The sequence below is a fragment of the Acartia tonsa genome, chromosome 8 (assembly GCF_053477335.1).
Source record: "Acartia tonsa isolate MP-2025a chromosome 8, ASM5347733v1, whole genome shotgun sequence".
NCBI classification, from domain to species: Eukaryota; Metazoa; Arthropoda; class Copepoda; order Calanoida; family Acartiidae; genus Acartia; species Acartia tonsa.
In genome coordinates this window covers 26,044,127-26,108,264 of record NC_137267.1, presented here as the reverse complement: position 1 = coordinate 26,108,264, position 64,138 = coordinate 26,044,127, and the positions used below count along the sequence as shown (strand labels likewise).

The following is a 64,138-nucleotide window of genomic DNA, read 5'->3' as shown; positions in this document are numbered from 1 at the left end:
AGATAATATTCATTTGGTTATTTTAAATTTGAGAACCAACATTTAAAATATTAAATGTGATTTTACTATATGGTCAAATTTAAAACTAATGCATTTTCCATAATCTTTGCTAGATTTCTTTTAAATTGACATCTTATAAATCAACAAGCGGTTTCGCCCCTACCCTCTAGGGACTTTGCCCCGAGAGGTAATTTAAAAAAGAAAAAAAAATTAAGTATTTCTGGTGCTGCCGTTTTATATAAAGTAGTTTCCCCAGAAAAATTTTTTTTTTTTGGGGGGGGGATTTACATTTTTTGGGGGGGTTGGACACCAACCCAAGAAAATAGATTAAAACCATTATAGGACCAATAGGTATATACCCTGAAGAGTAGAATCCGATCGGTTCAGTAATTACCGAGATCTTAAGGGACGGACAGACATCAAGCTACTTTGTATTATAGATTATGTTCAAAAATGTCATATTATGTCTAGATGGTCCACCTCACCCACAATTTCGATAAAATTAAAAAAGGATTTCTTGCAGACAAACATCTTTGTTTATCTTTGCAAGTAAAACAAGCAATACAATTTTTCGAAGATTTAATTTCTGAAATCAACTATTCGTAACAAACTTATAATAGGTTTTGACATGTACTTCACACTATATTAACCCGCGACCAGGGTTCAACACGCAGCGCATCCGCTCGTCGTCGGGAAGGTGATAGGTTTGAATCTCGGTCCGACACCGCGTCAAGACTAAATACGTTAAAAATGGTTCCTACTGCTGCTATGTCAGGTGCGCGACATAAATAGTTAGAGTAGGGGGAATACCTTGGCCCAAAACAGGCGCAACTCACTACCATGCTCAGTTAGGACTTCTCAGACAAAGGTCGTGCAATCAAATGGTTGGTTGTCTGATGGGCAAATGGACGCTTTACACCGCAATCATAGGGCTTAGGGCTGGCAACCCTATCCCATGTTCATAAAAAAGCCACATTGTTACAGAAACACTGACAAATTGTCAGCGGCCTATGCTCTCCCTGTGGAGTGAAAAAGGCTTGTTACTGTTTTTTTTCACACTATATTAGAAAATATTTTTTTACACAATATAACTTACCCAAGAAAAGCTTTATCTTAAATGTCACTATTCATAACTGACTCTTTGTGCCAAAGAAATAAAAAAGATTTTCCCTTTTCTACCAAATGCGTACACAATTTTAATCAATTCCATGATAAGGTTGATCTTCAACTGTTATCCTATTGGCAGATTTAGAGAGTATGTCTCTACAGTATCTCTTTTGTTAAAACTTCAGTTATGAGTTAAATATTTTCTTTCTAGTGAAAAACTTAATTTATTAGTCTTAATCGCCAAGGACGAAAAGTAAAATGGAGAAATGAAGGAATTGGCGATTCTTCTGAAATGGGAGAAAACTAGTACATTTTAGTAAATTCTTTAAAGGGAATGAACCTATTGAAAGGAAGTAGTTTAGCCATTTAAATGAGCATGCTGCTGCTGGTAATCTCAAATATTCACCAAATACTACAATCTGAGCATTATCTTCATAATATCTCTTTGACCTAAATTATCCCCCCCCCCCTTGAATCGTTTTTTTGATCAACTGAAAATTGATTGCCTATTTCTTACCTAATTTACAAAGTTGTACAGCAGATAAACAAAATATTGCAAAACCTATTTCAAGCTACTCCGGTCAAAGGGAAAAGCGATATAATGTATAAACGATTTATACATTGTACATTCAAAATTTTAATTTTCAAATTTAGATTTTTTAGAAGTTTTAAGCTTTTTTAGCTAGTAGTAAATATTGAGATAGGATAAGAAAACTATGACCACAATCATGAACTCAAATTCAGCTGACCGATTTTTTAACCTAAATTTTATGTTCTGGCTTACAAAAAAAAACATTACTTTGAATTTTGGTTAAAAAAAATTTGGTTTATATTTTGTTTTTAGTGTTTAAACTAACAGTGTCTAAACTTTCTCACCAATAATTTAAACCTATATAAGGGTTTATTATAATTTGGGGTAGGCTAAACTATGGCAATGGAAACTGATGAGGAAACTATTGAATTCGTATAGCAAATTGTAGGTATATTCACGTATTTAGCTGTAGTATGAACATGGTTTTGCAGAAACGAAGGAAACAAAGTTCTTAATGTAATAAAATCAATTTCCTCCTTTCTCCAATATTGTACAGTAACTAAAGGTAGAATATCAAACACAAGACACTGGAAGAAAGATAATTTATTACCCATTACCTAAAATCCTGTGGATATGTAAATATATAATAATGTGTTTCTATCTATCTACATAGAGAAAAGGAATAGGTATTTAATGTTTTTTTTTATATTTTTCAAATATTACCCCTGATTTTACATCTTGTATACCAATTTTCATATTTATAATGAACATAAAATAGAAAATCCTTGCATAAAGGTTAAATTTTCTAGACATTACAACATTTACATTCGTAGATTACATTTAAACTGTCTTGAAGTCCAATTTGTATAACTGTTACTATAAGGAATTATAGAGTTATGCCGAGCCATCTCCCTTGTTGAGTTACAGACAATAAGCTATTTCAAAGTCTTCCATATGACACAGTTAGGTCTAGTTTGAAACACTGAAACTGTTTTTTTATTCACTTAATAATGTTTAATTTTAATCTTTATATTTTGTTCATCTTTAGTGGTTTAGTCATAAATTTGTTTAGATAAATTTTTTTCAATATTTTAAAACGTGAATTTAAAAAAAAAATTATACATGCACGCAGAGAGGGGGTTTACATATTTCCCTAAAACAGCCAAGGGGCTGTCAAATTAAGCTCCAAACCCCCTTGAATTATTGAAATTGTAGCAATATCATAGTCAATGGATATGGATGCTCTTGTAAAGATTTTATAATTCAATTTTGCCCAAAATCCGTACATGTAATTCTTAAAATGGCCTAAACTGGGTCCCTCCCATTGTGTATTTACATTTATAGCAATAACATGGATAAACAATTAGGTAAATTTAAGAAAAAAAAGTTTAAAAAATCTATTATTTTTAAACTGAAAAATATAAGGTTTTTTGCTCATAAATAGATAAAATGATAATTATCTAAATTCTGTAGGGTAAAAAGTTGTGCTAAGGTATTTTCCACAACTAAAATAGCTAAAGTTATAAAAATTCAACTATCAATTGACGCTGAAGTAATGAGCTTTTATTTACCTATCCATAAATTCCTGAGTCAAATAGTGCAGAATAAGATCATTGTTCATTAATGGATATGTTCTAAAAATGCTCCAAGTTTCAAGTGGGACAGAGGAATAGGCAGCAAATCTTTTTTAGCAGTGATCGGATGCAGCTGGTTAAAAATAAATATTGCAGCTAAGCAACTGTAGCTGGATGAGTGGGGTTTGTAATAAGGTTGGGTCTTGAATCTTAATTTTTGGCTCAAATAAAAATCTGTAGTGGATGCGAGTTACATTTATGTTTCATACATACATATTTGCAGAATATTTTAATCGAATTGAATAGGTTATAGGATGTGTCGTTGAGCGATGAATATAATCATAGAGAAACTGCGTAGAACGTGTATTTTACTTTTTCCTAAAGAATAGACAGAAAATCCATAGCTTTAATGTAGTTGCGCTACAATCAATTATGCAATTAGAAAGACAAAAAAGCGGCCATAAAAGAAAATGGAAGAAAACGGTATGCTGTCTCAAAATAAGGTCATAATCCCACAGCCGCAGTGATACAGACTTTTATTCAGGTATTGTGAAATAACATTTCAAGTAAACGTACATATTTTTATAAATCAATTTTACTTCAACAGGAGGTATCTAAGGGGATGAGACATTGGCCGATAAATTGATTTACATTCCCAATGATGGCCTATTATGTTGAATAAAATTAGTGGTTGAAACGTTTGAACTTTTAACTTAATAATCCAACTAATCAAAAAATTCAGTATTAGGCCCCAATGGTGTTAAGCAAACAAATAAGAAATTGTTCTTATAAAACTTTGGGGACTAATGTAAAAAACAGCCCATTATCCCCTCTCTCTCTGATTAAATAGTGTTTATATTTAAAATCTTGTTATTTAACTTTTTCTACTTTGATTCAAGTAGTTGCAATTTTCTTCAATTTATCTTTATGTATGATTGTCCGTTTTCCTTACAGCCTAAATTCTACATATATACTAAATAATAATATGCATAGCATACCTTTAACTGAAAAGGTAGTGTTTCAATTTCTTAAAAATTAAAAAGCATTATACGAAGTACTTAATCAATTGCTTCTTTTGGGTAATTTTCTTCTAGGGGCGATTTCTCTTTGGAGAGTGGTGGTACCCTTCCCCAAAATAGTTATAAACCTTCCCAGGACCGATGAGAAGCTACCCTATAAAGAAGATCCTTCGGTACAGACAGACAAAGATGCTGTTACTATATTACAAGGATTGATAATTTAGATACTGTTTCCATTAAATATTTTATTAATACATATTTTTGGCTAACGGAAAGTCTGAAAACTGTCATCTTTTTTGTGTCACCTCCTTATTGTCATATATTTTCTTTTCTTTTGAATTAAAGGTAACAGTGTTTTGATAAAACTACCAATTTAATCAGAACAACAACTTCTAGGGATATTATCTAACTAAACTAATGATTTTGACGGTTTTGTTGTAAATAACAATTATCATTTTATATTTTGTTATATGCAATGAATCAAAAGCGACGAGTTTTTGTGCTATCGTATTAATTTGCTGTTCTGATGATTTGATACATTTGTGTAAAGGAATTGATACCATAGCTATGAACTTGTAAGCTTTGTTGCTGGGTGGGATTTTATTCTAACTGAATAATTTACTCTAGGGGCGTGCAGAAGGGGTGACAAAACCTCAGGGGTATGCACTCGTCCATACAATTTTATATTACCTCCAAAGTTATTTTTAAAACCAACTTCTAAGGGTGCGGGAGTAGTTGTTAAAAGATTAAAATTTAGTAGGGTTGCATATTTAAATCTCATGGAGGTTTACACCTATCTTGAATTTAAAATTATCTAAGAAGAAAATTGTTGACAAATAAATTAACTAATATTTTGAATTGTTTTTGTTTTTTTCATTATTACGGTATATTTTATAATTGTTTCAATTTGAAATGCTTTGTTAAAGTCTTTAATAAAAAAATTCTGCTCTTCAACTGGATGCAGACATGTTACATTTGTTGTTAAATTGGTGTTACTCAACATTGATATTGCGATCCCTGACAAAATCCTGTGCACGCACTTACCCCTCTACATTGAAAATTATAATTTTAGGGCCGCTTCACCATTTCTTTTCATTTCTTAATGTGAATCTCGTGACATAGCCTAACAAATTTAATAATTCTAAAGTTTTGGGGTATTTTATTTACATTCTGATTTGTTTGTTAACATTTATAGTAATGCTGCTTCGTTATAATATTTTTCCGAAAATTCTTTAATAATTTAATTTTTTCATCGTTACAATAAACGGATGTACAACTTGAGTGTTGTAGTAGAAACTAATTTGTTATAGGAGTCTTGCTGAAAAGCTGCTGAATATATCAGATTTCTCCCATATAATTTTAATCTTTGCTCTTATCAAACACTAGATAATAGCAGCCAAGAAAATTAACTATATTGTAGCTAAAAATTAGAAATTTTAAATATGTAGTGTAAAAATTGTGTAATAAAGACTGACTCAAGCATCTTATGAATATTTTGTTTAGGTATGTCTTTTTGCTTTCCAATATCTAACACAAAAAAATTGCTTTAAAAACAAGGATGACAACATCCATAAAAACAAAGCCCTGAAATAATTCTTTGAAATAATTCTTGTAAAGATGAATTAACCCATTCATCTGATTTTTTTAATAATGATGCCTAAGACAACAAGTTACAATTTTATAAACGAGTCATCTCTAAGTTCAAATCCTGTTACTGTACCCTGTATTTACGCAATTTTGCACCAAATTTAGTTAAAGTTTTGTTTAAACTTACAAATTAATGTTCTTCCTTTTTGATGTGTTAGTTTATAAAAAAATGTAATTGAACCTGAAGATTGTTGTGAGTTAACGACAAGCCTTATTATGTACATATAACATGGCTGTCAATAATCTTTCTAAAAAATAAGTAAAGAAATAATACAAAAGAACATTACTTGCATTTTCATAGATTTATTAAAAGTAGCGCAGCTACTATCTTATTTGTTTGTGAACGTCCTTACGTAAAATTTTTTGTCTATATGGTTCGGTGTATTTTTATGTTTTCGTGAAGTAAAACAGAATATTGGTAGCTTTTTACTGGATATTCATAATCTCAGTTGTTGCCTAAAAGGAATTGACACAAAATTACAAATAGCCTCATCTTGTCAAAAAAGGCTACATTCTATCATGGGCATAAATATCCTTGTTAATATTTTAAATTATAGTGTACTTACTGTTTATAGAAGATACTTATTAAATAATTAAATAACTATTATATGTATAACTTTATTTTTGTCATAAATTTAATAATCATAATGAGATTGTTTCTACATTAATTGTTTAAGTAGGGGGTAAATTTGGGTGTCAATACTCCCCATAAAATTGAAATTATTTAGGCCTTACCTTCTTTTACCTTACCCCCACCCTCGCCCCCCCTCAAAAAAAAAAAAACCGGCAAATAACGGAAACCGCAATTTTCGTCGGTAACGGCTGTAAAACGGAGGTTGGCGGCGCAAATTATCCTTTTTATCTGTTTCTCATCACAATAAAAGACTACATACAAATTTGGTTGATCTAGAGCTGTTTTAAAATTCGGCAACTGGCAGCTTAAAACGGCCAAATTAAAGGAAGCAAATAGATAATTGATCAAAAATCGGCCAAGGAGTGGTCAAATGGTCATTTTTGCTCAAGGATTTACCAAAAAAATGTAGGTCTCTAGCTGTAATAGAAGCCACGATATTTATGATATAAGTCTCTAGTAAAAGCCGGACAAAAAAATCGGTCATTAAATCGGTCAGGGAGCGGTCGAACGGTCAAACGGTCATAACACCGCTTTTCTTAGACGTACATTTATATCTATGTATTCACAAGTTTAGGTCTTTACCTTATACACAAAAGTCATAATGTAGAAATTAAGATTTATTGAGTATTTTTTCTAATTTTGGTGCCATCTAACCGACTTACGATCGACACAGACCAGATATCCTTATAAAATTAACTCTTGCCGACGAATAATTACTAAACTTAAAAAGTCATGAAGTCACCACAACTCTCTATCTTGATATTGAAAAGACTAGAGGGGGGGGGGGCTCTTAGAGCCCCCTCCCCCTCGATCTGTAAGAGTTAAATAGTTTTAGGTTATCTTGGCTTTTATAGATGTTATTATTCTTGTTTTTATAAATGAATGGTCTCTACATTTAGTTGGGTGTGTTACATATGTAACAAGCATACTAATTAAACAAGGACAAGTATTTATAGAAGCTAATGAAACAGCTTTAGATGCTGGTTTCAACTTGAAGATTTTAACACTAAATCTTTATATTTTGACAATGTTAAAAGCAACTTTATAATAATAAGCAACACGTGTATCCTAACATATTTCATCTATTTTGGCTTAAATTAAAGATCACGAATTTATGAATTTTGATTTTAGGACTATAGCTTACTATGGAATATACAGTGTAGTTAGTTAAGCAGAGTTTACTCAATTCATTGTGTAAAGGTCAGTGAGCTTGCGAGCAACGAGGGGTCAAATTTACGCGCGGACTGCTTCAATGTAGCGTGCCACCAAGTTGTTTGACTTTAGCTGGAAGGGGAATTTTGTAAACCAGCTGGCTTATTAGAGCGGTCAAAATGGACTATTAGATAGTTATATCAACTTTTAATCTACCAATGCGAATATACTATACAACTCTCTTAACCCTTACAGCTCGGGCCCCAATTCCCACCTTAATAGATCGGGGGGGGGGCTCCAAGAGCCCCCCCCTCTATCTCGGCTCCTGTTACAGATAAAGACGTAAAATTTTTTTCTGGTGGTTCATGTGTATTTTTAGAGAAAATTACTTTTTCTAGTCATAGCAGCCAGGCCGCTCTTTAGCCGCTTTTTAGCGGCCAGCCGCTAAATTTTAAAACAGCTGTAGAGCGGCCAATTTTGCAGCTAGGATGACCAAATTTTAGGACGAACTTTTATTTTTCATAACAAAAAAATTACTTTTTCTGATCATCGCCAAAAAACGGCAAATAACGGAAACCGCCATTTTCGGCGGTTACGGCGGTAAAACGGCGATTGGCGGCGCCGATTTACTCTAGGACTCTAGCTGTAATAGAAGCCACGATGTTCATGATATATGTCTGTAGTAAAAGCCGGACAAAAATCGGTCATAAAGTCGGTCAGGGAGCGGTCAAACGGTCATAACACATTTTTTCTAAGAAGGTCATTGATATCTAAGTATTCACCAAAAAAATTTTAGGTTTCTTCTTATACACAAAAGTCATAATGTAGAAATTAAGATTTTTTTTAGAATTTTTTTCTAATTTTGGTGCTACCCAACCGACTTTGACCGGACACCACGACCGACACGGACCAGATATCCTAATAAAATCAACTCTTGCCGACGTATAATTACTAAACTTAAAAAGTCATGAAGTCACAGCACTCCATCTTACCTACAAAAAAAATGAGATTGAAAAAACTAGAGGGGGGGGCTCTTGGAGCCCCCCCCCCGATCTGTAAGGGTTAACAGCCTATTCAAAGATTTGGTGAAAATGATATTTCTATTGATAAAATTAGATCTTTTTACCTGTTCTTTAAGATATCTGATAAATGACAGAAGATTCCGTTTACCAACGAATATTAACACATGTTCATATTTGAAAATGGGGCGCTTTTACACAAGGTACCACTTGTTGAGTAATGACACCTTATTTTTTAAACAAAATGAAAAAAAGGGGGATTGATTGGTTTTTCGTATGCTTGTTTATAACTTTAGGTCAGGTAAGTTAGCTGATATGCAAACATATATCTATGAAAGCTTACAAAAACGTTTTACGTTTTCGTGCATGCGTGTTTCCTTGTACAAACTTTATTTCCTTTTTGGCCAAGAAACACAAAAGAAACTGTATATTTTTACAAAACAACAAAAATATATTTTTCAACTAAAACTTGAGTTCATTAATAATAAGAATATGTCCGTCTGACCGTCCTCCTTCAATCAAAGGAAGCTGGCTATTCTGAGTAAATAATGCGTTACTTCAACTAACGTTAGTTATAACATCACTTAATATTTCATAAGATATTCCACGAATTTACTATATTACATTTTACTCTTCTTTGTGGTATAAAGAAAAATATATGAATTTATTTTTTGCTGCCCTAATAGTGGACAAGCAGCCGCAGAAACATCTTCATTTTTTACAACCACCATTTAATTTTTACTGTACATTTAATACCTTACTCTTCTTATTTGATTTCAGCTGTTTATTGCTTCGCTACCCATGGACATAATTGTCTATATTTAACTCGATTACATTTTTTTTGTAAAAAATTTAAACACCCATAAAGTTAGTGACTAAATAAAGATAAAATTATCACGACTAAGATAAAATAATTCATTCCGCACGATTAATTCTAAAATAGAACAAGGATATTTGTATTTATAGTTTATCTCCAAAAAATACATCAAATTTTCTGTTACAAAAGGATTCTAACCTTAACAAGTGCTTCTGAACATTGTCACAAATGCATCGAATTCGAGTAAGAGCGGGTTAATGTCTTGACCAATAAACAGGTAAAAATGATTACCATGTTATTGTGTATGATTATTTTCCATACAAGGGTCGTCACTCTATGGCAGGCCAGTTTTTTTTAGGTTAGGATATTAGTTTGTTGGTCATTAATCTTAAAATTTTTTATCAAAGTGTTTGTCCTTGTTTTACTGAAAGCTTAATAAGAGAAAATTTAAATGTAAACCAACCAACCTACAATTATGCATATAAGTAAATGTTAATGTTAATGTCGTGTGGGTGAGTTGCGCCTGGACTGAACAGTCAACTTGTCAACTCAAGGCCAGACTCTTGGTCCTTCACCTCATACCCGTAGTACAGTACATTGCAGACAACCAACCCTTTGATTGCACGATCTTTGTCTGGAGATCCTAACTGTGCATGGTAGTGAATTGCGCCTGTTTGGGGCCAAGGCATTCCCCCTACTCAAACTCTTTGATGTCCTGTGCCGAACAGAGCAGGTAGGTACCATTTTAACGTCTTTGGTATGACGCGGATTCGAGTTTGCATCCTTCCCATCATTTCCCTTGACACTTTAATTAGGGCTCTTGGGTAATTTACACTTCAGCCTTATGGATGGTGAGTCAAGGTTTCGTGATTTTTGTCACGATATTATTGCGACTTTTTAATGCAACCAAGGCACAGGACGTGGCGCTCTTTTGACAACGACACAATGAAGTCACATAAAATCCTAGGGACTTTTCAGTCAACCTAGTATTTAAGAGTGACTCCCAGTAGATGAACTAACAAACGCCACTAACACACTAGCTAGCTACTACACAATGCTAGTCCACAGGGACATTTCAGTCAACCTATGACTGAGCAAAGTTTTTCGATCACTAGTGCACCATGCTAAGGACCACCCATGCATACCTGATTTAGGGCTAAGGCTTCCCCCCTACTCTTACTTCAAATCTCTAACGCCTGAAAGAGCAGCAGTAGGTACTAATTTTTACATCTTTAGTATAGATGCGGTCTGGGTACTCGAACCCGACACCTCCCCAACAGATAAGCGGACGTTAAACCACTGAGCCATATATGCATATAAGTAAAGTTTCTATCAAGAATAAATATTCATTGCATCGTATTATAGACAGCTTTCTGCGGATGGTAAAATAAAATTTTATACCATTGATACCAGTTTTGTTAATTCTGAGGGGCCAAAGACTTTGCCTAAAAAAACGAAAACTGGTACTAATATTATGATTTTTATTTTAGTATTCTCTCATGATAATCTTAATCGGTTAAGAAACCTTACTGAAACACTAGATTAAATATAACTTTTAAAAAGGTACCAAAAATATTTTTCTTAAAAAATGCAATGAAAAAGAATGTTCCACATGGTTGTAAAAAGCGCATTTGAACTTTACTAATTATTATTTCATGATTTAATAAATGTAGACAAATATTGAGTGCATGCACCACTCCAAAAAAAAGGATAAGTAAAATATTTCAAAATCAGCAATTTACTGAAGATAAAACCAGTTATTCACTTGTTTAAAATTCATCAATACATTCCAGCAAACCGGCAATCAAAATCTTTAACTAATTCGCGCCCTTGATGTTGAGGTTCAAAAAGGTTTTATTTAAAGGACGCCTGCAAGAAATACCACGCTTTAACTACTGAAAGACTGCCACAAGTAGACCCAATACCCCAAATTTAAAGCTTTTAGCTTCAATAACAAAAAAAGTTCTAGTCATTTCAAAATAGCATTTTATGTACAATAAAATTTTTGAAAGATACTCATAAAAGACACAAAATTATAACCTTATCTTTGTCAGAAACTTAGATTGCCGGTAACTGATTACATTTCTACAATAAAAACACCACATTTCATAGTCAAAATCTATGAAAAAAATTCAATTTAAATTGCATTTTTAAACGAAAATCATAGCGGAAACAAAGGGTCAAACTAATACAAGCTCAGCTGTGATTGGTTGTTAAGCTGATTCAGCCTTCTGATTGGCTACAGTACACTCGGTACAATGCAAGTTAAACTTAATTTTTTTAATGATTTTGACTTTAAAAATGGGTATTTTTATTGTAAAAATATAATTAGTTACTGGAAACCTAAATTTCTGACAAAAATAAGCTTATAGTTTTGTTTAAAGGCCACGTAGTTTAATTTCAAAGTTTTCAACTTGAGCATTGCAATTCTTTTAAAATTTTCATTGTACATAAAATGTCATTTTAAAATGCCTAGAACTTTTTTGTTATAGAAGCTGAAGGCTTCAAATTTGGGGTATTGGACTACTTGTGGCAGTTTTTCAGCAGTTAAAGCGTGGTGTTTCTTGCAGGCTTCCTTTAATATAATCTATACACTTTATGACATAAGTAGTAACTCTCCATAAATCTCGTGTATGCTAACAGGTCGTGAAAATTGAATATCCGCCTATTTAAGATTACAAATGCATTTTATATAACATTTGCACCATCCTCTACTTTGCTCTTTTAAAGGAGCAAAACTTATTCAAATTCCCTTTTTTCTTGGGTCTTTTGTAGCGCATTTACTTTGTAAAAAGGTTACCCTATAAATACCTCTTACTTTTAGTTGTTGTTTCAACTAGTAATCTTTCTCTCTTTCTTTAGGTAGCGAAGAAAATAACAAGGACGAACACATCCATAAAAGCGAAGCTTTGAATACTAATATACTAACATTATGGAGTGCCAGAACTGAATAAGCAGAACATAAGTTTAAAGTCGAAAAAAGTTTTAAGTAAAATTGTTGCTATATTGCTTAAATACAGAAAAACTTTTTAAGGACATACTTACATTTTTAGAACTTTATATAGCGACGCTTCTCTAATATTACTCTACTTTGTTGTCCTGGGAATCAGTTCTTCAAAAAGCAAATGCATAGAATGTTATATCACCATAATAAATTGTTATTCAAACAGGTGAAAATCATCATTTTCGAAATGGACGTACGGACATGCTGATAACGATTATAATATTGCTAGTCTTTCAAAACCGTACCTAACTGCTACAGAAATCACAATGCCAAGTTTGAAATCGATAGGACAATTATAGTATGCCTATATTAACAATATAACAATATGTACAATCCTATAAGGATGACCGAAGGACATACGGAAAGAATGACCCTAATTATAGAAAAGCCACGCGTTTGATAATACCTTAATCATATAATACCAATGGACACAAAATTACAATTTATATTTAGCTTTAAATTAAAACATGATAAACTTTATAACATAAACACTAGTATTTAAGATAATTACGATGTTTTCTTAGTTTTCGTCAAAGTTTCTGAAATCGTGTGTCAAGTAATTTAGTTTATTTGTTACTTATCGCATGGTATTATAGACAGCTTTACGTGGATATAAAAATAAAAGAATTAAAACTTGTTTGTTAGTTTCGAGGGTCAGAAGGCCATTCTTACAAAACTGGTTCTATTCCATCGGATATTATTCGATTTTGAAGCCATACTGGCTTATTAAATCTTTATTTAAAAAAATAAAACTAAATTTTTTTTTAATGTTTTGATTTGAACAGTTAGACTTGAATTGAACTTATGGTCAATAATTCTGAGGAGAACCACCCAAAATAAAACAAAAAATCTTCTAAATTCCAATTTGATGACTTGCACTATTGGGGGGACTAAGGGGCACGCGTCTTTTTAGTTCAAATACTTTTTTGTTATAGCGCTACTACTCTACAAAAGTCCCATGCCAGTCTATAGTAAACTGTGGTAAAGGGGATGGGGGTCTAAAACGCAAAATATGAAAATCAATTTATTTTATAATGTGAAATATTCTTCGTTATAAGAATGACCCCAAGTTTAATGTCATGAAGGCAATTTTAACAATGAATTAAGATCTAGGTTAACTTTTTTGATATTACTAAATAAAGACATATCCCAATAAGAATGACAACATCCATAAAAGCGAAGCACTGAAACGGAAGGACAAACGGACATTAACACTTGAATAGTGTCAGAACTGAATAATCCTAATATAAATTCATAAGGTTCAAAGCAAAATTGTAAGTAAATTTGTTAAAAATCTGCTTGATACAGGATAATGTTTATGGACATACTTACATTTTAAGGACTTAATTATAGAGTTGCTTCGCTTATTACAATATACCAAAAATCAGATCAATCAGATGATTAGTTCACATAAAAATTTGTTGTTAAAAAAATAAAAAAATCAACATGTTTAAAAAGGACGTACGGACATTTTGGTAATGATTATAGAGTTGCTACGCTTTCTAAATCGTACCTAACTACTATAGGAATCACCATGCAAAATTTGAAATCGATAGGACAATTCTAACATGCCTAAATTAATAAAAAAAGGTATCCGTTACGGACGGACGGACGTACGGACGGACCGACCCTAATTATAGAAAAGCTTCGCTTTTAAAAATCCATTCAATAAAAAACCCTTTTTAAAGGCCCATAAAATACGGACACCACAAAAATGTAAAATATCGTTTTAACAAGATAGTTAATATCTTCAACAACAAAAACACAAAATTCTAAAACCTCAGAGTAAAAAAAAACTTTAACTACGTGTTGTATAATGTCTGAACCCTTTTTTGTTTGTTGCAAAAGCTCATGGATTAAAAAGGATATTTTCAAATTATCTTCAAGTCATAACGGTATATTGATTTTAACGTTTTGTTTTAAACTTCAAAAGACTTAAATGAAACTGTGTCTTTTATAAAGTATCCTTTATTATCGCATCTTTGCAATAAACTTATGTACAAATTTGGTTAGACTTACAAATTAATGTTCTGCACAAGTTTTTGTTCGTTTGTCTTTCCTTCTGAATTTAGAGATTTGTTTTATTGATATTGTCATCCTTGTTTTCAAATATTCAAAAATTTTAGCTTTTGATAAAATAACAGACTTGTTTAGTTCTATAAACATAATGAATTATCTTAAACACGGTTTTCCATGGGTGTTTAAAGCTTTGAGGGGGTGAAAAAAAGGAAGCTAGGCCGTTCTAATTGAAATTTTGAGCTGCTGTTGAGTGTTGACACCCTCCTTCTGCTTATGCTTGCATTTCATTAGGACATCTTATTTCATTAGAACATCTTCAATATTTGAATTATTTGTTTGTTAATAGTTATTACTTTCATCGTATTATAAACGGCTTTCCGCGGATATAGAATATACAGTTATAAGATTAAAACCAGCTTTTTAAGCCCCGAGGTGCCGAAGGCAAGGGGTAAAAAACTGGTTTTATTCTTATTATTGTACATTTTTTTATTCGTAGTAAGCTGGATATAATACGATGCTAGACATAGTTTTTTTTCGTATGGATGAGAACTGGTTCCTATCCACCGGATTCGAATGAATACGAGAAAGCATATTCCTTTGTACCCATGGCTGACTATTCACACCTCTTTTGTCCATTCCTTCCTCAAATTTGTCTAATTGTCTTGTGATTGTTTGTGTGTGTGTGATTGTGTGTTTGTGAGTGTGAGTGTCAGGTGTATAGGATTAACAACTACTTATTCCATCCTCACTGAAATTTGTCTAATCCATCTGTATAGGATTAACAACTACTTTTTCCATCCTCACTGAAATTTGTCTAATCCATCAATCATGGACATAAAATCCATGGCATTAGCGTAATTGGGAACTTATTGGGGAGTTTGGACAACACCGCGTCATAATAGAGATAGGAATGGTATTTGACATCAATGGCAAGAGTGGTAGTTTTGCCTTGTGGCCTATAAATAGGCAAAAAGTACAGCTAGTTCTTCCAGACAAAGGTCGTGCAATTGAAGTGTTGGTTGTCTGTTAAAAAAAAGGTAAAAATGTTTACTTTAGTTATCCTTGGTTGTTGGACCTGGCGTTAAAGTGTCATGGACAGCATACTACCGATACTAGGTGATTGATGGGGTAAAATATAGACATTCATTTTTTGTTTTACATTTATTATAGTTTTAAGTCTTTTCTTCAAATATATACAAATCCATTACTTTTCTAATTTACATATCCATTTATTCATACCATTTTACAGAGTAAAAACAACATAATCTTTTGCATAAACAAGCTAAGTCTGTTGTTGTGTCCCTCAAATTATTTAAAAATTGGCAATGTGATAGTTGGGTACTTTCCGTCAAAGTTCAAATCGAGCACTGCCCCCCCCCCCCCCACCCTAATTTAAAATAAATTTAAATTAGGGAGGGGGTAGGTAAGTTTTTTTTCTCATATGTCTAACCCCCTAGCATCCAATAATAAAACCTGATCTAACCTCACCTAAACACTTAAAGTAATATCCATAATAAGTGATGGAGGTGGGGGTAGGGTGTTATTTGCTCGACAATGCACTTGCCGGTAGTTGTTGTTGGAGGGTATTACCCCTTAATTAACAACACCCAAGTTAGTTGTTCAGTGCATTTGGAGTGGTGTAAAAATTCCTCCTTCTCTTGTGAAAAAAATAAATTTAAATTAAGGGGGGGGGGGGATTTTCTGTGGGGCTACCTAGTACCTAATATAAACTAGCGAAAAATATACCACCCTTTATTTCAATTTATATCAAAATAATGGAGGTGTGTGTATCATTGCTAACTAGGGCATTTGAATAGTTATTTAATGCATCGTATTATAGACAACTATCCGCAGATATCAAAATGAAAAATTATAATTATAAAAACCAGTTTTGATAGCCCTGAGTGATCGAAGGCGCTACTTTAAAAGTACTCAAAAATAATCCTTCAAAAATTTAAATACTTATTTTTCATTAATTTTGATTTATTCACAGTAGTTGATAAATTTGTGCTAAATGTTAAACTTCGTGTTTAGATAATATTTTTATGGATGCGTTGCATTTCATAAAGACTTGAATGGTTTTCTTTAAAATCTCTTTTCTAACTAACATGGTTCTTCTTAGAAGGGGGAGAATCCAATTGACCTGACTAAGTTCAAGGGACACACACTTACAGACACACAGAAACTAAGTGCCAGACATAAAGACAGACTGATATGTTAATAAACAGACAGAAATGCAGACAAAACTGAAAACAGTTGAGCCACATGCCGGCAGGCATGCATGCAGACAGACATAAATACAGTCAGATCAACCTTCTTCTTGAAATATCTTTCCAAATAATAAAAAGTAGAACGATAATTTTTTATATTCGTTCTTTCGTCCGACTAGCCGATAATACTGGCCTCTCAGTTATAATATATTTTAATTAATTACTTATTTTCAGAGATTTTTATTTTTACTTTAATATGTTGAAAGTTTCCATCCTTGTTATTTTTTTTGCAAAAATTTGCATAATCTGTATTCTAATGCAACATGTGAATATTAAAAATTATCAAGAAAAAAATTTAAATACAAATTTAATCAGATACAAAAAAAGAGAATCATATTCTTCCAAAAAATCGGCAAATGGTTGTGGTTATGTAAGCTATAAAAGAGCGTTTAGGTATATTTACAGAAGTTACAGTTATGCCTCTTTTTATAACATTAAATTTAAATTATTTTTAACTTAGTTTTTAGAATACATCTCTTGTCATATTGGGTTTGCAACCTACCATTTCTGCATTCAGCAATTTTCTTCTTTTACACCTTAAAAATGTAGAAAGGCGCTGCACAGAGATTGTTTTTCTTAAAGTTTTTAGTGATTAGTGAATGATAGACGTGTTGATATACACTATTTCAGAACAGCCGCGCCTCAAATTTTTGTACAATAAGTTTTTCGATGCTTTTAGAATAATGAGCTTTTGAAGAGTTTATTTTTCTTTTCTGCAAAAATATTTATTTAGACATACGATATGTATATTTATTAAAAGTAGGAAATCATGCAAATTTTTTACAATGTCATCTTTGCATTATTTTGTTGTTAGTAGAGCAGCTACTCTATGATTATGTCCCAACGTCCATCGTTGATTACCTATCCGTCACTGAGAGTAACGTAAAAGAAATAATATAAACGTTGTTTTGATTTCCTATGATTAAAAAAAATTTTCATTTAAAAAATCTATAAATAATAAGTCAAATATGAATGCTTGAATTTTCTAGGATAAAACTAGCTTTCAGGAAATTTATCGTCTAAAAATTACGACTCTCTCATTATTGCAATCCTATTATATAATGTAGTAAGCCTTTTTTGTCTGTCCCGAAGGATCTCGCTAACCTCTGAACCGATATTGTTCTCCATTACAGTGAAGCTCCTTATAGGTCCTGGGAAGGTTTTAAACTATTTTTGGAGAGGGTGTCTTCAACCCTCTCCCCCCCCCCCAAAAAAATATTTTTTTTAACTCTTTTGAAACTCAAATCTAAAATGGGCTGAGGCCGACTTTTCCCCCTCCTACCAGTGCCCCTAGAGGCTTCTAGGGGGCGGATTCGCTAGTGTATTATATGTCACTAAATATAAACATAAAATTAGTTTACCTAGAAATTCCTTTAGGTTGATTAGGGTTATAAGTCTATTGCAGAATCAAACTGTTCTTAATATATTTTCTCATTAACTACATAATACTTAATTGTTCTTTTACGCCTAAATATTGCTTACTTTAAATCCTCAATTTCTTTGAACATGTTTTTCCTTGTTTTAATGTGTGCCCTTAGGCAACAATGTTTATTTATTTGTCTAAAAAATATTCGGTATCCGACACATTTCGTATATTCAATTTCCACCCTTAAAATTCCCACAAATAAATCCCCACAAATCAAATTCCCCTAATGTTAAATATCCTTTGTTATTCTTTTCCACAAAGCACTTTCTCCTAATACACATAGCCAATATCTGTATAATTTCTGTATAATTTTTCCGCCACCAAGAAAAACAAGGACGATTACTTTCAGTAGTACCAAAGCTTTGTGTAATTAAAGATAAGCATTTATAATTTTTCTATTATTGGCATTGATTGACAAAATGAAAAAAAGGTAATTTTTTGAATATCGTCTCTAGTTTGACGTAGTTCATACAGAAAACATACTTAAAATGAACGGTCATTTCATAAAGCAACTAGTCAAAGAAACTTCAACCATAACAGAGAATATGACTTACACCAGATTTCAAGTTTTCTATTAAAGTGAAACTTGGAGCAGGCAAAAAAAACGATTAAACCCTTATAATCCCTTTACCCAATCCCCTCTTCTTGGATGAACGAAATGACCAAGGAACGAGTTCCATGCTATTAAGCTAAATTGACAAAAAAATTTCCCCTGTCATAATATCCACGTATATTCTACATCCATTGCTGTTGTGGTATATTTTAAGAGGGTTTAAAACTTAGCAACAAATTTACCACGAAGAACAGCTGTAATAACTTGTTTTCAATTTAATTTTGTTGACTTATGTAAAATGGACACACCTAGCTGCTATTTATTACACATACACACAAAGATGGGCGGTTTCCTCAAAGTTTCTGGTCGGGTATAGAACCCATCTTCCTGATTTTTAATAAAATTGAAAATAAAGTTTTCATTTCATACTTTAGGTCAGACTAGGTTAGGTTATATTAAGTAAAATATGGCATTGTTAGAGCACCGAAAGTATAGATCCCGTAGGGTGAGGACACCCGTTAGGGTTAGGCATATTTCAAAACTAAAGAGATAAAATTATAAATATAGATAGATAGAAAGATAAATGTTTTCTGACGTGCGTACAAAATATACATGTGATGTAAATTAATTTGGACAGTATTTTTTAGTGGCGCAACATCTAAAAAATCTAGAATCTGTCCATCTGTCCCCACAAGTGACTTATCAAATTAAGAGTTTCCTAGAGCTACAGTTAAAGACATAATTAGGATTTTAGTGGATTCCCTCAAAGTGCTCAGTGAGCACGAAACTCAAGGGAAACTACATCTCTCCCTTCTCCTTTTTTTCAAAACAGAGGGGTGGGGTTGTGCTGAACTTAGCACTCTGAGAAAAAAAATCGATTTTTTTGTGTAGGTTCCTTAAATTATGGATGATATTTGAGCTTTACCTAACAATGGCAGTCAGACCAATATTTGATTTAATTATGCACATTCCATATAGTAACAGAAAATATACTCTTTAATTTCACATCTTTTGTCTTTAGGTTTTAAATGAACAAAATTACAAAATCTTTTTGGACAGAAATACATGCATCATCCACATCCTGGCGCTTTTATTTTAAAATCGACCAATCTTGTCCGAAATAGGCGGCATCGATTGTAGTTCCAAATATTTATGTATATTTAATCAACAGTTTGGTCTTAAAGCAGGGTGGGGAGAGGACAATGCAGCAAAAACTTTTCAATCGCCCAATATATATTATCAGCTATGAGCGTATAGAGCAGATGATTGGAAGAAAGATGATTATATAATCCATTGTTCTATACCAGCATCCCTGATATAAATGTCCCATCCAGACAAGGAGTTGTTTAAAATTTAAACAGGCTAGACATTGAAAAATTATGCACCTATACTGTTAAGTTGTAAAACAGTTTATTGTTATAAGAAGATGCATCACAAAATTCCAGAGCTTTTTAAAACTTGGATATGGCCGTTTGTTCACCCGACCGTTTGCAAAACTTGATTTATATTAATACTATTGAGATTACAAGCTATTCTATCTTAACCCATTTCTGTCCTTTTTTCACTTCAGATTGATGGACCGATTGATTATATTTTATCTACATATAATACAAAGTAGAACGATGTCTGTTTGTCTGCCTGTTTGATTGTCTGTCTGTTTGAAGCGTAGGATCTCGCCAACTGCTGAAACGATCGGGTTCTCCTTTACAGGGTAGCTTCTCATAGGTCCCGGGAAGGTTCATAAATATTTTCTTGGGGGGTGGGACACCTCCAACCCCCCCAAAAATAAAAAATACCCCCCCCCCAAAAAAAAAAAAAAATATTTTTTTAACTAAAATTAAAAATGATGGGGGGATTTAAAATCTAAAATAAGAAATTGGGTTATCAAATTCGACTCCCCCCTCCTGAAGTGCCCCTTGAGGCCTTTAGGGGCGTAACCGCTAGTATGGAATAAACTAACAGGTTACACCATTGTTTTAAGCTCTAAGAACTCATTACATTATCCAGTTGAAATAACAGAATGTATATCTTTCTATCTTGCTATCCATCGAATAAATATAAGACTTCTCATGGGTCCAGAAACTAAAATAAAAAATATGAGGCAAGGTACCACTACCCTTGCAAAAAAAAATACCACCCTTGTAAAAATTATACCACCCCGACCCCTCCCAATCTTTTCCTTTTTTCTCTTTAACATTAAAATTGAAAGCGGAGAGTAGTTTTTCTTCCCTTAAGTGCCACTAGAGGCCTCTAGAATATTGATAAATCCACACATTCAAAACCGATCTTTCTTTTCTAAAGTTGAAATGTATTTCTTAATACTTATGCCTGCTTTAAACCAGGAAAAAAGAAGGGAACATTGGGCTGTTTATTACACTAGTCTCTAAACTCTTGTAATAACCTTTTTAATGTTCGTTTGCTTAACAACATTTGGGATTTTTATTGAATTATGATTGGTTGGTTCAGTTAGTTTTGGAGAAATGTTTAAATCACTAATCTTAATTTCAAAAAGAGTGATTTTGTGGTTTATCATTGAGGATGTACATTAATTTATCGGCCATTGTCTTATCCATATAGATCCCTGGCTTTAAATCCTCCATTGAAAAGTGGTGTAAAGTAAATATCAAAATATTAAACCAATATTGACAAGGATGGAAGGGACATTTGACAGTAAATTGCAAAGTATCATACCTGCGTTATCTTATTATTCGTAGCCTAAAAACTTATCATAATTGGTTAGTTTTGAAAAATTTCTTTACAAACATTTCAACCAGTAGTTTTAATTTAGAAGAGGGTTTAATTTGTTTATCATTATTGGGATTGAATACATTTTATTCATCCATTGTCCTATCCCTTAAAATCCCTGAATATTGAAGCACAAAGACCATGCTTCGTTCAAAATTGACAATTTGTTGTTGTCAGGGAAAAAAGGGACAAGACAACACAGGAAAATATCATTTTGTATTTTTAGTGGCGAAGCTACTCTATAATTACTCAGAAAATTATCAATCTTAAACTAAGTATGACATAGCTGGCATATTATCAACATGACGTTGGTACAACGTAATTATAGAATATGAGACATTGAATAGAGGTGGCCACGACTGACATTCTATCGACAAGATTATATTATGTTTGAAATTTTATGTTGTTTAAATAACAACAAAGTTTTGTTTTTACAGAGATCCCTAAAATTGTGGTTGCTACGCAATACGACGAGAAGGAAACTGTCCCAATTTTGTATAATATTTGCGGAACAAGTTTTAGTTACGTCACATACGTTTCGGGAAAGAGAAAGGGAAGGGGGGAAGAAAATCTCTTCAAAAGAGATGGGAGAAAAGGGGGCTTTCTTACTATAATAGGCTGAGTTGATTAGACAAAAAAAAATCATATATAAAGATGCAACGAGTGCAAACTGCAATGTTTGCTATGCTCTTTGTAAATCTACTTTATGTTGCCTTTCCATAGATAAATTAATTTGTATTTTCTAGAAAATAATTAACTTTTAAATTCATCCAGCTTGGATAGGATATAGGTAGAATTTTGTATTTTGCTTGTTTATTGCCCCTACAGGGCCATATCCTAACATAGAGAAAATAGACAACATAAAGAGAAATCAACGAAGTACAAAAAGAACTTTCTTCTTACTCGAACTAATTTATTTTTAAAAACAGAACTGAAATATATGACTGCTAGCGGCTACGCACCTAGATGCCTTTAGTGGCACTTAATTTTTTTTTTATATTTAAAATATGTCTATGTATTTCGATTTTTTGTGATTTCTCTTGGGAGGGTGGTGGTACCCTCCCCCAAAATAGTTAAAAACTTTCACGGGACATATGAGAATCTACCCTGTTAAGGAGAACCCAATCGGTTCAGCGGTTAGCGAGATCCTTTGGTACAGACACACAGACAAACAACCAGACAAACATCCTGTTACTTTAGTATAAGGATTATGCGTTATATTTTATTCGTGTTCAGAAAAGCATGGAAACAGTATTGAAATAAAAACTGCGTCCCATGGCTATGACGGCATCTTAAATTTTTAGAGGATATTATCTGCACTAGACTTTCTGGATCTAGTTGATTTAATTACATTTCCCCGAATGCCCATTAATTTGACATTTTTCACCTATTTATAGCCACCCATAGGTGGCTAACTCTCCAAGGCACTTCTACCCCTTTAATTACCTAATCGAGGAGCTTAACTCTGCGGGTCAATTATAACCTTTATAAACTAACGTTACCTAAAAGCCTAAACTGTCTAAATATTCTTAGTTATGGGCAATGTGTATCGGTCGACCGGGTCTACCAAATAGTTTTTCAAAAGTCTTAAAACAGAAAAAAAATAACAGTTTTAATTTTTATTAAACATAAATAATTGTATATACATAACAACTACAAACTTTAAAAAAGGCTATATAATTTCACAAATCATGGTGAAAACAAGGATGACAACATCCATAAAATCGAAGCTCTAAACGGCAGGTATAACAAAACTGATTTTAAGCTTTTAATTTTCATTATCTACAGAAAGCTGACTATAAAACAATATATGACTATTAATATACAAAAAATACAACATTTTATACTTTATCACAATAAAAAAAAACAATTATAAACAACATTAACTAGATTTTGAAAATTAAATAAAAAAGGGATAAAAAAGTAAAGCTTTTGATTATGTAAGGTATATTTTTTGTTTTCATCTTTGGGAACTTTTCTTTAGTTTTTTAAAATGAAAAGTTTGATTTGTCCATGTTTTCTAATTAGTTTTTATGTAAACAAGGATGACAACATCCATAAAAGCGAAGCTCTGAAACGGTAGGACAAACGGACATTAACACTTGTATAATGTCAGAACTGAATAATCAGAATGCGAATGTATAAGAGTCAAAGCAAAATTGTAAGTAAATTTGTTGAGAAACTGCTTGATACAGGATAATGAATATGGACATACTTACATTTTTAGGACTTGATTATAGAGTTGCTTCGCTTATAATATTGTACTTTGTTGTTCCAGGAATCAGTATACCAAAAATCAGACCAATCGGATAATTAGGTCACATACAAATTTGTTGTTAAAAATGTAAAAAAAATCAACATGTTTAAAATGGACCTACGGACATTCTGGTAATGATTATAGAGTTGCTACGCTTTTAACTCGTACCTAACTATTACAGGAATCACCATGCAAAATTTGAAATCGATAGGACAATTCTAACATGCCTAAATTAACGAAAAAAGCTATTTAAAAAAGTAAAAAAATCAACATGTTTAAAATGGACGTAAGGACATTTTGGTAATGATTATAGAGTTGCTACGCTTTCTAAATCGTACCTAACTACTAAAGGAATCACCATACAAAATTTGAAATCGATAGGACAATTCTAACATGTCTAAATTAACGAAAAAAGCTATCCGTGACGGACGGACGGACGGACGTACGGACGGACCGACCCTAATTATAGAAAAGCTTCGCTTTTAAAAAGTAAATGCAATGTTTACATACCCTGAGACAAATAGTAAAAAAGGTTTGACTGTTTTTTTTAACATTTATATAAACAACTATTTCATTATGTAAAACATCAAAAATTAACTCTTTTCATATGAAAATAAGGGTAAAATCATATTTCCATTCCACTTTTTTAAACAAACAATTGAAATTGTACAAAAAAAAACCAAAAAGATATGCATAATTTATATTTTTAGACTAGCAATTATTTCAAACAAACTGGTATATAATCTAAAAGTTCTAAAATTAATTTTATCAAGTAAGGTTACTCTTTTTTGTTTTTGTGATAATTAATCATTTATATAGTTGATATTCTATACATGAGTTTTGTGGTGTGACTTTAACGGATTGGACCAGGTTCATTAAAATTTCACTAAGGGGGGGGGGGGGGTTAATGCAACCATCTCGTATTCAGTGAGCAAATGGCACTTAGAATTCGAATTTCGATCTGAACTTTTGCATGAGTAATCCTTGGTAGGTATATTTTTTCCTAAATCGAACAAAAAGTTGGAAAAGTAACGGCTGGCGGCTCAGCCGTTCAGTCGTTTTTTTGCGTATTTTCAGGGTAAATCCATCATCAATTATGTAGGAATCAACTTTTTAAACATATTTTTGGTTTAATTCATGTTAAATGATAGCAATAACCATTTTTAAAACTTCTAGTACCAACAGCTACCGTCTAGAACCGTTTAATAGCGTTTTGGAGTGGAAAAGAGTATTATGTGGAGATAGGTTTCATGACTAATTTGCAATATAGATATCCAAAAAATGGCAAAACGGCTATCCGCAAGCTGTTAGCCGTTACTTTTCCAACTTTTTGTTCGATTTAGGGAAAATAGACCTATCAAGGATTTACTCATACAAAAGTTGAGATCGAAATTCGAATTCTAAGTACCATTTGCTCACTGATTACGAGATGGTTGCATTAACCCCCCTCCCCCTTATCGACGGCGGTGTTTTTAACTGTTGTCCGGTTACTAAACACTTCCGCATTTTTTCCAGCGTACTGCATGTCACAAAAACGGCTTCTAAATGCGGCGTTGAATGTTACACTGCCGCCTCCGCCGTTACCACCATGACCGCTACAACATGTGCAGTTGTAGGACACTCCCACGGCCTCTGGTTGGCTTTTCTGAAAAAATATATTAACTATTAATGAATTTTGATTGGTTGGTTCATTAAGTAGAGTTTTTAAACGTTTCAACCAATAATTGTATTCTATAAAAGTGTTAATTTTGTGTCTTAACATTTGGGATGTACATCAATTTATCCGTCATTGTCTTATCCCTTTTAGATCCCTAAGTTTTATATATTATTTATATCAACGTATTATAGACAGCTTTCCTCGGATATTATGCAGATAGTATGACTGAAAACTGGTTCTAATCCAGCGGATATACCATCTCCTTCCTCAACCTTAAATCATATCCTTATAATAAAGTAACAAGATGTCTGTCTGATTATACCAAAGGATCTCGCTAACCCCTGAACTGATATGGTTCTCTTTTACAGGATAGCATCTAAGGACCTAAGGTTCTTTTTTTAGGGAAGGGAAAAGAAAGTAGAAAGGAAAGAGAAAGCGCCCCTAGGACCCGCCACCCCCCCAAAAAAAAAATATTAGGTCATTAGGCTGTTTATTACACTAGTCCCCAATATTTTATAATTACGTTTTCTTGTTTCATGGTATAACAAAGGGGGGAGAGAGAAAGAATATTTACCCCCATCCACTTACAGTTTTAATTTCTTTTAAACTTTCGACGGAAATTTTTGGAGAGTGAATTAACAGGTATCTAGAGGGATGAGACAATGGACGAAAAATTGATGTACAACCCCAATAATATTATAATGATACTCAAAATTTCCCCTTCTTTAGATTAAAATTACTTGTTAAAATGTTTGATCACTCAACTTAATGAATCAATGAATCAAATTGACTAACATCCTCAAAGTTTTTAAGTCAACGAATAAGAAAACTTCGGGGACTAGTGTAATAAACAGCCCATTGTCCCCTATTTCTTACTGATTTTTACTGGTACCCAAACTTTTATATAGATATACACAGACAGTCATTTACCCTGTTACTTTTATATAAAGTGAAACTTGTAGCTGGCTGAAATAACAATTCTCCCCATCCCCTCCCCTCCAACTGGAAAAATTAACTAATAAAGTAAAACTTGTAGCTGGATTAAATAACAATTCTCCCCATTCCTCCCCTCCAACTGGATAAATGAACTAATAAAGTGAAAATTGTAGCTGGCTAAAATAAAATCCCATCCCATCCCACTGGATGAACGAACTTACTAATAAAAGATGTTCATGTTAGCAAACTAATTTTCTCCTGTCATAATATCCACTTATATCCTATTATCATAATCAGGGATCCTAAGGGATAAGACAATAAAGGATTAATTGATATACGCCTTTTATTTATTGATTTACAGCTTGCACACGCTGCTATTTTGTACTACCCTATCAAGAATTATTTAAACGAGATGGTTCCATTACCCCCCCCCCCTTACTTCAGATTTTTTTTTACGTTTTTTATGTAAAATTTGCTTTAAAATATTATTAGATCCTTGTCTTGGAGTAAATAGATGAGACCTCCCTTGCTCACTTGCATGTTAGCGCGAACAAAGGGGTCAATCCTAACAAACTCAACCTGAAATTAAGAGTATGATCACAATTCTGGGATCTTCAAGGAAAAGATAATGGAAAATAAATTATTGATGTGCATCCTCAATCATGATAAACAATATAAAATTATCCTTCAAAAGTTGGTTGAAAAGTTATGACAATACTATTTGTACAAACCAATTAAGATGTAGGTGTTTAAGCAAACGAACTTGGAAAGTACCTAGGTAGGTACTTAAGCTCAATTTGTAAATTTAGTTTAAGATTATAAACACTAAAACAATTCGGAAGTATGAAAAATAAAATATTGACCTGCATATCCGTGGCCTGGTAGGGTACCCATTCTCCATTCACCTTCTCTTTCACGTCAATATAGAACTGAACCATCTCCCTAAGGAAATAAAAATTTTGTGGGTGTGTAGATATGTTTCTCCTTTACAGTGTGGCTTCTTATATGTTCTGGGAAAGCTTATAAAAATGGAAAAATTGTCATCAAATTAGTTTGCTAAAGGAATCGGTTATTGGTCAGTTCGTCTATTCAATAGGATGGGAGGGGAAGAAAAAAGGAAGAGGAAGGTCGGAATCGTTAATTAGCCCGCTACAAGTTTCACTCAATTGGAGAACATTAAAATCTGGTGTAAGATCCAAGTAATTAAGTATCCATTACGTAGAGGTAGGTAACAAATTATTAAAATGTGCTTATAAATAAGTGACAAACCTGATAATATAGAACTCAGGGGCACTTCCTTCACCAAGCTTAGAATGTTGGATTCCATCCACACGGAGAACTCCACGCTCCTGAATAAGAAAAAAACATTAATTTCATTATTATACCGTTTTATCGAAAGAGTAAGGAAGGGGGGTTCAATGATAAAAACACTTTAGATTAAAAGTATACTTAAGACCTTAAAATAATTAAACTTTTGGTCGCCTACATGTTTAAAATTCAATAAATGATGGTTAAAAAATTAGGTTGAAAATTACTTTACCCACATTTTAGGTATCTATTTATCTTTCAGTCCACTTTATTTGTAGTCATATAATACATCTTTCTTAATTTTCACTTATACTTAAAAACATAAACCTATCAAAACTTGTGAATGTTGATTTTAACTTCTTATACCTTGAAGCACCACAAGCTGAGGGCCTCAGCAAGTTCAAAGTTTCCGCTTGGAACAGGTTTACCAATTCCAGTTTGAATCTCAGCCTGGAAAAACTCGTCAGAGAAGAACTCAAGTGAGCCTGAAAATATTAATTTATAATTTTTAGGCAAATCTTTTTCTATATAGGTATACCTTGATACATGCATAGAATAAGCGTTAGTGAATTAAATCATGTTAGAATCGTCCTTTAACTTTGAAGTTTCACAAGAAAAAATATTCTCAAACAATTTCACATCTAATCTTTCAATATATTGGCCAAAAACACTAGAAATATTGTTGTAGCATTAGTATCTGGAGACTTGTTAGACACAAATCCTCTTTTGGATAAGCTAAGGTTAGGTAGAGATTTTAAAAGTTTTGGTTTATAAAAATTATAGAGTAGCTTCGCTACTAAAAATAAAATCTAATAACACACACTTGTGAAGACAACACAATAGTGAGTACCAATTAAAGAGTAGCGCTGCTACTTGAAATCAGATTTAACTTTTAGACAAATGACAAGATAAATTACCTTTAAACCTTTCAAATGTATTACACATGGAAGGCTTGCCTAACTGTCTTCTATTGTATCGGCCAAAAAAAGTTTATTCATAAGTCAAAACAAAATTGTACCAAAGTAATTTGTCGCAAAACTTATCTTAGAAAAGCTTTGCTTTTAAGAAGAAAGGTTAAGACCATAAAAGTATTCTACAAGATTTATATTTATGAAATATCAATTTATATTGGTTTTGTCATTCTAAATTTTTATACTCTTTATCAGAAGGAAAATTATTTTCATCTCATATCTTTTAAAGCATAAAAATTATGTCATTATCGAATTGATTGTAACATTTGAGAAAGAAATAATTATGATCAACAAAACAACCCTTTCTAAAGATTAAAATATTTTGTTGAAAAGTTTTAACATTGCTAGTTTGTACTACCCAATCAAAAGTTCATTTAAGTTCCCAAAGTTTTTATTTGATCAAACTTAGTCCCTTCCTCCCAAATGAAAGTGAACTAACCTGTCTGATATGCACACTAAGATAAGACGTAGCAAACTCCTTTTTACAATGAGACCAGGGCTTCTTTACCTTAAAATAACACAGATTAATGAAACATAAAATGTTCTAGACCAGGTTAAAAAAAGGTTAGGGTTGGGGGGGGGGGGGGGGGTGGCAAAATTTAAAATTTAATTATATAAATTGTTCTAAAAGCCACAATAATACCCCGAGTAAAAAAGACCTTTTGCTCTAGTCAAAATGACCAGAGCAACATTAAAAATTAATTTTTAAATCCCCCAAAAAAAGTTTATTGGGGACTTAATTCAAATTTTGGCTCTGCAGTCTGATTCTATAGGTGTCCTAGTATATTTATGACACCCCATTTGAAAATAGGTTAAAAACAGTTTAAGAAATTGTTATTTTATCAGAATCAATGTTTAAAAGAGGAGAAAATTGCAAAATAAATGTTTTCCCATTGATTTTCTTTGGATTTGCAAAATGAAGTGGATCAGTACAAAATCAAAAAATATAATTTTTGATTGATACATAAGCATTTTACTCTAAACAGAATCTTTTTGTTTTATCATATGTGTTGCTTTAACAAGTAGAAACAATGTACTGTAAAGCTGTACACTTATGGACTACCATAGACAAATTTAGCAAAATGTAAATTGCATAATGAAGTGATTCAGTGTTTAGTTTTGATAAAAAGATCTATAGTAAGTATAGATGTATACAGATAACTACCTGTCCCCCTTTTCCAAGAACCTTTTTGTCTGCTAGCAAATTATTTTTTCTGTTACTTGGCTGTGTTAATATTCCCGACAATATTGGTTGATTTTTAAAGACCCAATTGTAGGTTGACACAAGGCTCTTGGGATGGGAACATAACAGTTATCTAACCCCTTCCCCCTCTAGTGTTTTACTCTCTAGTTTTGATTTACATTTTCATATTGAGATTTTTTACCTGGTTACGGGTAGAAAGTGGTTTTGGTGTGGTTGCTCCACCCATTTCTCCGCCATCCGTGGGGGGTCCTCCCATTCCTGGGGGCGGGCCGGTAGCCACGCTATTACGGGGACTGTTCCTGTATTCATTTGTGATTTTCAAACATTTTTATTTCATGAGCAATTTTGTGTAAATCATACCTATCTATAATTAAAGAAATGTCGCTTAATCTTTTTCTCAAAGTACCTTGTATAATATTTAGTTCAAATTTACTCCCATCCTATTGTGTATGAAATAAATTAAAAGCAGGGGGTGGAGGCCAATAATTTTCTTCTAATGCTTTAGGGCACTGGATCTATTGGCCCCGCAGGGGTTAGCAATAGCAGGGGCGTCCAAGCTTTTTATTTTGGGGGGGGTAAAAAAATTTAGGGGAGGGTAAAATGGCGCGTCGAAGCGCGCCGCAAATTTTTTTTACTCCCCCCAAAATTTTTACCCTAGGGGTAAAATTTGCTTAGGGGGGTAATTACCCCCCCTGAAATCTGTTGGCAGGGGTAAATTTAGTTTACCCCCCTAAAAATTTACCCTGGGGTAAAATTTTTGGGGGGGGGTAATTAAAATTTTATTAAATATATAGTATTAAAAATGCGCGCGAAGCGCGCAAAATTTTTTTGTATTAGAGATTTTTATTTTGGGGGGGGGGGGGTATTTACCCCCCCAAAATTGTTTGGGGGGGGTAAATACCCCCTCCTAAATGGTTGGGGGTGCCTACGGCACCCCCAAAATCGTTTGGGGGGGGTAATCGCCCCATTACCCCCCCCCCTTGGACGCCTATGAGCAATAGGTATTTTAAAAAAAACAGAATTTGGTACATTTGAACATATCATAATTCAAAGATTATTGCTGAATCATTAAATCAAATGTATGAAACCCATTCCTGTCATGCTGATTAGGGGTAGGTCCAGTGGAATCTCTGGGACTGATGGACGGCCGCTGGTCATGAGGACGGCTGCCAGACTGCCGTCCGCTGTCCTAGATAGGCAATTAACATAAATAATATGGTGAAATGCAGCAAAAACAGTGATCCTCACTTTAATATATTTTCAGGGGTGTATATTCTGCAAATGAAATTTGATCCTGATAAAAAGGGAGGGGGGAAGGAAATAAAAAATATGTTGAAGGGGGGCATACAGAAGAAATAAGCAGTCATGAAAACATTTTTCCATTTTTATTAACCCTCCATGATGGGAAAAAACAAGAAAAACAAATAACAGGGGGGGAAAATGGATAATATAAAGAGTACTAGAAATATTTCTTTTTTCCCCCTCCTTGGGGGGGGGGGGATAGGAGGGAAAATAATCAAATATTTTGCAGCAGGGAAAAATAAATCTTGTGCAGAATATACACCTCTGAAGTACATATTTACCGAATCAAACTCTATATTGATGTTTGATTCGGTAAAATTCTGAATTGTAAGGAAGAAAGAATAAATGATGTTGCAACTCTAGAAATAAAAACTTTACCTGTAGGTCATTGCCCATTGCCGGTGAGGCGTTTATGCTGACCGGCGGGGGAGCGTTGGAAGGCGATAAAATTGGCGGCGCATTTTTATCCGAAGTTTTCAGTTTGAAATTACTTTTAAGCTCAGAAATCTCCTAAACATATTCGATATGAAAATATTACTACAAAAAATTTTGGTACTTTTCTTGAATTATGATGTTTAGTTCTAAATATATTGTGTCCAAATCTGTCGACCAATAATTTTATTATACATGTGCTTTTGTTTGTCATGTTGTGAGAAAATTTAAAACCCAGCATGGCTAATAATCGTATTAATAATTTTTATTTAACCTTTTTAGCCTCAAACTTATTAGAGGGGAGTGGGGTTTTTTTCATACTAGCGGCAGCACCACTAGCATCTATGGGCTCAATATTTGAAAAGTGAAAGGAAACCAAACTTAAATCTCTAATAGCCTAAAACCATCCCGAGACCTTAGAGAAGCTTCCCTTGAATGGAAAACTAAATCTGTTCAGTAGTTATTGATATCTTAGGCAAAAGACAAAAAAAACTAATACTTTATGCAATAGGATGAATTGCTACCTTCGTTTTATCCTATTGTTTGCGTCTACCCCCCTCCCTCTGGGGTAGGCCGTCTGTGATACCTCTCATGGAGTCTGGACCGTTGTAGTTGTGCCCGGGGACTGGTTGCTGTCACCGTCAGACTTCTGGCGGTCATGGTCTTGCGGGGGCAGGGGAAATACCTGAAGTATTGAATAAATAGTTATTTATCAAATTGTATTATAAACAGCTTTCCGCAGAGATAAAATGTACAATTATAAAATTAAAACCTTTTTTAGCCCCAACGGAGGCATGGACAAAAAAAATTATTTTAATCTTATGATTGTACATTTACATTATTCGTAGAAAACTGGATATAATTTTAGTATTGATGAGAACTGTTTCTAATCCACTGGTTTCAAATGAAAATATTAAATACCTTTTCAATGGATTTCCTATCATCCCTTCTAGAGTCCTGTGAGCTGCCGGGCCGATCCTGGAACAAAAAATTGAATGAAGAGCCTTGCCTAACACTTTATAAAAGTGAAGCTTTTCTATAATTAGGGTTGGTCCGTCCGTACGTCTGAGATGGATAGCTTTTTTCGTTAATCTTAAGGCATGTTAGAATTATCCTATCGATTTCAAACTTTGCATGGTGATTCCTGTAGTAGTTAGGTATGATTTAGAAAGCGTAGCAACTCTATAATCATTACCATAATGTCAGTAAGTCCATTTTAAACATGTTGACTTTTTAATTTTTTAACAACAAATTTTTATGTGATATGATTGTCCAATTGTTCTGATTTTTTGTTTACTGATCCTGTAACAACAAAGAAGCAAACCAACTCTATAATCAAGTCCTAAAAATGTAAGTATGTCCATAAATATTATCCTGTATCAAGCAGTTTTTCAACAAAGGGATAGTTTCACAAAAGGCGTTTGAACTTATTTATTGAACTGCATATTTTTTTCCTGGTTAATTGGTTAAACTACATTTATATGGCATTTATTTGAAAGAATTTAAATTTTCTACCACATAGTTTTTAAAATATCAAGACTTAGAAATCGTCAGTTAAATTGCATATATCACAAAAAGACGATTTTCAAGTCTTGATATTTTAAAAACTACGTGGTAGAAAATTTAAATTGTTTCAAATATATGCCATATAAATATAGACAAACCTATTAACTAGCAAAAAATATGCGGTTCACTAAATTAAGTTCAAATGCATTTCGTGAAACTACCCCTTTGGATTAATCCGACAATAATTTGAGAATCCTATTATATGCAATGTGCATAATGCATCAGATCACTATCCCTGATTATTATTAATCTATCTAAAAAAAATCATTCAGTTTATAAACAGAACAACCATAAATTTAAAATTTTATTTCAACTCACCTTGTTGCCAAGGACCATAATCTTGACAGTGGAGTTACTACCGCCAACTCCCCCCATCTTGGATCCACCACCACCACCCTGGACCTGCAGTGGATAAATAAGTTTTGGAAAAAAAATGCAGCATAACAAGCTAATAAGGGGGAAAAATAAATTGAACATTAAAGTTGGAACAGTAAGGGCTGGCAGCTCTGACGTTTAGTCGTTTTTTTTGGCTTCAAATTATGTGAAATGATACCAAAAACCATTTTATAGATTTCTAGTACCAGCAACTACCGGCTAAAACCGTTTGAAAATGTTTTGGAGGGGCAAAGAGTATTATGTGGAGATAAGTTTTGTAATGGATTTGCCCTAAATATAACCAAACAAGGATGACAACATCCATAAAAGCGAAGCTTTGAAACAGTAGGACAAACAGACATTAACACTTTTATTATGTCAGAACTGAATAATCAGAATAAAAATGTATAAGAGTCGAAGCAATATTGTAAGTAAATTTGTTGAAAAACTGCTTGATACAGAATAATGTTTATGGACAAACTTCCATTTTTAGGACTTGATTATAGAGTTGCTTCGGTTATAGTATTGTTCTTTGTTGTCCCAGGAATCAATATACCAAAAATCAGATCAAACGGATAATTAGATCACATAAAAAATTGTTGTTAAAAAAGTAGAAAAATGTTTAAAATGGACGTATGGACATTCTGGTAATGATTATAGAGTTGCTATGCTTTCTAAATCGTACCTAACTACTACAGGAATCATCATGCAAAGTTTGAAATCGATAGGACAATTCTAAAATGCCTAAATTAACGAATAAAAGCTATCTATCTCAGACGGACAGACGTACGGACGGATGTACGGACGGATGTACGGACAGATGTACGGACGGACGGACGTACGGACTGACGTACGGACGGACGGACGGACCGACCCTAAAACTAATCGTTACAAACAGACAGACAGCAAGACCATATGATTAAATAATTATGAGAACAATCACTTTTCTTAAAACTAGCGTTTGCGCCCCTAGCATATTCGAAGTGATATGGAAGGGGAGAAAAATAGCTTAAAACCATACCCAGGCTTATTTATAAAAATAAAATAGTCAAAAACCATCTCAGGGCCTATAAGAAGCTTCCCTCTAAAGGAGAACCATATCGGTTCAGTGTTAAGCGAGATCCTTCGCTACAAACAAAATAGCTTAGTACTTTATATTATAGGACTAGCGGCTACGCCCCTAGAGGCCTCTAGTGGCACTTTAAATGTTTTTGTTTGTTAAAGGTAATTTTTTATGTACGATACCACCTTATTTGACGTTGAAGTCTCCCAGATTTTAAGAAAATTTTAAATTTTTTTGTCATTTCTTTTGGGAGGTTGGTAGTACCCTCCCCCAAAATAGTTAAAAACCTTCCAAGGACATATGAGAATCTACCCTGTTAAGGAGAACCCGATCGGTTTAGCGGTTAGCGAGATCCTTCGGTACACACAGACAGACAAACATCCTGTTACTTTAGTATTAAAATATCTAAATAATGCATTTCTAAAATAATTTTAATATTTACAACAAATTTTAAAATTGTTATGAAAATTATAACACGCCCCTTTAACTATAAAAACAAAAATAAAAATAAAGATCAGCTGTTGATCTTTGATCAGCAATGAAAATTGAAGATTTAATTTATTTAAAAAGTAGCAAAAAAAATAATTTTGTTACAAACGAAGGAAGCAAATACGTTTTTTTTAAATTATTGATTGTTTTTATGATTTTTAATATTTTTTTAAAGCATTAAAATTGGTAATTTTAAAATAAGTTGTTAATTTTATTACTATCAACTCTTACTATTTATATGACGTAATTAGAACTTGTGCCGCAAAAATTATACAAAATTGGGACAGTTTCCTTCTCGTCACGCAATACACATACAAACACCATTCACAGGGAGGAGGGGAGAAGACAATGGCCGAAAAATAAATACAAAAAATTTTATTTTCAGAATATTTACAGGTTAAAGCTTCTAAAGGCAGAATTTTATACAAGGAAGGATTTTTATTGTCCTTTTCTGTTATACCTAATTTATATGTCTAGGAAACATTCCTAAAGATTACAAAATTTAAGAAAATACACCAAATTTTCTTCCTCAATTTGTGATGTAATTAAAGAATGCAATTTGTCTTAGAAACCATCACTAGGCACATCACTCAAACATACATTTAAATTAATTCTTCAAATGCTTGTTGTGGTACTCTAAAAAATATCCATTTTTTAATTGAAATGTTTATAAGAGATTTAAAATCAAAGAAACAGAATATTACTTGGCATTCTGAACTTTGAATCAATATAAAACTGTCGTCCTTAATTGCTTAAAACCAGGGACAAGGGAAGGCTATTCTGGCAAACAATGCTTTAGAGCTGATTTCATAGATTTCCAGTTAAAACTAGATGATGAGATTATGCAACTTTTGGCAGAATTTGATAAGAATCTCAAGCATTATTTTATTAGTTTTTGCTCACTTTACTACAAGCCATGCAATAATGATAGTCAGAGAGTAGTTCCACGTTCAGTTTTGAGATGAACGAGTTGAATAATGCTTTTTACATATTTTATATATTTTATCTAAATCCTAGACTACTCGTAAATTATATGTTTAATAGTGAATAAAATTTATTGAAAATCCCAAAGAGTGGATAGCTGTAATATTTTCAAAAATATTTAAGATTGTTTAGATATTTATCTCATCTAAAAATTTTACATAAAAAAAGTTTTTACGACACCTATCAATAAAATTCTGAACTACATAACTATTCTTTTCCAAATCCTAAATTTTAAAATATATGTTGTGGTTTAATTTGGTATTTCTTGACAACTTCTTGCCTCTAATTGTGAAACAAGTTGGAGGAAAGTGGCGAAATGGGTAATGTAAATTAGAAGCTTCCCTGAAATCATGATTTATTACTGCAATACTAAAAACAACTTATCTTCTCCAAATATTAACATTTACAAACTTTTTACAGAATTTAAAATATGGGTAATTTCCCCCATAGTGCCTTGTAGAGCACAGAATCCCCACTTTCCCGACCATTAACTTAAAACAAATTGTAAACGACCAAAGGGGAGGGAGTCTTGGCATAGCATTAAAGAAACCAAAAGATATAATTCAAATAAGGAGGGGGACCAGTGCTTGATAGGCAACTTTGTGGTAGGGCACCAATATATGTTTTTTATGCTTATTTTAAATTAAGTTGATGGTCAAATAGAATTTAGTTCTTTATGTTTCTAGGTCATTTATTTTTTAAAAGCAAAGCTTTTCTATAATTAGGGTCGGTCCGTAAGTCCGTCCGTACATCCATCCGTTACAGTTAGCTTTTTTCATTAATCTAAAAAGGTTAGGATTGTCCTTTCGATTTCAAACTTTATATGCTAATTCCTATAGCAGTTAGGTACAAATTCGAAAGCGCAGCAACTCTATAATCATTACTAGAAAGTCCGTACGTCTATTTAAAACAAGCTGATTTTTTACTTTTTTTACAACAAATCTTTATATGTTCAAATTATCCTAGTCATCTGATTTTTTTAATACTGATTCCTATTACAACAAGGTATAGTGTTATAAGCGAAGCTTCTCTATAACTAGACTTAAAAACGTTAGTATGTCCTTAAACAGTAACATGTATTTAATAAGTTTTGCAACAAATTTACTTACAATTTTGCATAGACATATGTTCAGTTTATTCAGTTCTGTCACTCTATAAGTGTTAATGTTCGATTTCCTTCCAATTCAGAGCTTCGCTTTTATAGATGTTGTCATCCTTGTTTTAATAAGTAATGAGCAGAGGATTTTATTTTTGAGCTTTAAAGTAAGATGTTTTTAAGTTATTGAATTAATTTGAAACTTTTACTTTTACTTGCTCTAAAGGGTTAATTAGGAAGTGTTTGAAAATGAGCCGAAGTAAAAATTTGTCAAAATATTTTGTTTTTCGTCTTTAAACAGTTACAAATTTTATGGGTAGGAAAAATATTTAAGATTTTATTTTTAGGAAGTATTTAAAAATGTTTTTTTAATCTCCCTACTGTGTTATTTTTTTTGAATCGGTCTGCTAATAACATTAATAATCAGGGTTCGGCAGCCGCGCCTCAGCCTCACTTTTAAACCTGCTAGTGAGCAGAAAAAGAAATTTTAGAAAGAGGGATTGTCTGCTAAAGAGCAGTTTTATACATCAAGCTGAATATTAAAGTATTAAAATGACGATATCACTGAGGCTTACACGCGGCTTACGTGCGGCTGCCGATCCCTGTTAATAATCTACAAACATTTGATGAGGTTTAGTGAATTTAGATTAGCGAATTTATACTCTTACATAATTACTACAAGCCCCTTTTAATAATAGTTGAATCATCGATAATATTACACACTCATAAAGGTTTCGTGATTAGATTGCGTGATTTTGATAGACTTTTTGGTCAGAGAAACCTTCCCTTGTCCCTGCTTAAAACTTTGAAACACAATCCTGAAAATAATCATATTCAAGTTATATGTTCTGTCTGTCTGCGTTAGACAGAGCTACTGCACTGTTAAGATCATAATTTTACATGAAAGAAATTTCATTAAAAGGCTTGCGTTTTAATAGGCATATATTTATCAAAATGGATTCATCCCTTTAAAACGATGTGGATAGTTCAGACAAAAAAAATATATAATACTTGTGCATTGTGCAACAACCCTTATATCAATTGTGGACCGCTTGTATCCTAAAACATGGATTTTTTTTATACTTCTTTCATAATGGTCATGAGGCCACCTGGATTCATCGCGCAGCGTCGACTTACAATTTTAATAAATCATGTCGATCATGCCTTTCATAACAGGAAGAAAGGGGACGAGCGGCTGTTTATTTCGCAAGTCCACAAAGTTTTACATAATAATTTCATATTGTTGGCTTATCAACTTTTGGAACTTTTATTGAATTTGGTTGGTTTGCTCTTAAGTTGAGTGTCCAAACGTTTGAACCAATGATTGTAATCTACAGAAGAGTTAATTTTGTGTATCTAAAATAGGGAAGTTCGTCAACTTGTCGGTCATTGTCTTTGCCCTTAAGATCCCTGAAGTGTTATAGTGATAATATAAGTGTTATAGTGTTTAGAATAAGGTGAATACCAATACCACACTGAGATTAGGCCTTCCCGAAGGAGCTTCTTATAGGTGCTTAACAATTTAATAAGGGGGGGGGGCAGGGGTCCCATTTTACATGTCATGGGTTGTATGAAAATATTTGTTATGAAGACCCGTAGCGTACAGTATGTCGTGGAATGATGAATAGTCGAAGGTGTGTCACACATAGGGTGCCAATATAAAACAACAACAAAGCTAAATATTTCATCTATCTAATCCAAATTTTAATTATTCACGAGTCTATCTATTATTGCCAAAGAAATTTTTTTTTAAAAAGATCAAGTGTAGCTAAATGTAAAAAGAAAGTTAAAACTAGAAGCATATAGATGATCCTTAAAATATGTTTCAGAATCATTTTAAATTTCCCCACAATGTTACTTTAAAAAGAAGGACGCACGTACAAACGGACAACATAAATTATATAGTAGAATCTTAAATTAATTTTCAGAATAATCCTAAAAACAGATTTCATGAGATACTATCAGTTAAAAACCAAGTAAAACTGACAGATGAAAAGTGTTAAAGAGTAACTCGCCTTCAAAAAGCCTACTTAAATTTTAAGCATAAGTCTCCAAGTTATGAAAAATATGATTTTGTCAAATAACCCAATGTTTTAGCTTAAATTCTAGCCTCATATGCTGTTGATCTCTAAATTTTGTTGTATTGCAGGGGCACTGTCATCTTTATATTTCTGTTATTTTGTCGCAAGAAAAGAGATTAGAGCAATTAGAGTGTCTAGGTTTTTATACCAAGGTGGTAATTACTATTCACATTTCTTGATCCCTTTTATTGGGAGTGGGAGTGTTTAATTCACATTTAGTTTTCTGTCTCTTATAGTTTGGTGAATTAAAAAAAAAATTTCAATTTTGGTATAAATTCATCATTTCTTTACCATACACAGTTAAGACTTCCAGGCCAGGGAGAGAGGGGACATTGGGCTGTTTATTACACTGGTCCCCAAAGTTTTATCATAACTTTTTCTTATTCGTTGGCCCAACAACTTAATAATAATAATGTTTATTTGGAGCTGCCAGGTACCCCCTAGCTTAGGAGATATTAAATTTCTATTGGTTGATCATTTAGTTCAGTGTTCAAACGTTTCAATCATTAACTGTAATCTACTAAATGAATAGTTTTTAGTATCATCATTGTAGATACACATCATGCAATATCAATTGGGTTGTCTTAATTTAGGACATCAAATCATTTTTTCCATTATAAATGAAAATGACCAACACAACACTACAGTTAAAGATTGACGGACAAAGTCAGATATAGAGTATTGCTGTAAATAGAAAATGATTTCACCCCAAAAAAATAGCAGTCTATCTCGATTTTTTTTCCAATTAAAAATCAAATATCCAAAGCATTACAAAAAGACTGATAGATCAAGTAAATTATATACTGGATGAGTATTGGTATGGGGAATATTCACAAAATTTCAGCGGTCTATCTTGAATAGCAGCTGAGAAATTTACTTTTTCCCAATACTGTATGTTACATACAGACGGATTTTTTAATTATATAGTTATTTTGCCATTAAAAATACAAGATAAATGTCATTTACAGACAGAATTATCACTGCATGAAATATCTAAAAATTTAAGAACATCAAATTGAAATTTGTTGTTGCTATTATGCTGTTATGCAATATTTATCACTGAAATACAGGTTTTATAGTTTTAGGTTTTGTTTTGTATGATTTAGTTGTCCATGCATGGTATGGTTATTGTCTAAATATTTTTAAGGATTTTATACTTTTTTATGATTTTATTTATTTAAGTGATTGTATGTATTATTGTACATTTGCATTCTCGCTCTTTATGAATAAATGGACTAACATCTGATTGTTGATCATTTTGGTATAGATATTGTATAACATGTGTTATTTAGACTTCGATAAATAATATTTCTCCTGTTTGGTTGATGCTCAGAATTTTTTTTATTTGTCTTAAAACTTCCAGACTCTTCTAGAATTCATATTTCTATTATTCATACAACTATCTCCATGCTGAGCTGTAATAAATAAGTGATTTATAAAAACTAATTGGACATCATGTCTCTGCCTATACATGTCACTTGGTGTTTGCAAAAAAAATACAATCTTCATCATTTTAGATAGCGAGTTTACTTTGAAAGAATCATGATTGATATCTTTCAAAAATATACATATCTTGAAAGATGTTTTTACGTGGTATGGAATTATAAAGCCTTATTTGCCAATTATTACCATATACAAGATAAAAAAAATTAAATACTAGAACGACAAAATATTTAAATTTAGTTTAAAATTTAATGAAATTCTAGCTTTTCAAACTTGTAAATTATTGATATCCCACTCGTAAATTATACGTCAATAATAAACTACAGCATGATAGTACTCTCCTTATATAATATTGCAACTAAATCAATAAGATAATATTGTTTGTAAGTTTATATTCATACCTACCCTGCTTTATGTGCCGTTCAATATTCAATTTCAGAGTTTTGCTCATGACAGTTTTAAAAACAGTTTTCCTTAGCAACAAATATAAGTTAGAGAGTTAAAAATTTATTTTAAAATATTCGAATATTATTTCAATAATTATAAACAAAAGGCTCCAGCTTCTAAAAAGCCACGTGCCTGTGGGTGGTTGAGGGTTAATGGGTGGATTAGAGATCCGTGTGGCTGACGGTAGCTTTAAGGCCGCGTGGCAGAAAGTATGGCTTAATAAGCCGCGTGGAGGACAGGTAGTTTCCTAGAAATAGGGTGACTGTAGCTGAGGCTTTTTGAGTGGCCTAATAAGACGCGCAGCTTACGGTTGTCTAAATGACAGTTTTTGTTTGTTAGCTGCGTGGCTGCGGTTACTGTGGCGTTGGTAGATGATGCCGAACCCTGATAAGCCCAGGACAAATATTTTATGGTTGTGGTATATTTACTAGGGCTTATTTTGCACAGGTTAGTTCTCCTACAACTTTACAAATGGCTTAAAACCTTCCCAAATTATTAGACTTATCTAAGGATTGTGGATCATTGGATCAGTGGTTTCGTAAGTCTACAACAGACAGACTGATAGACATCTAGCACTGTTTTACAGATATACAGACAGTCACATACATACAAGCACATTACATACTATTAATATATGTGATACAGTATGCATACATACCTACTTCTTTAAGCTACCTTAGAGAAGATTCGATAGAACCAAAAAGGAATAAGTCATAAAATTTGATTGATGGAGTTATCTAAGAAAATAATCGTTATAAACAGATAAAAAACTTTACTGTTAAGTAAAGAACATAAAACAAGGATGAATTTGCACAAAAATTAGACAAAAAGTTAAAACTATTGACATTATGCCAATTATTTAGCATTTCTTATTTTAACATATAATTTAATGTAAAAAATCATATGGTAAGATTTAACCAATAACTGAATAATTTGAAAAAAAATATTTAGTAATTTCAGCTAATTTTTAAAGATTTTGGGAGGCGAAGTAATATATTATTTTAGATTTATTTCGCTTGTTGGCTATAATTTTGGTGTAGTTTCGCTACGAAAAGTTGCCCATCACCCATCAACATCTTATTTACAGCCATACAACAAGAAAGAAACTATTCATAGGCTTTAGATAGCGCGGATAATCTATCAACGGTGATTTTCTAACTTTCATCTCACTTTCCATATTAATGGTTTTCAGTAACCTCCTCGCTGAAAACTAAAAGAATGGCCCCATTTAAATTAAATTTAAATTAAATTTTTAAGTCAAAAGAAAAAAATGGGGCGCACCACCATCCTATGATCTCAGCTTCTTATATGGAGCTAAACATTGTTCTTGTTTTCTGCATATTTGATAAAGAATTCCCTTTAATACTGAAAAAGTCAAATGTTTGCATCTTCCTCCTCTTACTTAGCCACCTTTGATTGTATGCCCTTTAAATTAAAAACTTAAAATGGCTTTATTTTTGTGTTATTTTTATATAAAAAGTTTTTGAAGGTTAATACTTGACTTAAAAAATTGGCAGTGGCGTGGGTTCCACTGGGGGAAGGTAGGGTTCAATCCCCCCCCCCCCCCCTTGGCCGTTAAGAAATAAGATGTATATTACTAGAAGAAATAGTAATCTGCTTGCAAAAATAAGATTTAGTTATGTTTCAAGGCACTGAAAAGGGAATAGTAATTTGCTGATAAACTCTATGAAAACTAAAAGATATTCACAAGGTTATATTCACAGTTATGACTTCCTGAACAAGTACGCACATTCAATTTTACCTAATTATTACCTAATTGCAACGGGATTCCCCTTCGATTTCAAGTGATCATCAAGAGAACCCATGTGCACCATCCTTGTGTAATCGGAGGGTGGATATTAGGTTAAGTGACATACAACGGACAACTAACCCTTTTATTGCATGACCTTTGTCTGACATATCAGCAGTAGGAACCATTTTTAAGGTCTTTAGTTATGACGCGGTGTAGGACCGACATTCTAACCTATCCCCTCCCCGACGACGAGCAGATGCATTAAGTGTTGAGCCATGGTCACAGGTTTTCACATTCAATGTAAATAGTTCTTGCTGTAAAACAAAGATACAAAATATCTAAACTCTTTTTCAATGGGTTAAAATGAAAAGTCTTAAATTTAATTCTATTAATGGAAAATTGTTTGTTTTTCTTTTGTTGATTTACTTGTTGAGACAAAAGCATTTACATGAAAAAAGAGGTTTGAAAAGTTTATGCAAACATTCAAATGCGTGTCAAATATAATGTGGTTTTTATCATAAAGCTATTTTAAAACAGAAATTTTAAAGTACATTTAAAAAGAATAAATTAAGAATAAAAAATGAATATATTTACAACAATTTTATAAAATAGGTATTATGTTGATGTTATGACTGAACATATTGAACTTGAAAGCCACTTCAGTGAAATCATTCTTTTCAAAGAAGCTTTGTATTCGTCTGGAGTACGTAATAATTTTTTAAAGATATGTTTTATTCAATTGCTCCAATATATTTAAATAAAAGACATACCTGTAATATTCAAATAAATTGAATATTTCATTAAGTTTACGCTTGTATGAACGCTTTTCGACCTTGTAATCAAATTAAAGAATACCAACCCTGTAGAGCACCTTGAGTTTATGATGAGTTGATGATTGTTAGAGGATTAGTTAGCTGTAAAAAATATATGTTGGCATAATCTCCTTTATTACAAATGAAGCATCAATATTCCTCTCCCTTATTAGTTTAGGTATATTGAATCCCACAATCCGAAGACATGACTATTGGCCACTGTTAATCGCGGCTGAAGCCTTTTAATCAACCAGCCAGTTTTGTCTAAATGATTTATGTTTATCAACAGCCAAAGTCGGTTTTTTTTCCATGTTGACAAAGCTCAATAAAGGAGGGATGAGAGGAGAAGTGGAAAAGGACATCCTTAAAAAAAGAGATGGATTTTTATGACGTCACACATGACACTTGAGCTTTCTCTCCATGTTGCTTGTAAGCGTACCTTAAGTGCTAAATAGTTAGTAATTTTGTTCTGTTAATACTTTTTAAAATAAGGGGGGAGGGGGGTTGTTGTTTTGTTATTGTTACTTAAGTTATAAAAAAGAGGAGTTATACCAAATTTGTGAATATAAGCTGTTTTTATTCCTATTTTGCTACGTGTTCAAATTTTCATTAGCTATATTTTGCAAGGTTTTGATGATAAATGAGTATATAATTTTTCATTTTGATAGCCGCGGAAAGATGTCTATAATACGATGCAATAGATAACTATTTCTACATTCTATTTTACATTAGTGTTTAAATAAAACTATATTTTCTTTCATTATTTAATTTTTCCCATTCCTGAATAGTTGATTAAAAAATAATGCATAGTTATTTCTTTTTAGTCTGATGATAAATGCAATAAATTGCAGAAGATTGATAATTTGCCATATTGAAGTTTTATCAGTGTGTTTTCACTTCCGCATATGTATCATATTAGCGAATTATCAGAACCGCGTATTATTGCTACATTAACAAGGATGACAACATCCATAAAAATGAACTATAGAGCTTAATAAAACTTGGTGAAAATATAAAGAATGCGAATTTATTTAATCCCTGAAAATTTCAGGCGATAACTTGAAAAGAAGCCGAGAAAATCACGTTTCCACCATAATGTTTCAGACGGACGGACGGAAATTTCAAATTAGAGAGTAGCTTCGCTTCTAAAAACTACATTTTCATTTCAACTACATTTTCATTTGCTTCAATTCCACTCATAATTATTTTTTACTATTGTGAGACTTTAACGATTATAAAAAGCTGTTCGGATATAAATGCACATAACTTTTTAACGAGTATCATAGTAGTTAGCTTTAGAAATAATAAACTTGCTACGTCAGAATGTTTCTATGAGAAAACTAATATCTTTTTTTCAGCTAAGTTTGTTTTCATGTCGCTATTATATCATCCATAACCTTTTCTTTTAATTATACTACTGGCTACGCCCATAGCATCGGTATTGAGGTTCGGTATTCGAAGGGGTAGAAAAGAGCAGAAAAAAACATTATATAAGACTTACATCCAAAAAGCCTAAAACCATACCAGGACATAAGTGAAGCTTTCCTAAAATTGGGAGTTCAATTGATGCATTAGTCATCGAAATCTCAAGCTACAGACATAAATACTCAGTAATTTAGATAAAAGGATATACAGTCAATTTGATAATGTAATTTAAATTTCAGAATAGTGATACTATGTCAGTAATGACATCTATATTTTAATTCATATATTAGATAAATATATTATCATTTTGTCAGTTTATGATAAACTAGCGGCTTCGCCCCTAGCCTCTAGGGGCGTTGCCCCAAAAGGTTTGATTTAACTAATTTTTCGTGTTTTATATTTTGAAAAAAAAAATTTTAAAAATTGGGGGGGGGAGGTTTTTTTTTGGGAGGGGGGGGGTAGTCGACCCCACTATTTTAATTTTATTTTTTTGGGGGGGGGGTTAGGGGTGTCCCACCCCCCAAGAAAATAGTTATAAACATTCCCGGGACCTATGAGAAGTTACCCTGTAAAGGAGAACCCGATCGGTTCAGCAGTTAACGAGATCCTTCGCTACAAACAAACAAACAGACAGACAAACAGACAGACAAACAGACAAACAAACAGACAGACAAACAGACAGACAAACAGACAGACAAACAGACAGACAAACAGACAGACAAACAGACATACAAACAGACAGACAAACAGACAGACAAACAGACAGACAAACAGACAGACAAACAGACAGACAAACAGACAGACAAACAGACAGACAAACAGACAGACAAACAGACAGACAAACAGACAGACAAACAGACAGACAAACAGACAGACATCGTTCTACTTTGTATTATAGATAGTTTAAAGAAACACTTTTTAGTTCATTGTTCTTATAAGTGGGATTTGTCTTCAAAATTTTATTTTGATGATGGGACCATTTTTTTCATTGCAGCTTTGAAAAAGTTTGCACAGATTCTCTATAACCAGGGTTTTCTGTACGTCCAGCCGTCATTGAATACGAATTCCGGCCATTAATCACTCATATACAAAACAGATAAATTACATTGATATTGTAATTACCATTGTTTCGCTTCTTTATGGTCATAATTGTCCTTGTTGGATATACAACAAGGAAGCATATTTATGAATTGTTGTCTCTATGAATAATGTATTTATCTTTTTCAGAAGGTAAATATTAATTTAAACTTGTCAAAACCGCACTTTGTTCTCTGAGTTTTTATTACAATTAGTGTTAAAAAGGTGAACGATGTATTTCCGTCTCTGCATTCCATTTGAACAATTTGTTTGAAGCTTAAGATCTCTCCAGTTGCTGGATCGATTGATATATTGTTTTTTCATGGAATATATTTTCCAGTATAACTTCAAAACCGAACAATTAGAACCAGTTCTCAGCTATACTGAAAAATCATTTATGATGTCGTATTATAAACAGTTTTATACGAATAATGAAATGATGCTAATAATACCAGTTCTGTAATTAGAATGCTCCTCCGGCCCCTCTGAGCTAAAAATACTGGAATTAATCTTATCTTTTTTCGCGAAAAGCTGTTTATTTAATACGATGCGATAAATAACTATTACATCCAATCAATTGTTTAAACTATTATACACTGCTTTTTCCATAGAAATTGATGCAAAGGGCCACTATTATTACTAAAAATGACCAGCCAACAGCGATATTTTAAACACTAATTTTAAGCAAACACAAACACTTTTTCAAACAGTATTTTTTTTTTGTAGCAGTCGTCTTTTCTTTAAATTTAAACAGTCCTGCCGGTCCTTTTTAAACAATCGGTAGCTGCCAACCGGACGAACTTTTTAAAAATGTGGACATACTACTAAAAATCAAAAGACCAGAAGCATGTATTTTATGCAAAATAAAAATAAATGTTTATTATTGACCATTTAAATGCAGAATATTGCTGCAAAATCTTTCAATGAATTGCAAGTGTCAATAATAAGGCAATTATTGTCAAAATGTTTTCTTTGCATTATTTACATGTTTTTTTCTTTAATAAGCGTCATTCGGTCTGTTCTTAAGTCTGTAACGGAAATCTCTTTGGACATGTAAGAACTGTCCTATTGATTTAACACAAGACAAGATAAGTCCTGTAAGGTACGGCTTAAAAACATAGGAACTCTATAATCGTTACCAAAAAAACCGTACGCACATTTAAAACTTTGATTTTTAGTTATCCGATACATCTCATTTTTGGAATAATGATTCCAAGGACAACAAGGAACATGTTATTACTTATACTATCCATGAAAAAGTTAGAATATATCTATTTCAAACAACAGCATGCATTAACTAGATTCTCTGCTTGACTTTTTGCCCATTTGTTTGTTGAAATTGTGTTGGACGCAATTCATACCTACACATTTGTTATGAATATAACATGCTTACCTATGTTCATAATAAACAACATATTTGATTTTATTTTTAAGCGGAGATTTTGCATAAGGATTGTTCTAACATTTTCAAACTTTGTATGCGAATTTCTGTAACTTAGAAAACTCCATGTCTGTATGTCTGTGCGTCCATTTTATGCTTGTGGAATTTTATTCGAGATTTTACCATCATGTAATTTGATATTTTATTTGTAGTTCTGAAAAAAGCATAAATAACATAAAATATGTTTTCTTAATTATAAACAACTAGAAGCTGCGCTCCTAGACACTAAGGTCTCAACAATCGGAAAGAAATATACCAATCTGCCCTAAAGATAAATATGAAGCTTCTCTGAAAAGCAAGACTCAATCAGACAAGCCATTTTCAAGATCCTTTGCTACACACAAAAACACTTACTACTTAACATTATTAACTAGCAGCGCGTCCCTAGCATATAAAGGCTCTATATTCGAAGGGATATGCAAGGTCAGAAAAATATCCTAAAACCCTACCCAGATTTTTTACAAAAATGAAATAGCCTAAAACCATTCCGGGACCTATAAGAAGCTACACTATAAAGGAGAACCATGTCGGTTCAGCAGTTAACAATATCCTTCGCTAAAGACAAAAAAGCTTACTACAAAAGTTAAACTGTTTCAAAGAAACGACAATGGTACGCATAAAGGATGGGTAAAAAACAATTTAGAATAACCTATCATGAAATGCCGGCCATATTTAGTTTTTTGTTTGTTTGTTTTTCCTTTTAAACATTTTTTAGCAACTATAATTGTTTTAACAACGCAATTGTAATTAATATTCAAGTTAAGAAAAACTAAATTATCCTACTAAGCGAATGATATAAAATCGTAAGCAAGTTTAAATGAAAGGAAAAGCTATTTTTTATGTTTTTTTTTTAAATGAACAAGCTAATCAATTATTGAAATTTGATAATTTTGATTGATAATTATTATAAAATAAAGCAAGATGTTTTTCTGTCTGTCGTATAGGATCTGGCTAACCACTAGACGGATTGACGATTTCAGAGTAGGTTTTAATTAATTTTGAATATTGTATGAAGAATCCTGTAACAATTTGGCATGATATAGGAAGCGCATAGCCATTCTATAGTCAATATGAAAAGGTTATCATGTCAAGTTAAACTACTTTTTGGCGTTTATTACCATCAATTTGACATCAATTTTATGATTCCTGGAACGATTGGACATGATTTAGTTATCGTAGCATCTTTAAAATTGCGTCTTATTACGTGAGTATACATAAACAGCATTTTTATATATTTCTTATTTCATTCTTTATGTTTGATTTGTCGAACATGTTTAAAATGCTTTCGCGTTAAAATATAATTTGGTTGATTTCTACATGCAAAATTAGCAATTGGCTAGGTTTCTTAGACTTAACTGTAAAATCTTACTACTTTTTCTCTTCGCTTCTAGTTTTTTATTAACATTGCACTTGTCACTTGTAAGTCAAGGTTTTCAGAAGTCTATACATATTTCCAGTAAAAAAAAACATATTTAGCATATAATCAATACACATCTTTCGTGATAATAGCTAAATGTCCAAGCTAATTTGAGATTTTAACGAACAAATAGTGATACATCAACAGCCAACTACTCAAAATAGTATTATCTTACTACCAAACTATACTATAATATCTTATCTATAAGAAGTATATGCTTATTTGGTTTGCGGTGTCACAATGTGGTTTTCAAAACCATTCATTTACGTGAGATTTTTATTAATAGATATCTTATTTCTGTTTGGAAAAAGAATGTACCTAATGACCATGTAAATTGCATTCACACGGAGGGTCGAAACACTGCTTGCCCACCCCCGAGAAGAAAATTAATATACCCGTTTTTTTTAAGTAGCTGGAATAAGGGTAGGGCTTTTCTTTTCATAGAAGATTCATTTTTGTCTATGGGATGGTTTAGATTATTTTTGGGTTAACCCCATCCACTAATAAGAAATAGTTTATATGGCGTTTTCCTTCAAATGCCTTGTTGAGCAAAAAATCAACCACCCCCCCCTCCCCATTTGGGTGGGGAAGGTAACTGACTACTTTTGCACGTCGGGTTAGGTTATATTGGGTACTGTATCCCCACAGGCTTGGGTCACCTTTGGTATAGAGCCAAAAAATTCCCCTTTTTTATTTCTAAAAAATATGGAGGGGTTTTCAGTGATTAACAGGCACTTTTAGGGAAAGAACCATTAATTTTGGTAACATAGGTTCATTGAATCAAGGTAAGGTTTAGTTATCTTTTATATTTCCTCTAAAAACCATTTAAATGGCAATACATTTATACCATTTCAAACATATTATCTCAGATTTCACTCACTTTTTCAAAACAAAATTGAAGATGTTAAAAATGCAATATCATATTTTATCTGAAACCATACAATTAGATTTGTTTATTAGATTATTTTTTGTCTGAGACTAAACATCTCTAAACCACCAACTTCTTAAAACAATATGTATTACTACAGGCATACCAACATTTTTTTTGTATTTTTCAAGACACCCCATGAAATGCATATTCCATAAAGACTATTTATTTTTAAGAGTGTCTCAAAATAATTGTTTTGCAAGTAACGTTTATTTTTGAAGGAGTGGTCTAAAAGGTCCATAAACTCAAACTTAATCATGTTTACTCACTAGAGTGTTCCAAAAGGTCCAAAAACTCAAACACAATCATGTTTACTCACTAGAGTGGTCCAAAATATCCATAAACTCAAACTCAATCATGTTGACTCACTAAGGTGGTACAAAATATCCATAAACTCAAACACAATCATGTTTACTCATTAGAGTGGTCCAAAAGGTCCAAAAGCTCAAACACAATTATGTTGACTCACTAGAGTGGACCAAAGGTCCAAAAACTCAAACACAATCATGTTTACTCACTAGAGTGGTCCAAAATGTCCATAAACTCAAACTTAATCATGTTTACTTACTAGAGTGGTCCAAAAGGTCCATAGACTTAAACTTAATCATATTTACTCACTAGAGTGGTCCTAAAGGTCCATAAACTCAAACTTAATCATATTTACTTACTAGAGTGGTCCAAAAAGGTCCATAAACTTAAACACAATCATATTGACTCACTGGAGTGGTCCAAAAGGTCCAACAACTCAAACACAATCATGTTTACTCACTAAAGTGGATTAAAAGGTCCATAAACTCAAACCTTTCCATGTTTACTCACTAGAGTGGTTTAAAATATCCATAAATTTAAACATAATCATTATTACACACTAGAGTGGTGGAGAAGGTTAATAAACTCAAACAAAATCATGTTTACTCACTAGAGTGGTTCAAAATGTCGATGAAAATATTTGCAAACTTATTCATGTTTACTCACTAGATCGGTTCAAAATGTCCTTAATCATGTTTACTCACTAGATTGGTCCAAAATGTCAATAAACTCAAACTTAATAATGTTTATTAACTAGATTGGTTCAAAATGTCCATAAACTCAAACTTAATCATGTTTACTCACTAGGTTGGTTTAAAAGGTCCATGAACTCAAGTTGGTCATGTTTACTCACTGTACTAAACATTTCAAAAACTTCAAAAACATTGATTCCAGCTGTTACAACATGTTACATACACTTATATACACGATTAATTTTTTGAGCCACGCTAATGTAAATATTAAATTGTCAATTGACTATTCTAGACGTATCCATCATTCACATAGAGTGGCTACTCTATAGTTGACATAGACACTGTGTAGTTACTCTATAATAGACTATTCTAGACATAGACATTGTGTAGTTACTCTTTAATAGACTTTTCTAGACATAGCCACTGTATAGATACTCTTTAATAGACTTTTATAGACATAGACACTGTGTAGTTACTCTATAATAGACTATTCTAGACATAGACACTGTGTAGTTACTCTTTAATAGACTTTTCTAGGCATAGCAACTGTATAGCTACACTATAATAGACTATACAAGACAGTCGGGCCAAGTAAAAAGTAAAATATACACCGGATGGTCATAAAGGAAATCTTTACCTATTGACATTATTGACTGGCGGACTGATGGACGGACTGACAACGACAATTATATAAAAGCTTCGCTACTTTAAAATTATATTTTACTGTTTGTCCAAACTACCAAACCCCGTTAGATAAAATGGTTATAGGGGAATTACAATTGTGTGCTGGACATCTTTGGCCATACTAAAAATATAAATATTACTGTCTGTAAAACTGTTTGGCCAGTTAGATGCTTAGGTACAGATAAGTTTAGAGTGCTTATTAAATGGATCTTATACCAGATTATCATATACTCTAATAACTTGTAGCTGGCTAAAATAACGATCCCCACATCCAACCCCTTTACTCAAGCCCCTCCATACTGTATGAACGAACTGATTAATTAATGATATCCATGTTGGCATCCTAATTTGACGATAATTTTTCCCATGTCATAATATCCATGTATATTCTATATAGAAGTTTAATTCCTCCTCCCCAACCCCATTACGAATTTTTTTAGGTGGATGCACTTTTTTATAGGGAATCGTTTTTGCTGTCTATCTTAAATAAATCTTTTTCCCTATTGAGTTGTGGACTGATGGACAAAATGTTTTATAAAATAGCTAAACTGTTAAGGAATATTTTATTTATTCTTGTTTCGTAGACGTATTGTATTACCGTTAGAACCAATCACTTTATATTTATTTAAACATCTTAAATAAATATTTGAAAAACTGTTGAACTAACACTTTCAATAGAATTTTATTTATAAATACATAGATATAAATATGTTGTGTAAATCTAAACTGACCAAGCTATATTTGCTTGATTCACTTCACCAAAAGATGCGATTGATAATGAAGATTTTTTTCTTTGAAATATATTTCGTTATGAAGCAGCAGTTGTTACTAATTTATAAATGCTATGGTTGAAATAGATTTATAACTGTTCAAAGTGTTGTGTAAATCAGTTGACTTCGCCCCTAGCGTATCTATAAATAAATGAACTGAAAAACAATAAAAACTGTATTTGTATTTGGGCCCTTCTTAAGAATCCGCAAATTTATTACTTCCGTTATAATCATATATATTTTAATGTAGCTGCAGTCGTTAAGTTTGCAGTCCTGGTGTTTAATTCGGCTTCACAGTGTCAAATGACACCCAAGAACCTTTTAAAATTGTTATTGTTTCACAAAATGACTCGCTAAAAGTTTCCAAGAATTTTTGCAGCTCCGAGTTTTGGTGTCAGAATGGGTCAAACATTTCTATTTACTGTATATATCATTATATATCAACATAACAATAGGTAGAATTGAATTAAGGTATTATTTACCAAAACAGAAAAAAGTTTGTAGAATTGTACATATGAACATTGCTATTACTTAATAATATAAAAAAGTACGTAGAATTGTATTTAGGTATATTACTAATATTTACCAATATAGAAAAAAAAGGTAGAATTATATTTAGGTACATTACTAATATTTACCAATATAGAAAAAAAAAGTAGAATTATATTTAGGTACATTACTATTATTTACCAATATAGAAAAAAAACAGGTATCATTGTATATAGGTACATTCCTATTATTTACCAAATCAGAAAAAAGTGGGTAGAATTGTAAGGAGGTACACATTGTTTGTATTTACTACATAATATTTTAAGTGAGTTGAAAGTGCAAAGCTTTCCTACAAATCTATTGACTGTTAGTCAATCTGAAAGTAACCCTGTGCTCTGTGTGTCTATGCCAGCTTTGCACATGTGTAGTCCATGTTAGCTGCTAAAAAGCAAACGTTAAATAGGTTTTTCAGAGAAGGCTAAACAAATTTTGTTGAGGGGTAACATGTTCAGAATTCTGCCTAATAAATATATCAAACGATGTCACTCTTTATTGTTTTTACGTTCATTTTCCTTTGGTCTTAATCGTTTTTCTTCGATTTTTTGGATGTTATAATCAATTATTTTTAGTAATAATTATTGAATAAATCAACAAATTTATTAAAATGATTAAAATGAAGACGCATACTAAATATTTAGTGTTCAACTCTAGTATATTATTACGAACAAAAAATGGCAATATCCTTTAAACTTAAATTGACTCTCCTGTTATCAAAATCATATTTTCGCATAAGGTCTTAAGCAGGGCGTGCACAGCGATTCACCATCCTTAAAATCATTAGGGGATAAAAAAAACAGACCTTACAAATAATAATTTTGAGGGAAGTGTTGACACCTCTCTAACCCCACATACCGCACGCCATTGATTTTAAATCGAATTTTGTCAGCTGCAGATTAATTTATTAATTTAAGCTTGGAATTATAAAAAAAAAATTGCATCTTAACCAACATTACAATATGTTTTTAAGTATACTGATCATTAAAAGTTAAGCAGCCAGTTAAGCCTTGGAATAAAGAGGCTGATACTGCTAACCAGGCTTCAACCCTACCACATTCAATTTTAAACACCTCTCATTGCATAACGTGGAGTGGTCCACTTTAAAATGGTAGGAATCACCTGAAATAATTTAGTATTGAAGAGTTATAATCATCTAAATCAAATTCCTCGAATCATTGGAGAGTGAGAATTTGGAAAAATGAAATTCACAAACAAAATTTAGTTACTTGCAGATGCCTTCTTGTTTTTTTAGTAGTGAAGCTTATCTATACATAGTATTGTCTGTTCGTCCATCCGTTAGTATATAACGCCAGGAAGGAATTTCGGTTGTCTCGGCTGCTTTTAAGATAAATTGCTTCTTTTTGTGATGATACCTTTTTCATAAGAGCATCTAGTATACAACTGTATATTTGCATGTTTGTCCCTAGGTCCTACATAAAAATATTTTTACGAAAGTTTCGTGATTTTCTCCCATTCATCCCCAATAATTTCCATTCCTATCTTTTTTTCTTCCTCTATTTTTTTGTGTGAAAAATAAGCATGATTCACTTTGTCCGTTTGCCAATTCACGACTTTTTTGTGCTTCTGTACATATTAATGTTTCAATTCTTTTTATTTTTGAAAAACATCTACATAAAATGGCATGAAGATTTAACATGAATTGTTGGCTTAAAAAGTGTATTTAAGATTGGTCTGTAAAATACCACAGTGTCCTAGCTTGTCCTGCAATAAATTTAAAATCTATGTATATGGAATATTTCAAGTCAGTTCGCCAGTCAGTTGATTAGTTGGTCAGTCCGTAACAGTATGCCGGAAATTTGATTTCCATGCGACCGTATTTTTTGTTTAAGATACCATTTTCCAAAGCGCATCCAGCTTGCAACTTACATGGTCCAAAGGTCTGTCGGTGATACTTTTTATGAGGATTTGGCGATTTCTTTTGTTTTTCAAATATTTTCTCTTAATCTTTTTAATTTTCTAAGTGATTTACTAATTATGGACGTTGTTATAATTGAGGGCCACATAATTTTACAAATACATTTTTTCTATTTAGTTTTATTTTTTCTGAAAAATAACAAAACAGTTGATTTGATGATTATAAAATTTCACATGTTAATTATCTTATGAACTTTTAATAGACTTTTTGTTAATAAAATTTAAGAAACAATGATAGAAATTTAAAGCACTTATTAAGATATATAAAGATGATTAATTATCAAGATTTTCTGGCGTCATTAGCGCAACAGTGCTCGACAATAAGGGTCAGTCCGTCTGTCTGAATACAACATATAGATCTTACATTAACCCAAAGCAGTAATTTTTTACATTGGCAATCAGACCGCTCCTTATAAGGTTTCCCCCCAGATTCTTATAAAAGGCCACAATGTTTTAGCAGAAAAAAAACATAAATCTTATTACCATTCGTTAGCTGCTTTTCGGCTGCTTTTTTATCTTATAGATATCTTATATCTTTTAATAATTTAAATAAAGCACTTTAAATAAAAAAAAAATAGCATAAAACCACATCCAAGACTCAATCTAAACATTTTAAATAGTCAACATGGATCTGTGTGAAGCTTGCAAAAAAATGAAGAACTCAATCTTTAATTATCAAAATAATATCACGTTCTATAAAAAAAAACTCCTTTATATAATAGGATATATCAAAAAACATATTTTTTTTTTGTAATTAAAAGGTAATTGTATGTGGGAGTTTTTGTTGGACTACATATAGACAAACTCATTCTTGTTAGTTATTAGTTTCTTTGTTGACAGTAAAATAAATTTATTTTTCTGTGACTGGCCGTTACAACAAGCATTTTTTTACAAGACAAATTTATTCAAGCAAACAAACATTTAATTCATTTTAAGTTACAATAACAATTAGGTTATTAGTACCGCAGCTAAATCTTTTAAAAAGTAATTATACAATGATGACAACATCCATAAGTAAAGAGGCACAAAAAATATTATAAGTTAGATGCTCATGAATTAAATAATTTCAAAACCATATTTCATTAGAGCAATAGACTTACCTGCTCCTTTATCTACAAATATACAATAGCAGAGATTATTAGGATTTATGAAGCAACTTGTCTCTTCTAAATTCATTTAAAACACTTACACCACCATTATGACAAAGCGAAGTTAAGAGAAGCTTACTTGTAAGATAAGGATGGGAAATATTTGGGATAATTCATTTTTCAAATATAAATTCTTTTCTTTTTTCGTCTCAGAGTGATGAACATCCTGTTATTTAATTTTTTAAAGCACAACTTACAATGTAATGATCTTAAACTTACACTTTTCAAAATTTCTAATAAGCTGAACAGAAATGCCTTGTTAATTACCTCGTTGGGATCATCTAGAGAATCCAGAGCATCATTTGCTTGTTATATATTAAATTAAGTAACATTAACAGACAATCAACTCTTTGATTGGACGACCTTTGTCTGAAAGTATAAACTGAGTATGAGTTACGCCTGTTTAAGGGCCACGGCATTTTCCCTACTCTCACTATTAGGTTTACGTGCCAGACATAGCAGCCAAATTTATAATTTTTGTCATCTCTAGTATGACGCAATATGGACCAGACCTGAATCCAACAGCAAGCATTCATAAGCTGAACATAAAATGAACATAAAAATAGTAGCAGAATATCCACATGGATACTTAGCTGCTATTGAGCCATCAATCGTATGCGCCCCTAGCATCTAGGGGCTCAGTATTCGAAGAGTGCAGGAGGAAAAAGCAAATAAGCTTAAAACTATCTATTCACTTCAACTCAAAGGAATAAGTCAAAAACCACCCTGAAATCTTTGTTTTTCCTAAATTATGAAAATAGTAACGGGAAATATAATATTGAATGGTCGATTTTTAGACATTTTGAATTTAGAACATTAACCAATGAGATCCCAACGTGAGGTCCAGCCATGTTCTGCAAATAAATGCAACTGCAGAAATAAGATATTCTTTAATAAATAAATAACTGCATAAATATCAACAAGCTTTTTAACACAGTATTTTATTCCTTTTAATTTCTAGCTGCTGTGCCCCTAGCCTTTGAGGCTTTCTTTATATAAAGTTAGGTGTGTTTAGTTTCCATTCGTTGTAAATCTAGGAGGCATTGTGTTGACATTTTTTTATTTATGTGTGTCGACTACACGGCACTCTAAAAAAGTATTCATGACTGATATTTCATCGATAAATATGAAATGAAAGATCGCTGATATCAACATTAAATGCACAAAAGTTTAATCAGCAAATTCTAATTTTAACTATGCTTTAAGGTTTTCAAAGTTTCCACAATCATCCTTAAAGTGTCCAAATTAAATAGTTAGTTCATTAAATGCACAAAAGTTTAACCAGCAAATTTAAATTTTAACTATGTTTTAAGGTTTTCAAGCACTTTCCACATTTTACAATCATCCTTAAAATTTCCAAATTAAAAAGTTAGTTCATTAAGAAACAATATTCTACCATTTTTGTTGTAGACTTACAAAAAATATTGATATTTTTAAGGTTAATGATAATATTTGTTTAGGGAGGGTTAATATTTGCTCTGGAAAACAACCCTAATCTTTTCATCATTTAATATAATTCTTCCTTAAAATTTGTAGAACAGTCGGAAATTTGTTTTCAGACATATTACTGGCATCATACACTTCCAACAATTCCTAATAATTATTAATTCTTATACAAAAGTAACAGGATGTTTTCTGTCTGTAGTAAAGGTTCTTGCCAACCACTGAATCTATATGGTCAACCTTTACAGTCAAGCTAATTAAAGGTCCAGGTAAGGTTTAAAACCAGTTCGTAAGAGTATGACTCCGTCCTACCTTCTGAAATCACCCCTCTGGAAACAATATCTTGCCGCTTCTTATCAATATTGCAACTAAAAAGTGCAAAAAGTTGCAAACTTCTAAAAATAACGTGTAAAATAATTATTTGCATAATGTTTGTATTAAGATATTGAATTTTTGCTGACAGCCACCTCAATCTCTGTAAGGGCATAGATCATCAAATAGAAATATTTTTCTCAGCAATTTAGAGATAGGTTTATTGCTAGTAAAATCCACTAACCCCCTTCACATGGGTCTTCACCCCCATTAAACAGCAAATTTAGTGTAAAGGCAAAAAGGGTACATGCCCCTTAAATTTAAGGGTATGTGAAAAAATATGCACGCTTCGCGCATTAATTTACAAGTTAAACGACACTTTTTTTCTTTCTAGTGTGTTGACTATGTTCAGGATGGCCACCGTGGAGGTTAGCCACCTATCTGGCGATAAATTAACACCCCTCTTGTTGCCTGTATCCATACCCCCATATATTTAAATTTATGGGTTGAATTTTTTGGGTTGATAAAATACCGTGCATGTTAATCGTTATAATACAGCCTTCTTTTCGTACCGGCTGGTCATTAATTTTGTATGTTCCCAGTAGAAGCCACCAGAATTGTTTAAAACTGAATCCTCCTTCTTATTTACAGCCGCGAAAACTACACAAATCCCCCCTATTTAAGCTGTAAATCTTGAATATGCCTCGAAGGAATCTCTATTTAATGTATGATATTTTACATATAAGCTCTTTCTAGCCAACTTACCTAATCCTTTAGTGTTTGAATATTATTTGCCCCAGTAAAACGTGATTCAACCGTAATGATTCTTTTTAACTGAGAGGATTAACCTGATCTAAAAGATATTCATTAGAGTAGCATTGTTCTTTTTCACTCTTTCTCATTTTTTTTTGTAAGCTTGTATACCCGTATACACGTTATTTTGGCTATATCTCGTTGTAATTCCTAATAATAGTTTTATTACTGTCTGTCAGACCTTCTGTAGAACAGGCTGTATGTACATGTAAGACTCAATTCTCTTTACTTTGTATGCTAAACTGCCGGGGTTCAGATAATGAACGAAATTTAACTTATAAACTTTTATTTTGGAACTAACCAATCAATATGCAATAATAGAACTTAAAAGTTATAAAACTTACCGTCGTTCTTCAGTGTATCTGTCTGCGTGAAAGACTGGGTATCTTTAAAGCAGTATTTCTTCAACCAACAAATATACGTTTTTTGTGCTTTTGTTAATTACAATCATAGTTTATCTGTTTTTCTGTATGTGGAATATGTTACAATATGGATATAACAAATTTGTAGATTACACTAAAATAATATTGAAGAAAATAAACATTAAACAATAACCACTAACCAACTTGCATGATTCAAGTATTACTCTAAACAATCTCTTTTTGTATATAGCTGACTCATATTCTGTATACTGCTATGCAAAATATCATTGGTAACATTTCAGATCAAAGATTTAAACCTAGGAATTTTAGTCCCATGTTACACAACAAATTATTATCTACTAGCGGCCTAAGGTCTCTAGGGGTACTTATATAAAGGGGGGGGGGGGTCAAACCTCAACCTGGGTGTGTGGTGATTCCCTCTCCCAAAACAGTTATAAACCTTTCCTGGATAAACGGAAAGCTTTACTGTAAAGTAAAGATATATCAGTTCAGCGATTAGCGAGATTCTTCGTTAAACAAACACACCACAAAACATCCTGTTACCTTTATATGTGGATGATGAAAAGAAGAATGTCTGTCTTTCAGTCATAATGTATCTCAAGATCTTGCTATCATCTGGACTGATTGCGCTGTGCAAATCAGAATGTACCTCCTGGCCATACAAAGGTTTTAAACTTTTTTCCTTGAGAACCCCCCCAAATTCATTTTTAAATAGACAGAAAGAAGAATCCTACCACGCCATAAGACGAAAAAAGCAACATTTATACATGATTCAAGTAAAAAAAAATATATCCAAATGTGTCATAAAGTAGCTTGAACAAGGTATTCAAAATCAAAAACTTTTGTGTAAGCAAATCCAGGAACTGAAATCCTGCGTTGAAAATTGGCGGAAATAGCGAGAACTTAGGACATGATATGAGTTACGAGAAGTAAACAACAAGATACAATTTCATCATAGAGCGAAACCTATACATACAAAATATTTAGCAGAGTATAGTTTACCAAACGCCAATTTAATATCTTAATAAAGATGAACCCCAAATAATGCATATTCTAAGTTAGGTAAGATTAAAAAGATGGTTTGGAAAACCCTGCAGATTTAGGCTTTCTGCATGGGCTAATGACACTTTTGATATTGGAAATAAGGATGAGGAGGGGGTTGAGTTAAACTGTTGGATTAAGATGTTAAGAGCATATAAAGCTAAACTCTAATGTTCTTCTATAGTCATTAAAGATAAGTGTTGAACGAGCGGACAAAATAAGATGAAGAGTAGCATGAAAATTAAGCAATGATATGTCATTTAACTATTGATGAAATAGAGATGGCAATACTATGGATCTAAATTACATGAATATAACATTTACAATCATTGTTTAAATTAATATACTTGTAGCTAGGATGATAGAGCGCTAGCTAGATGTACGGGTATCGATACCCCACAGCTCCAAGCAACATTTTGCCACAGCTAATTAAACCTACTCGTGTTAGTTTTGATTTTATAGATGTTGTAATTTGTTTATATTTAATTCTATCTTAAAGGAACACTGCAAGTAACACAACGCGTTAACTGCTGAAAGAATGCCACAAGTAGACCTAATATCCCAAATTTGAAGCCTTCAGCTTCAATAAGAAAAAAGTTCTAAGCATTTCAAAATTACATTTTATCTAAAATGAAAATTTTGAAACATTTCAATTGCTTATAAAATAAATTACTATATTAAGTTACGTCGCCTAGGTTGCCGGTAACTGATTACTTTTTTACAATAAATATACCACTTTTGATAGTAAAATTGTCTGAAAAAAATTCAGTTTAATTTACGTTTGTAAGCATAAATTATAGCCGAAACAAATGAAACTAAAATAAGCTCACCTGTGATTGGTTGTTGGATTGATTTAGCCTTCTAAATGACTGGAAATACTACAATAATCTCGGTACAATGTAAGTTAAACTTATTTTTTTTAATGATTTTAACTATAAAAACGGGTTTAAAGTTTTTAAAATTTTAAAGTTTTTAACATAAGCAATGAAAATCGTTTAAAATTTTCATTGTACATAGAATGTCATTTTAAAATGCCAACAACTATTTTGTTATAAAAGCTAAAGGCTTCAAATTTGAGGTATTGGATCTACTTGTGGCAGTCTTTCAGCAGTTAGATCAGTGTATTTCTTGCATAGTTCCTTTAAAATAACTTTAGGGTATTTATCAGGTTTGTTAATCTAAATAACGCTTTATTCAATATATGGCTTCAAAATCATTTAATTTCAGCTGGATTAGAACAGGTTCTCAGCCATACTGAAAAATCATGTAAACCATCCTAATACAGACACTTTTCCACGCATATTAAGATAATAATTGGCCAATCGGGGCTAACAAAACTGGTTTTAATCTTACAATTTTTTCACTTTAATATCCGCGGAAAGTTGTCTGTAATACGATGCGACAAATTTCTATTACAAGTTTATAACTAAACGTTTTGATTTTCTTTACTTCTGTTCTTACGTCTTCAATCAATTATAAAATATAAGGCTTATCAATAATAGAAAATGGAGACTGAATCCAATTAAAATTAATCCATGTGTGAATGCATAATATTTGAATGATAAAAAGTTAAACTGTCACATTGTTTATGAGTTAGCAAAAGTACACTTACAAAATATGACTTTTTATTTTATTTTTATGAAATCTGTTTCCTAAAAATATTTATAAAATTTATTTTGTTTTACACTATTAATTGTCTAAATAACTACTGGAGGCTATAAAGAAATATTGCTGTCATGCAACTGGAAAAAGTTCTGTTTATATATAGGCGTCTGCAAAAAGCTAAAATTTACTTAAAGCTGCTATGTTAGCGGCTGAAGCTATGGGAATATAAAGATTCAAATTAGAAGGCAACAGGTAGCTGAAGCTTTATTGATTAATAAGACGGTTACACACGACTTCGGCTGCAAGTTCTAAACATAGCTTTAATTAAAAACACAAGCAATTTTATTTTATTTTTGTGGGTGTGGGGGGTGGGGGAGTTTTGTTAATTTAAAACCAAGCTATTCCCTAAAAAGCAGAACCCAATCAAAAAAAAGTATACCTAAATTTTAAGCTCCAGACAGTCAGACATCGTTCTAATTTGAATTTTACATGCACCCTTTTTTGTTTAAATTTATAAAAGAACAGCGCAAAGAGTTTACTTTTAATGTTACCCATGAAATGTAATGAACTATGACTCTCTTTAGTCACAAAAATTATGAAATCAACTCGGGAATAAGAAAAAAGTCTTTTAGACAATACTATGAGAATTGGACATTGGTTTGTACAGTGTATATTACATAGAAAATCAAAAGTTCATAAATAATTTTTATCGCACATTATATTTCAAACATTAGATACCTTTATAGTCTTGATTGGTTGGTTTAAACTATCTTTCAATAAATAAACCCTTGTCCAAAGAGCTTCTTTCGCATAACTGTCTTGATCCAAATTGTTTATTGATGTTTAAACTGAAAACTACAAACTCTGGTTGACAATATTTGACAAAATTCTAGTTGTAATAGCTGTGTTGCTAAAACAAGGAGGAACATTTTATTTGCAGAATAATGTAAATGCAATCATCTATGAGTTAATCAGGAAAGGAGGTGACAATGTAATCTAATTTATACTGGTATTTAAATCTATCCTTCGCTCTATTTATACAATTTATATTTTTGCTTCTATTTTTATGTCTACGCTTCTAATGGAAGTTTTCGGCCTTGTTCGGCCAACATTATACATATTTATGTTAAGACTGCGTAGTACATTTTTCTCCTGTTTTTGTTGTAATAAAGGGTTAGCGGCCCTCCTCTAGCTCTCCTCATAGACTGTAAAGTTTTAATTAAGATCTGTTTTGGGTAATTATGCAATCATGGATAGGGCTAAGTTGCTCCCTTAAAACCACCAAAATTGCAAATTAGATATTATTGGAAATATTTAAATAAAAAAAAATATTGGCTGCAGAAATAAAAATAAAAACCTTAGAAACTTTTTTGTTTGTAGCCAATGATATGTGAAATTCCATGGTTATTTTCTGTGCTTTTCATGGACTGTTAGATTTAGGGTAGTTGAAAGCTAATGGCAATGGACCCATTTACTTAATAATTAAGTCCCTAGAGGTTAGTGGCACAACTTTAAGAATAATAGTGACTCTTGTACTGATTTAAAAATGCCTCTACAAAGCAAAACTTATTAAGAAACTGTTTTAAAAATAACATTGCTTCATTATTTTTATTTTTCCCCCTTATTATTTTTTTCCCTTTGAAAATATTTTGTCTGACTATTTCTATTATTTTGTGTGCGCATTTTAGAAGTCATGCAACCAGCGCTATCACTGTGGCTTTATAGGCACACCTTTAATGTATAAATTTGAATATTTGGGCGGCCCTTCTTGCACAGTTAATAGTTTGGTGTCCTATAGTTTCTGCCATATTGCCCAAGTTCAAGAAATATAAAGTATTCATAAGAAAAATTAAAAAAACGGTAGCTTTTGTACTCCAGCAGTAATTTACAGAACTGATGACAAACAAACAATAACTCTTGTAATGTGTCAGAACTTATCAAGTAGATCATTAATTTGTAAGTTTAAACAAAGTTTACATAAATATATTGCTAAATTGCGTAAATACAGGATACCATAAGAGGACATACTTTCATTTATAGGATGTAATTATAGAGGTGCCTCGCTTGTTGAACCTTGTTGTCTTAGGAGTCATTATTGCAAAAATCAGATTAATAGGATAATCTCTTGTTGTTTTATTGTTTAAAAATGAATATTTCAACAAATTATGCCTTAACCCTTAACGGTCGGGGGGGGGGGCGTTGAACGCCCCTCCATCCGGTTTTTTCTATCTCATTTTCTGTGTGTGAAAGATAAAGAGCCCAAACTGCGTGACTTTTTAAGTTTGGGTATGACACACAACCGAGAGTTGGAATTTTTTGAATATCTCCATCATGGCGGGCACAGGATGCCAGCAAACCTGGCAGGGTCATCCAGGTAAAGAGCAAAAATATTTTTTTGACTTAAAAAAAGCATTTTATCTTACCAAAATACTAAAATATCCTCTAGTAGTACATCCTTATATTAAATACAGGTGT

General features: G+C 32.2%; 1 protein-coding gene across 2 annotated transcripts; it reads right to left on the bottom strand.

Annotated features, from left to right (window-relative positions):
* Positions 1-23,122: 23,122 nt before the first annotated feature.
* Positions 23,123-33,564, bottom strand: LOC145326385 (uncharacterized). Of its 2 annotated transcripts, XM_080169718.1 has the most exons (11): positions 33,470-33,564; positions 32,110-32,270; positions 31,532-31,663; positions 30,940-31,040; positions 30,033-30,144; positions 29,087-29,155; positions 28,043-28,161; positions 27,638-27,717; positions 27,232-27,310; positions 24,286-25,420; positions 23,123-23,538 (listed from the first exon to the last, which is right to left on the bottom strand). In XM_080169718.1, exons 3-9 carry the CDS (start codon positions 31,547-31,549, stop codon positions 27,282-27,284), a joined length of 528 nt encoding a protein of 175 aa, XP_080025844.1. In that variant the 5' UTR covers positions 31,550-31,663; positions 32,110-32,270; positions 33,470-33,564; the 3' UTR covers positions 23,123-23,538; positions 24,286-25,420; positions 27,232-27,281. The 2 variants fall into 2 exon arrangements, with proteins under 2 accessions (XP_080025844.1, XP_080025843.1); XM_080169717.1 differs by lacking the exons at positions 23,123-23,538; positions 24,286-25,420 and adding an exon at positions 26,809-26,947 and having other exon boundaries at positions 32,111-32,270.
* Between the last annotated feature and the right edge of the window lie 30,574 nt (positions 33,565-64,138).

Coding starts and splice junctions, on each gene's coding strand:
- LOC145326385 (XM_080169718.1), bottom strand. Junction 28,162..29,086: donor TTAGTGTGCATATCAGACAG/GTTAGTTCACTT, acceptor TAATATTTTCAG/GCTCACTTGAGTTCTTCTCT. Junction 27,718..28,042: donor TCAGCTTGTGGTGCTTCAAG/GTATAAGAAGTT, acceptor TTTCTTATTCAG/GAGCGTGGAGTTCTCCGTGT.